Below are 72,089 nucleotides of genomic sequence, written 5' to 3'. Positions count from 1 at the left end.
GGCCCGGGCGCTGGGGATGGCTCCTTGGCCTCTGCCCCAGGTGCTAGAGTGACTCTGGTCGCGACAGAGCAACGCCCCGGAGGGGCAGAGCACCGCCCCCTGGTGGGCAGAGCTTCGCCCCTGGTGGGCGTGCCGGGTGGATCCCCGTCGGGCGCATGCGGGAGTCTGTCTGACTGTCTCTCCCTGTTTCCAGCTTCAGAAAAATACAAAAAAAAAAAATCTAGAAGTGGAGAAAACCCAAGAGTGGGGAAAGTGCAGCCCTATCTTCTATTCTGTCCTAAATCTCTTAAAGTAAGGGGTTCCCACAAGACAGAAACTTTTCTCAAGCTGGCCTCAATACTGTGTACAGTTTATTGGCCTCCCTGTGAGCAGAGAAGCTTTTGAAAGTGCTGAAGCCAGGGAGGACTTAGGGAGCCTGGACCACTCTAACCCTTCATTGGTGGAAATGCTCTTTGCAGCTCTGTCGTGTTGTAGAAGACACACTGAGTATAGATTCCACCAGATGTCTTATCTTGCATGACAAACCACCTTCATTCTGTGCATGTTTTCCTCATGACACTTTTCATTCCCTCATCCCTGAAGATATAAATCCAAGGATTGAGCAAGGGTGTTAGGATGGTGTAAAATATCACCACTATCTTGTCAAAGAGGAAAGCAGATGGCGGTCAGGCATACACAAATATGCAGGAGACAAAGAACAAAACCACGACAGCAATGTGAGATGTGCAGGTGGAGAGGGCTTGCCGCTGCCCTTCGGTACTGTGGGTTCACAGCGAGAACAAGATAACACCATAGGAGACAACAGCAAACAGAAGATTATGATGCAGATAAACCCACTGTTGGCCGCCATTAAAAGGCCAAAGATGTGAGTGTCGGTGCAGGCCAGCTCTAGTAATGGGTTCAAGTCACACATGAAATGATCGATGACATTGGAACCACAGAAGAGCAGCTGGGAAGTAAAGAGAATTTGTATCATGGAATGCAGGAAGCCTGTGTCCAAGGCACTCCCATCAGAATGCCGCAGAGCCTTCATTCATGATAGAAAAGTAATGCAAGGGCTTGCAGATGGCTACGTAGCGGTCAAAGGCTATGACTGTGAGGACAATCATCTCCACCCCAGCAAAGAACTATTCAGCAAAGAGCTGGGTCATGCAGCCTTCGAAGGAGACGGTTTTCCTCTCATGGACAGAGTCCACAACCATCTTTGGGGCGATGACGGTGGCAAGCAGGCATCCACGAATGACAGAAAGGCCAAGAAGCAGTACATGGGGATGGCGAGGAGTGCTGGGCTGCTGTCAATGGTCACCACAATTAGCAAGTTGCTGCCAACAGTTGCAATGCAGTTGAACAAAAATATAACAAATACTACTTTCTGAACATTTAGATTCTGTGAAAGGCCCAGGAGGACGCACGCAGTTACAAAGCTTTGGTTTTAAATGGTTCCCAAGGAAAAGCTAAATGCTACCACAGTGAGCATATAGAGTCTGTAAACATGAGAAAAGAAAAATTCGCCTGGGACCAGTTCATGATACCATCATATCACAGCCATATACAAGTTGGTACATCTATATGCAAAGCTGATGGTGTGCTTCTGTTGTAATTGAAAACACAATATTAGAAATTTGCTTAGGGTGATAGTGAGAGGTCAGGCAGAATTCGGAAGGACATAAATTATTAAATATGTTTAAAATAGCCAGAGCTTTAATATAGGAGAAAACAAGTAGTTACATATGGTAGGAATGAGACAGCTTTTATCTTAACTGCCAGCTCCAATCATTTCTTAGTGGTTTCCCAGAGTGAATTGTTGAGGAAGATTCCAAAGCTACATCCAAATTCTGAGGATGAGGACCATAACTGATTGTCCATGCTTGCCATTAGTCTGGAATGGGAGCAGGGACGGCTGCATGCCACCCTAATCAGGAGAATGCCTTATCTACAAAGAGAAGGAGAAATAACCCAGAGATTAAGAACTTGAAAATCATAGCTACTTCCCTAATTTCTTTTTAAAAATGTATAACTGAATTGGGACTTTAAGAGAAATTAAGCCATTCCCTATAAAAAAGAAAGATCTATGGAAAAGTGTCTAGTTCTATATACTAAAACATAACCAGTATGCATGTGTTGAGTTGGGTTCTTTCTTCATTCATCATTTAAAATAAGAACAGATGTTTATAAAATAGTAATACCTAGCTAAGAGTATTGTCATAATGACTGTTAATATCACATAATATTGTAATAACTACATGTGGTGTTAGACGGGTCCCAGACCTATCTGGGGGACCACTGTGATATAAATCTCACCACTATGCTGTACACGTGAAACTAAAATAATATTGAATTGTCCACTGTAATTTAAAATCTTTATTTCAAAAATAAAAGCAAAAGAGAAAAAAAATTTCTAAAGAACATCAAGTCTAGATTAGTAGAGCACTGGTTCAAATCCAGGTTCTTCTACTTAGTTATATTATATTAGAAAAGTTCTTTAAAATTCTAAAAGACACGAATTCTACTTCTCTAACTGGATATAATAACAATGCCAAGGTTCTTATGAGAATCAGATAAGGCAATACATATAAGAAGCATTTATGTGGTTAGAAGAACAAAAGAAACATTACAATAAGTAGTGAGAACATACTCCAGTAGACACTAACACAGAACAGAAATGTCAATGATTTTTACTCTTAATTCCTGCTTTACCATGACCAAGGCTGGTAAATATTTTAACGTATTCTTTTGTTTCTTCACAAATACAAAATATGTTTTGATCACAGGAAAGATATGATAATATTTAAATGTGCGACACTTTCATTTTTAAAAATTTTTTTATTGATTTTATTGTGTTTACATAGATTCTAGTATTGCCCCAAATGCATCCCCCATCCCCCATATTCCCCTCAACACCCACCCTACTCTTCTCCCAATAGTGCCTTCTCCCCTTCCCTTAAACTTTATCCCATCCTATCATCCCCTTTCCCTCTCTCCTCTTTTTCTCTGATCCCTTTGATCCCTCCTCTGTCTCAGTTCCGTTCCTCAGTTCACATTGTTCATTGGATTCCTGAAATGAGTGAGGTCATATGATATTTTTCTTTTTTGCCTGGCTTATTTCATTTAATATTATAGTTTCCAGGTCCATCCAAATTATCACAAAAGGTAAGATTTTCTTCTTTTTCATGGCCTCGTAGTTTTCCATTGTATATACGTACCACTGCTTGTTTGTTTATTTTGTTTTTTGTATTTTTCTTAAGTTGGAAACGAGGAGGCAGTCAGACAGACTCCCGCATGCCAGGGATCCACCTGGCATGCCCACCAGGGGGTGATGCTCTGCCCATCTTGGGCATCGCACTGCCTCAATCAGAGCCATTCTAGCGCCTGAGGCAGAGGCCACAGAGCCATCCTCAGCACCTGGGCCAACTTTGCTCTAATGGAGCCTTGGATCGGGAGGCGAAGGAAGAAACAGAGAGGAAGGAGAGGGGGAGAGGTGGAGAAGCAGATGGGCGCTTCTCCTGTGTGCCCTGGCCCGGGACTCTTGCACGCTAGGCCGACGCTCTACCACTGAGCCAACTGGCCAGGGCCCATACCACTGCTTTTTAATCCACTCGTCAACTTATGGACACTTGGGCTGTTTCCAGATCTTCGCTATTGTGAATAATGCTGCCATAAACACGGCGGTGCTTTTCTCCTTTAAATCAGTGAGATGGTGTTCTCGGTATATATTCCTAAAAGTGGGATGGCTGGGTCAAAAGGCAGCTCTATTTTTAATTTTTTTAAGTATCTCCATACTGTTTTCCACAGTGGCTGCACCAGTCTGCATTCCCACCAGCAGTGCAGGAGGGTTTCCTTTTCTCCACATCCTCGCCAGCACTTATTCTGTGTTGTTTTGTTAATGTTTGCCATTCTGACTGGTGTGAGGTGATATCTCATTGTGGTTTTGATTCGCATTTCTCTAATGATTAGTGATGTTGAACATTTTTTCATCTGTTTATTGGCATCTGTACATCCTCTTTAGAGAAGTGTGTATTGATTTCTTTTTCCCATTTTTGATTGGATTATCTTCCTGGTGTTGAGTATTACAAATTCTTTATAAATTTGGTTATTAACCCCTTATCAGGCGTATTGTCAAATATGTTCTCCCATTGTGTAATTTGTCCTTTTATTCTGTTCTTATTGTCGTTAGCTGTGCAAAAGCTTTTTAGTTTTATATAGTCCCATTTGTTTATCCTGTCTTTTATTTCACTTGCCCGTGGAGATAAATGGCAAATATATTGCTGTGAGAAATGTCGGAGAGCTTACTGCCTATGTTTTCTTCTAAGATGCTTATGGTTTCACGACTTACATTTAATTCTTTTATCCATTGTGAATGGTGTAAGTTGGTGGTCTAGTTTCATTTTTTTGCAGGTAGCTGTCCAATTTTCCCAACACCATTAGTTAAAGAGGCTGTCTTTACTCTATTGTATGCTCTAACTTTGTCAAATATCAATTGTCCATAAAGGTGTGGGTTTGTTTCTGGGTTCTCTGTTCTGTTCCATTGATCTAAATGCCTGTTCTTATGCCAGTACCAAGCTGTTTTGAGTACAATGGCCTTGTAGTATAATTTGATATCAGGAAGTGTGATGCCTCCCACTTTATTCTTCTTTTTCAAGATTGCTGAGGCTATTCATGGTCTTTTCTGGTTCCATATAAATTTTTGGAATACATGTTCTATATCTTTGAAGTATGTCATTGGTATTTTAATTGGTATTGCATTGAATTTATAATATACTTTGGGTAATATAGACATTTTAATATTTATTCTTCCTATCCATGAACACGGTATATGCTTCCACTTGTTTGTATCTTCCTTGATCTCTTTTATGAATGTTTTATAATTTTCTGAGTACAAGTCTTTAATCTCCTTGGTTAAATTTACTCCTATGTATTTTATTTTTTTCATTGCAATAGTGAAGGGGATTGTTTTCCTAATTTCTATTTCTGACTGTTCATTGTTGGTGTATAAAAATACCTCTGATTTCTGAGTATTAATTTTATATATCCTGCCACCTTGCTAAAATCATTATCAGATCCAGTAGTTTTTTGACTGAGATGTTAGGGTTTTCTATGTACAGTATCATATCATCAGCAAATAATGATAGTTTTAATGCTTCTTTTCCAATTTGGATGCCTTTTATTTCTCCTTCTTGTCTGATTGCTGTGGCTAAGACTTCCAGGACTATGTTGAATAAAAGTGGTGAAAGTGGGCACCCCTGCCTTGTTCCTGATATTAAGGGGATAGTTTTTTTATTTTTGCCCATTGAGTATGATTTTAGCTGTGGGTTTGTCATAGATGACCTTTATCATGTTGCAGTATGTTCCCTGTATTTCCACTTTGCTGAGAGTTTTGATCTTAAATGGGTGCTGGATTTTATCAAATGCTTTTTCTGTATCTATTGATATTATCATGTGGTTTTTCTCCTTCCTTTTGTTTATGTGATGAATCACATTGATTGATTTGCAAATATTGTACCAGCCTTGTCCCCAAAAATAAATCCCACTTGATCATGATGTATGATTTTTTTCATATATTGCTGGATCCAGTTTGCTAATATTTTGTTGCGGATTTTAGCATCTAAATTCATCAGGGATATTGGCCTATAATTTTCTTTTTTTGTGTTGTCTTTGCCTGGTTTTGGAATCAGAATTATGCTCGCCTCATAAAAGGAGTTTGGAAGTCTTCTTTCCTCTTGAATTTTTTGAAATAGCTTGAGAAAGATAGGAGCTAGTTCTTCTATGAATATTTGGTAGAATTCACCTGTGAAGCCATCTGGCCCAGGGCTTTTGTTTGTTGGGAGTTTTTTGATAATTGTTTCTATCTTATTTGTTGTAATCGGTCTGTTTAGGTTTTTTGATTCTTTGAGATTTTTTTTCTTTTTTTTTTTTTACAGAGACAGAGAGAGAGTCAGAGAGAGGAATAGACAGGGACAAACAGACAGGAATGGAGAGATGAGAAGGATCAATCATTAGCTTTTTTGTTGCGTATTGCGACACCTTACTTTTTCACTTATTGCTTTCTCATATGTGCCTTGACCGCAGGCCTTCAGCAGACCAAGTAACCCCTTGCTCAAGCCAGTGACCTTGGGTCCTAGCTGGTGAGCTTTTGCTCAAACCAGATGAGCCTAGGCTCAAGCTAACGACCTCGGGGTCTTGAACCTGGGTTCTCGGCATCCCAGTCCAATACTCTATCCACTGCACTACCGCCTGGTCAGGCAAGATTGATTTTTGGAAGATTATATGTTTCAAGGAATTTGTTCATTTCACCTAGGTTGTCTAATTTTTTGGCATACACTTCTTCATTGTATTTTCTTACAATCCTTTGTATTTCTGTTGTGTCAGTTGTTATTTCTCCATTCTCATTTCTAATTTTATTTATTTGAGTCCTCTCTCTTTTTTTCTTGGTGAGACTGGTTAAAGGTTTATCGATCTTGTTTATGTTTTTAAAGAACCAGCTCTTGGTTTCATTGATCCTTTGTATTTTTTTTTTTGGCCTCTATGTCATTTATTTCTGCTCTGATCTTTATTATTTCCTTCTTCTACTACCTCTGGGCTTTACTTGCTATTCTTTTTCTAGTTCTTCTAGATGCAGGGTTAAGTTGTCTATTTGAGCTTTTTCTAGCTTCTTAAGGTATGCCTGTAATGCTATGAACTTCCCTCTCAGTACTGTTCTTGCTGTGTCCCATAAATTTTGAGTTGTTGTATGCTCATTATCATTCATTTCTAGAAATTTTTTTATTTCTTCCTTGATCTCATTGTTAACTTATTTGTTATTTAATAACATGCTATTTAGTTTCCAAGTGTTTGAGTATTTTTTCGGTTTTTCTATTGTGGTTGATATCTAGTTTCATACCATTTTGATCAGAGAAGATGTTTGATATGATTTCAATCTTCTTAAACTTGTTGAGACCCCTTTTGTGCCCTACTATGTGGTCTATCCTAGAGAATGCTACCATGAGCACTCAAAAAAATGTATATTCTGCTGCTTTAGGGTGAGACGTTCTGAAAATATCTATTATATCCAGTTGATCAAGTGCAGGGGTCGGGAACCTATGGATCGCAAACCAGATGTGGCTCTTTTGATGGCTGCATCTGGCTAGCAGACAAATCTTTAATAAAAAAATAATAACATTAAAAATATAAAACATTCTCATGTATTAGAATCCATTCATTTCCTACTGCTCATGATCATGGTTGCAGGTGCCTGAAGCCAATCATAGCTGTCCTCCGGGACAACACGAAATTTTTACTGGATAATGAGTAACATACACGGGTCATTGTATGGCTCTCACAGAATTACATTTTAAAATATGTGGTGACCACGGCTCTCTCAGCCAAAAAGGTTCCCAATTTCTGATCTAGTGTGTCCTTTAAGTCTGCTGTTTCTTTGTTAATTTTCTTTCTTGAGGATCTATCTAGTGATGTTAGTGAAATCCCCTACTATTATAGTATTGCTGTTGATCTTGCTCTTTATATTCATCAAAGTCTGCTTTATATATTTGGGTGCTCCTATATTGGGTGCATAGATATTTATAATGGCTATATCTTCCTGTTGAATTGCTCACTTTATCATTATGTAGTGACTTTCTTTATCTCTTACTATAGCCTTTGTTTTAAAGTCTATTTTTTTCAAATATAAGTATTGCTACACCAGCTTTTTTTTTTTAATATCCATTTGCATGAAATATTTTTTTCCAACCTTTTACTTTCAGTCTATATGTATCTTTTGTTTTGAGTGGGTCTCTTGTAGACAGCATATATATGGGTCCTGTTTTCTTATCCACACAGCTACCCTATGTATTTTGATTGGATCATTTAATCCATTTACATTTAAGGTTATTTTTTTATTAATTTTACTAGGGTGACATCAATAAATCAGGGTACATATGTTCAAAGAAAACATGTCCAGGTTATCTTGTCGATCAATTATGTTGCATACCCATCACTCAAAGTCAGATTGTCCTCCATCAAAAGGTTATTATTGATATATAGTTGTTTATTGCCATTTTATTTTTAAAGCTACATTCCTCATTTACTATATTTCTTTCCCCTTTTGTTCTATTTACAACAGGTCCCTTAACATTTCTTGCAGCATTGGTTTGGTTGTAATGAATTCCTTGAGTGTTTTTTCTTTTGGGGAAGTTCTTTATTTCTTCTTCAATTTTTTTTTTCTGAAGTTAGAAACGGGGAGGCAGTCAGAAAGATTCCCACATGTGCCCAACCAGGATCCACCTGGCATGCCCACCAGGGGGCGATGCTCTGCCCATCTGGGGTGTTGCTCTGTTGTGACCAGAGCCATTCTAGCACCTGAGGCAGAGGCCATGGAGTCATCCTCAGCTCCTGGGCCAACTTTGCTCCAATGGAGCCCTAGCTGTGAGAGGGGAAGAGAGAGACAGAGAGAAAGGAGAGGGGGAAGAGTGGAGAAGCAGATGGGCACTTCTCCTGTGTGCCCTGGCCAGGAATCAAACCCAGGACTCCTGCATGCCAGGCTGACACTTTACCACTGAGCCAACCAGTCTCCTTCAATTTTAAATGATAGCCTTGCTTCTCTTTATGTTATCACAGAGCTCTCTTAGAATATCCTCAGACTTTTTGAGTCTCTTTTCTTTTTGTTGTTCTGCTTCGGTGCCTTCATTTATCTTGTCCTCTATCTCGCTGATTTGATCCTTAGCTTCATCCATCCTGCTTTTAATTCCTTTCATTGTGGAAGGAATTTTAATTTCTGATATTGTATTTGTCATTTCTGACTGATTCTTTTTATTATTTCAATGTCCTTTTTTATACTTGCTATCTCTTTATTTAGGTGCTCATTATGTCCATCTATTGGTTCTAAGACCTTTAGCATCCTAACAATCATTATTTTAAACTCTTCATCTGGTAATTTGGTTTTATCTGACTCATTCAAGTCCTTTTCTGAGGATTTCTTTTTATTCATTTGGGTTGCATTTCTCTGCCTTCCCATTTTGCCTGTGTAGAAGAAGGGTGTGGCCACAGGAGTCCAATGGGTGTGGCCTCTGGTTCCATAGATGTGGTCTTTCTACAGGCCCATTACCCCTTCTGCCGCTGCCTTAGGTGTTCGGGTATAGGAGCTGCCGAAGACAGCCCCCTGTGGCAGTAACTGCAGTTTTTGCCTCTCCTCCATGGGTGTTCACATGCCCTGGCCACAAGCCCTGGTAGGCTTTGGCCTTCTCCCCACCCCCAAGGGCGAAGTTGTGCTGGTGTACCACACTGGGGCCACAAGCCTTGGCACCATGGGGCTGAGCTGTGCACCTATGTTCAGCTGCTGGTCTCTGCCATTTCCCTGGCTTTTGCACTCTTGCATTCTCGCACTGGCCACAAGCCCCTGCTCCATGGGTGGAGCTGCGTGCCCACATTCAGCCGCAAGTATCTGCCGGGTCCCTGGTTTTTCCCTCACCCCCACAGGCAGGGCTGCGCTCTCGAGCCAGGCCATAAGCCCAGTTCTGCAGGCTGAGCTGCTCTTTCCTGCCAGGCTGCAATCCCTGTCTCTGCAGGAAGAGCTGTGTGCCCAAGCTCAAACATGATTATTCTCCAGTTCCCCAGCTTTTGCCCTGCCCCTGTGGGCAGAACTGCGGTCAGACCACTGTTGCTCTCCAGCCCACAGTCGTGGGTCTGATCGCTTTCATGTGCCCCTTTTGCCCCCACCAGCAAGACTAAGCTCCTCCCGGGCCTCAGTTGTGGCTGGCTGGGCTTCTGCCCTTGCTGAGGGGACTGTGGTTCCGCATCCTGCCGCTTCCTGTCTTCCAGATAGCACTCAGCAGTGTGGGTGGGGGCAATGCAGCTCAGACCTTAGCACTCAATACTTATCTCTGATGGCTCCCTCCTTCTAAGCGACTATGCTCTGAGTGCAGCAGGAGAACTTCTGTTTTGCTGGTGACCTGATTCCTTTTGCTAGTATTGCTGGTTCCAGGGGAAATATTCACTTCTGATTTGGGAAGTGACTCAGCCCAGGGGTTAGGGTGGCTGTCCCTGAAAGTGTTTCTCCATGTCTCCTAGATTATACTCTCTTCCTGCTACTTCAGTCCTCTGATTTCTCCCCATCTCCCAGAGTCCCAGGTGAGTGGTTGTGAAAGAGGTTTTCTGTGCAATGCTTTAAGAAGAATCCTGGGTCTGAGAAATCTCTTTCTCACAGACAGTATCCTGGTTTGTTTCGCAGCTAAATACTGTCTGTAAGCCTCTTCTAGGCTCTGGGGCTGCAGGCTGGGACTTAATTCCTGGGGCCCAGTTCCCTCCCCTCTCCACTAGACTCACTTCCCGCCACGTGAGTCCCTCCAGGCTGCCGTTCACTTCTGGGAGCTGGGCAGCTCTCTCTGCATTTCTGCTTTTTCTACCAATCTCAGTGTGTCTTCTTCAGTGATCCTTGGTTAAAGAGTCTTCTTAGTTTAGTCCAAAGTTCGTTTTTTTCCAGATGATGGTTTTTAAAATTAAGCTGTAATCCACTTTGGTTCTGGGAGGTAGAAGTTGGTACGTCCACCTACTCCGTCGCCATCTTGCCCTTCTAAATGTGCAACACTTTTAAATGTCCTTAATAAGCTCTGAATAAATTATTGTGGCCCTCAGACCCATGTGTCCAGTTTGATCACAGGTAGCTTCACTGTACAAAGAAAACAACTAGGGTGAGGAAGTGGAGAGGAAGACGAAGGATCTGTATTGATATTGATCTACTAATTAATTTTTAGGCTCCCCACTTCCCTCATCTTGGGAGTTTTTAAAAGTAATTCCCTTTTAGAATTAAAAAAGTTTACTAAAAAGAAATCAACCTCTTCTTTTTTTTTCAGATAAAAGGAATTTACAAAGTTAGTGTTAAAGCTTGGACAATGGAGAATACAACATCCCCACAGTTTGTGATAACAAGATTTATTATTTTAAGTAATTTAAAAGGTAATTGTCCCAAATGCAATGTGTTGCCCTAAATTGACTTTTACTACAGAAAAAGGACAGTAGTAGAAAAATTAGTAACACATAAATAAAGTTGATGTTTCATTAAGAGTAATATATCAATATTCATATCATGGTTTTGACAAATATACTCATGGTTATGTATGACAATACTATTAGGGAAAACTAAGGAGTATACAGGAATTCTTTATACTATCTAGGAAACATTTCCATTAATCTAAAATTATGCCAAAATAAAATTTTAATTAAAAGTAATACAATAATTACTCAGTTTCTGCTGTCAAATGCTAGCAATTATAGGTTCATCATTTACGTGCCAGGTGTCATTAGAGAAACCACTAAGCCTTAGTATCCTCTCCCATACAATAGATATGACAACATGTGTTTGAGCTGCCCAGTCTACAGGAGTCAAGTAAAAACAGTTATTATGAATGTGCTTTCCAACATATAATTAAAAAGAAATATGTGAAATATTAATCAGCACTATTTTTAAATAGTGTTGGCACACATGCAGTGAGCTTAAAAAGTGAGCTTGAAAAGTGAACATAAGGATAAAATATATTTTAAAATCATGCTATGAAAAATTATATGAATTCTAAAATTGCAATTAATCTACTTCATTAATGTAATCTTTGTTGGAAATGCCTTACAAAATATTTCCAGGACCTTAAAAATGTTTCTATTACTTTTTCTAGACCCCATCCCTAAATAGTTATTCTAAAAGTGAAATGATGAACTCAGTTTTAAAATGGAAGATGATATGTGTCTTTTATAATAGGAAAAATTTATAAATAGCTAAAGTGTTCATAATAGGAAGATGCTTATGTAAGCCAGACTACTACAAACTAAGATGCTGTGAATAAAATCTTAAATAATATGAGGACATAGATGGTGAGGTGTGTATACAATCTGTTAAATGAGGAAATAAAGAAGTTGTAATAACTATGCCTGTGTGCAGAGAGATTTTAATATAATTTAAAAATCTTAAAGAGAACACATGAAAATGGTATACTTACTATCAATATATATCTTGATATAATTATGAGTTCACATTAAAAATCAAGCTTAAAACCCACACAACACCATATTTCCCTTCATCTAAACAGTTTTTTTTAAAGAGATGGATTTTAAAGATAATTTTATTATCTCTGGTATAATACATTTGCATAGACAGAACTCCTATGCTAGCATAACATTGCATCTTATATTAAAAATTGTAAACTAATGCAAATCTTCCATAAAGAGCCATATCATTGGCCCAGCCCTTCCCACCCTCTCTACTCACTTGGATATCAATTTGAAGTTGATATTCCTGTAGGAAGCAACTGATTCTGTTCACATTTTTCCTAGAAGATTCTAAGGTCTTTCCTTTCTTCATAGCCATCCAGTCTAACATACAGAGCTGCACCAGCAATTGCTTCGGGCCTGGAACTGTTGGCTCTGGGCCCTCTCTGGGGGTTGTTGCCTTGGGAATTCTGTCGCACCACCCTCCCCAGTGGCCACTATTTCTTTCCCATCCATTTTGGCAGCAGACTAATCCTACTCTCAGTTGTTCTGAAACTAACACAAATTCCTGTTTCAACTCTGAAGTACCGTATATGTAATATTCAAAACTATGTGAGGAATTAGTAGTAATGTTGTCGTAAGTAATGTTTTATAATTATATTTCAAGCAGTAAATTTTAGATGCATTTATATGTACCTATATGTGCATAACAGCCTCATATGCATGTATTTTCCTAAATAAATACAGTTTTTCCAGCCTGACCAGGCGGTGGCACAGTGGATAGAGCGTCGGACTGGGACGTGGAGGACCCAGGTTCGAAACCTCGAGGTCGCCAGCTTGATCGCAGGCTCATCTGGTTCGAGCAAGGCTCACCAGCTTGAGCCCAAGGTCGCCAACTTGAGCAAGGGGTCACTCGGTCTGCTGTAGCTCCCCCATCAAGGCACATATGAGAAAGCAATCAATGAACAACAACTAAGGTGCCACAACAAAGAGTTGATGCTTCTCATCTCTCTCTCTTCCTGTCTGTCCCTTTCTCTGTTGCTGTCACAAGAAATATATATATATATATAAAATATATGTATTATATATAGTTTTTCCAAATTAAAAGAAGAGATTAAAACTCCATTAAAACTGTTCATCTCGTTAAGTTCCTTAAATCCACTGTACTTTTGATCTAGGATTATTCTTTCCTTTAGCAATAAAAGATTTATTCTTTGTCTGTCTAGCCAAATATGTTTCTTTCCCCAACTATCTGGGAAACAGTCTCTTTAGATTTCAGATCCATTTCTCTCCCCCTCATAGTGCTCTGTTGATGTCCCAAAATGACTCAACTTGTATACCCTTACTATTTCTCAAATTTGAAAAAAAACATTTCTCTGTTTTCATCTGTGTCCTTCCTGATGGATGCCTGAACCTTCTTTTTTCCTACTTCCCTAACAATTTAGTTCATTTTAAGAAAGAGACAAAGCCACAACAACTAACACCAAAGCATTTCAGAAGTTCTGCCATTTAACTATCGCTGAACAGTTCTGAGGCAGAAATCTAATGCTATTCATGACATCAAATACACTTAGGAAAAATTAACTGAATGTATTTTAAAATCAGAAGACTCTACTCTGTGACTTGACAAAGACATTCTTCCCTACCTTTGAAATCCTTCTGTATGCTCTCACTAAAGTTTTTCTGGGGGGATATCAGTGCTATATTATAGCAATAATTCGGAGAATAGGAAATAGCACTTGAATTACCATGCTCCTGCATCAGTATTCATTACACAGCCCTAGAAAATTTCACTTTTAAAACACCAGGATGAGAATTTTCAAAATCATAGGAGGATATTTGTCCTCATATGAATGATAAATGGAAATATTAATAGGAAGAATAAATAAAATGCTATTGGAAAGCTAAGAAAAAAATATGCACTTGTTACATTTCTGAGTCATATGGATTTAACTTGAAGATGAAAAACTGAAGCTAGGTATCATTTCATTAGACTTGAGTTAATAGGTCCTCCTAACCCCCAAAAAAGTTTACATTATAATAGCTGCTATTTATTGAGCATGTACTATGTGTCAAGCACTGTCCTGTTGACTCCGCATGCATTATTTGTTTCCAAATTTTTCAAACTTGGTAATGTAATCTCCATCAAAAATTTAAAATTCTGAGAGCCAGAAAAGTTATGTAACTAATCTGGCATACACAAAGATTCATATATTGCATTAATCTTCGTAGCCTGGACCCATACTTTTAAGTACAACATCACAATTTCAATTCCTCTCTAAAAAATGCAAAAATTTGCACTATAAATCTCATCATGTGTGAGTTCCTTGAAAATTCTGGTGATGGCAATCTCTATTCTCTATAGATAAAAGCCCGTTCAATGGCTAGAAAAATATAAAATTTATTTCCAAGTCTTACTTCTACATCTAAAGGGGGGGGGACATCTCTAGCAGACAAAGTACAGAATGTTCCCCACTGCTTCAAGAACTGTCTTCAACATGGTCTCAGGGAAAACACTCAGTAAAGAAGCACAAATTTCTTCCTTCATTTCATGGAATTTAAAGAGGCTTTCCTGAGAGGTCAAAGACGTATAGAATTGCCTCCAAGTCAACATCAGAGTTTGGAAATTTCCCATCAGTATAATGTATAATTTTTCCAGGACACTGTCAGTTCCCAAACTAGCTCCCATGCACAGAGGGCAAAGAGAGATGGGGGAAAAAAGGCGGATAATGCTAATTCCTAAAGTGTTTACATTTATTTATCTTCCCCAATTTCTTACTCAATTTGTGAAATTGTGAATATCAAAAAAGGGTCTCTTCTATTTTTTTTAATAATTTTATTTTTTTAAATGGGGCGACATCAATAAATCAGGATACATATATTCAAAGATAACATGTCCAGGTTATCTTGTTGTTCAATTATGTTGCATACCCATCACCCAAAGTCAGATTGTCCTCTGTCACCTTCTATCTTGTTTTCTTTGTGCCCCTCCCCCTCCCCCTTTCCCTCTCCCTCTCCCCCCTTCCCCCGTAACCACCACACTCTTATCAATGTCTCTCAGTCTCACTTTTATGTCCCACCTACATATGGAATAATGCAGTTCCTGTTTTTTTCTGATTTACTAATTTCACTTTGTATAATGTTATCAAGATCCCACCATTTTGCTGTAAATGATCCGATGTCATCATTTCTTATGGCTGAGTAGTATTCCATAGTGTATATGTGCCACATCTTCTTTATCCAGTCGTCTATTGACGGGCTTTTTGGTTGTTTCCATGTCCTGGCCACTGTGAACAATGCTGCAATGAACATGGGGCTGCATGTGTCTTTACGTATCAATGTTTCTGAGTTTTGGGGGAATATACCCAGTAGAGGGATTTCTGGGTCATAAGGTAGTTCTATTTTCAGTTTTTTGAAGAACCACCATACTTTCTTCCATAATGGTTGTACTACTTTACATTCCCACCAACAGTGTATGAGGGTTCAAAAGGGTCTCTTTTAGACATAGTCATTCAATACTATTGATTAAGTACCTAGCAGGTGACTAGTAGGATTCTACCTACAGGAAAAATAAATAAACACAATCCCTGCCCTTAACAGGGATTACAGTCTTTTGGGGGAAAACAGAGAAAATAAAAGTAAATAAATAATTTTTTAAACTATAGTTTGTGATCACTGATATTAGGAATATAACCAGATGAAGCGTTAGAGAATGACTAGGGTAACGATTCAGAGGGGAAGTCATCAGGAGAGACTTGTCTAAGGAGATGGGAGTTCACTTGGGATGGAAAACATGAGAGGGAGCCAGCCAGCCAACATCTCTGGGAAAGAGAATTCCAGCAGTGAGCAGAGTAAGAACAAAAAGCCTAAATCACTCAACAGAAAGGTAAAAAAAAAAAAAAAAAAAAAAAGGCAGGGCAAAGCTTTGTGAGGAAAGGGATGAGTACAAAATGCACTGGGGAGGTAGGCAATAACTTGACTTTATCATCTTAAACTGATTTCCATGCTTAAAAGATGCCCTCGGCTCTCTGTGCCCAATGGGTTGGAATGAATGGGAACAGTAAGACCTCCTTGTCCTTGTAGGAAAGATTTGTTCTTAGTATGTAAGCTAGTGGCCACCCGGAGTCCCTCGTGTCATCCACAGTTTTCTCATGGCATTTTTTGCCTCTGCATTCCTCAGGGGGTAGACCAAGGGGTTGAACATGGGTTCAACAATGGCAAAGGACACAACCATTGCCTTGTCTGTGGGGTAAGTGGCCCCTGGCCTCACGTACAAGAAAATGCACGGCACAAAGAACAAGACAACCGCTGTGAGGTGGGAGCCACAGGTGGAAAGGGCTTTGCGCTGCTCTTTAGGGCTGCAAGACCTCAGGGAGCAGAGGATGACCATGTAGGAGACGATGAGGATAAGGAAGATGGTCACACACATCACCCCACTGTTGAGGATGACTAAGAGGCCCAGAATGTGGGTGTCCGTGCAGGCCAGTTTCAACAATGGAAACAAATCACACATAAAGTGATCAATGATGTTGGGGCCACAGACGGGTATTTGATACATAAAGAGAAGTTGTATTGTTGCGTGCAGGGATCCCCCCAGCCAGGCCCCTCCCAGCAGCAGGCAGCACACCTGAAGGCTCATGAGGGCCGTGTATTGCAAGGGCTTACAGATGGCCACGTAGCGGTCATAGGCCATCACCATGAGCAGGATGATCCCCATACCACCAAAGAAATGCTCTGCAAAAAGCTGGGTCATGCAGCCTTGGAAGGAGATGGTAGTGATCTCAGAGAAGGAGTCCACAATCATCTTGGGGGCAATGACGGATGAGTAGGTGATGTCCATGAGGGACAAGAAGGTAGGGAAAAAATACCACAGGTGATCTCAGACTCTGTTTTTTAGATTTTATTTATTCATTTTTATTAGAGAGAGAGGGGAGAGAGAGAGGAAGAGGGAGAGATAGAGAGAGAACAGGGGGAGGAGCAGGAAGCATCAACTCCCATATGTGCCTTGACCAGGCAAGCCCAGGGTTTTGAACCAGCGACCTCAGCATTCCAGGTCGACGTTTTATCCACTGCGCCACCACAGATCAGGCTGATCTCAGACTCTGACTTGTGATTATGGTCACCACAATGAGTAGGTTCCCCATAACTGTGGACACATACATGATTATAAACAGAGCAGAGAGTATTTTTCGCAGGTCTGGATTCTTTGTAATGCCCAAAAGAATGAATTCAGTCACATTGTTTGGTTCATCCATTTACTATGGACCAGTGTAAGCATGTGGCTCTGAGCTGGAAATCTACAAAAGAATATTATTTTTAACTAGTCATCGCTGGGTAGGTTGCACTCCGTCTCACACCTTCTTGACCTACCTTGTTCTCTAACCATTGATACAATAACCAGCTGCTAACAAGTGTAACCTGACAATAACTGGATCATACTGATTCCCCAACATCATCTCTCACCAGTGTTTCACTGGCTTTTTGTCCTGACACTTGATGCTGGAGAAACTTAGAAGACCCTGCTTCAGCATTCTGATACCTACACACACCTGGAAATATGAAGAAATGCATATATCTTAAGGCAATCCTTAATCATTAGTAGATAAAAATGAGTGGATAAGTGATAATCAGCTTAACACAATCTTGGATTCACTTTCCTTTTCTATTTCACTAACCCAATTCACTGTCTCTATTCTGCTTTCCAAAATAAACTACCTCCATATAAGTCCTTCTTCCCACCTCTGTTTTTTGGGATCCTCAAGCTAAGATGCTGATCATTTATCACTGGAAACATCCAAGAATTAAGAAATTGGCACATTTCATAAAAATCTTCATTTATTCATTCTATATATTTATTGAGCACCTAGAAATTGCTAGTTGGAGAACCTGTAAGAGAATTAAGTCATATCCCAAGGACTCTCCACATTATTAAGAACTATACTCTTTCCATCTACATTTCTTCCTTCTCAAAAATAAAAAAAGAATTCCTCACCATAAAAAATAAATGTTCTCTACAAAAAAAATAATAGTAATAATAATAAAACAACTCATAAATTTATTTTGCATTCACTGTGTAGCAGAAGGGTGCTATGTCTCTTATAAACATTATTGCATTATTTTCCATATCACATGAGATAGGTCTTATCACAAATCCTACCTTCAAGTTGAGAAAACTGAGACTTGGAGACATCAAGCATGTCCTCTAAAATGAGTGGGAATTATGAACCCAATCTCATTTTGTAACACAAGTTCTAAACCACTACACTATACCACTGAAGCAATGAACAGTGGCCTCAATTAGCTAAATATAGTTGTTATGAAGCCAAATGATATGGTTAAAGATGTGCTTCATTACCAAACTGCTTCACTAGAGATACTTAAGCAGAGGCTGTCACTTGATGGGAATATATTAGAGACCATTGTTTTAATCGGGGATATATAGCACCTGTTCTCTCAGACTCCTCTGAATACCCTAAAGTACCCAAAATCTCATGCTTAATATTATTCCTCTTGCTAAACAAAGTACACAGCTTCCAGGATACTGTTTGCAAATCTGTGATATGGACTAACCCCAACCTCTCCCATCTCCAGCCCAAGGAATTCAAAAGTTCTTTAATAGCCCTTTTACATGAAGTAAAAGAAACATGTTCTTGGAAATCAGGAAAACTGGGTTTTATTGCAGGTTGTCCCTCTAACTCCTAGGGTACATTGTTACCTTGCTCACCACTCTGGGCCTCAGTTTCCTCACCTAGAGCATGAGGCAGTAGTGGTAGGTGAGCAGAAAAGGTGTTCAATGGATCTAGCTCAGGGATTCCATTCAGTTCAATCACAGCAGCTCAGCTCTTATTTGCATTAAATGTTTACATTTCCAAGTAAGACTTCCTATGAGCCATCTCATGAGAGAATATTTTAAAACATAATTCACTAGAATAGATAATAATGCCCTTTCTGTCTTAAAATCCCAAGAATTCATTGCAGTTCTCTTTTGACTACTAGAACACAACTCAACTTCTCAGTCTGACTTTCAGGACCTTCCCCTACAGTAATCATGCTCATCTTTTTACAGATCTCCCTCCCACAGCATTCAAGCCTATCTCACTGCCAGAACACACCTCAGCCGCTTTAGTACAGCGGGGAAGGCCATGGGTTCAAGAGCAAGTACACTTAGCTCTCTGTGCCAGTCAGGCTACTTTCTGATCACATGACTTCAAAGCCTGCAAAAATTAAACAATGCAATAACAACCAAAGTCAGTCTGTGTCAATCAATTACTTGAGAGCACTGTGCTAAGAGCGTGATGAATTTCTCTTGTAATTCTCATAAAATCCATGAGATGGGAAGTAGTGTAAGCCCTATTTTCTGATGCCACGGATAAGGCTTGGAGAGCTTGTGCAACTTTCTCATCACCTTTTGGTGGGCACGCGATCAAGTTCATAACACAGGCTAACCATGGTGCTCTGCAACCTCTCCAAGAATTTTATGCCATAACTCACAATACTTTTGCGAGGAACAAAAGAAATAACAAGCATGAGAATGTTTGGAGAGTACTATTCAAATACTCATCATGATTGTTTTCCATTTCTATCAGCTCCTGACTTCTTCTTGCCTCTGATATCAACCAATCCATCAGTATTCCTCCTTCATGCCTCCCTTGCTCCCCAGTGTCCCCTTCACCACCATCATCCTGGATACTGGTTACATATCCCTGTGTAGGTTGCATATCAGCAATGATTCAATTATCTTATTAGCTAGTTTATTTATTTATTATTTAGAAATTACATTTAATGGGGTGACATTGATCAAAAAGAATACACGGGTTTCAGGTGAACATCTCAATAGCATTTGAACTGTTGATTGCGTTGTGTGCCCATCACCCAAAGTCAAATCATTTTCCATCACCATCACCATATATTTGTCCCTCTTTACACCCCTTCCCGCCACCCCCTCCCTCTAGTAATCACTTCACTTTTATCTATGTCCATGAGTCTCAGTTTTATATCCCACCTATGTGTGAAATTATATAGTTCTTAGCTTTTTCTCACCTACTTATTTCACTTAGCATAACGCTTTCAAATATTTTTAAGTTTTCACATTTGTTTTATCTCTTTATGTGGATGCTTAAGGATAGCTCTTTTAGTCTCATTCCACTACATTTCTAATGCTGTGTTGTGTGTACACTAGTAATTTAATCATATTTAATTAAATCCATGAAACTGGATTCATTCAAAGAAAACTGCACTGAAGCATGGGCCCAGGCAGTACTGGTGCCAGCCCCTCCCTGCCTCTAGAGATGGGAGAGCCCTTGTCAGAGCCTGGCTGCTACTCCTCTGGCATTCAGGCTCAGAGAGTCCACGTACCATATTTCATCTTTACCATTTCTCCTCCTGGACCTGCTTTCACCAAACCTATGACCTCAACCATTCCTGGGACTTCCAGTTTGATGTGCTGCCAATGAATCCTCTTTGTTAATAAGGCCTTTTTCTTTCCAGTGTTCCTATGAAATACTATCACTCGAGAGACTGTTCATAAAAGATGTGAGGAATTGCATGTCTTCAATAGTCTAATTGTTTCCTAGGCGTAGTCCTCATTTAATAATGTGTCCGATAGTGCTAGGGATATAGGAAGTACCCTCTCCATAAAGAGAAAGGCAGAATAAGCAGTGCTGAAACAAGGCAACATCTATATGAGTTCTGGAAGTAAAAATGTCAGTATGCTCTATAGATTCAAAGAAGGTCAAATGAGCTAAGCCTTGACATGAGAATTTAGGAAATTTATAATTTAGAAAAAAAAGACAACAGCACAAGCAAAGCACAAAATAAGAAAACACCTAGTGTGCATAGTTGAAATATATGGACTTTGACATCACAAAAAACAAACTTCATTATCGACCTTCTAGGGATGTAATTAACTAGATTCTCTCTAAGTCTCAGTTGCTTTTGCAGAGTTGTTGTTATTAAACATAATAAGTTCCTAGCATTCTCATTTAAATTTTAACATTTAAACTTATAAGTGTAAAAATATGATAAAGTACTAACATTTTAAGTGTTCATTAAATATTATAATGTTCACCATATTTCGGTATCTCATAAACTCTGTCAAATACCTCCCAAATATCCCTCGGTACAAGGTGCCTTGAGCAGATGAGCCTAGCTGGACGGGTTGTTCAACTGGGAATTGGTGGTAAGAGCTATAATCTTAAAGGAACCTATATAAAATTCCTGATTTTCCTCATTACAGTCAGCTCTCACTTCTAAGTACGTATAGTATGCCAGACAACTTCAGTTGCCTCAGTCACTGGGACTCAGTTCATTCTCTATAAAATGGGAAAGTTATGTTATCTACTCCAAAGGGTTGTTGGAAGGATTGAACAATTTCATGAATGCGAAGGGCTTAGGCCATCATCCGCATTTCTTTCCCCAGGATGAGGAGAACGACGCTGACCATAAACTAGATCTCCCATGTTTGGATCATGTATTTCCATATGCTTCTATTAAAGGCTCAGTTGTCGAGCAGGATATCAGCTTAATTAATGACTCCTCAACCTGACCGGAGGTAAGTTTTTAGGTGCACTTTAAAAGAAAAGTCTTCCAAAACCATTTTCTAAAACTGCCTGCCATTCTACCAACAGTAAAATAAATTTAAAAAATCATTTACTTTTATAAATTATACAAGCAAAACATGGCCCTTAGAAAATATTCTGTAGGGACAGATAGAGTGACTTCACAAAGTGTAAAGTCAAAGGGCCACTCCCGACCACGAGCTCGCATTCAACCCTGCTAATAGCTAGTGAATGCTCTTCAGATGTGCATTTGCATGTTGGTATGCTGCATGTGTACCATATATAAAATAAGATAACATTTTTGAAATTTTAATGTAATAGTAATTTAACAGACTTTATTTGTCAATAGTTATGAATTTCCCTTTGATTTATTTTTTGAATTTTCCTTCATTTTAATTGCCACTTATTATTCCATTTTATGACTATACCATAATGCATTTAACCAACCTATTTTTGCTTGACATTTATGTTATTTTTAGAATTCTGCTTTACACATAATGATGTGATAGACATCACTTTACAGATATCTTGACTTACTGGCTTGAATATTTTTGTTGGAGAAATTCTTAGAGATCTCATCACCAAATCAAAAATCTGCATGTTTAAATTTGATAAATTCTGTAACAGTCTCTCTCAAAATCCTATACCATTATTTTATTCTCATCAGCACTGTATCAAGATTGATTATATTAACCAAATGATAAAGTGAAAAATTGTATCATTTTAATTTATACACACTCATTTATAGAATTTTATTGATGCCATAAACAATAAATTTATTATTGTTCTTCAGTTAAAGCTAAGTAAATGCAATGTAATACCTATATAAAGATATATAGTCTATACACAGATATCCATATCAAATTAATAACAATAATAAATTATTTAGCATGTCTTATATGCCAGATATTTTGCTAATATTTTAGACCTGTTTTCTCCTTTAATCCTCACACCTGGCTATGCTTAGACATATTTTATAACTGATAAAAAGCACAATATAATTTGTCTAAGGCTATGCAGTTAGTAAGTGATAGAGTCCAGAACTGATCCAAGAAGCTGACTTTATAGATGGTGTTTGTGTCTTGTGTCTTAATTTCTTATGAGGCTAAATAATTCCCTCAATAAAGTCCTAGACAACAAGAAGGTGATCACAATGTGTTTAGGGACTGCCCTGTGTTGTCATTTGTAATGAGGAATCAGTGACCCCGAATTCCTCAGAATATCTGTGCCCAAGATGCATGGGTCATCAATACAGCACATCTCTAATTAAGACCTAAAGGATTATTTCTGTCGGGAAGTCTTCCTAAGTCACTGCTTTCCTTGAGAGATGAGGAGAGATGGAATTGTCTACAGTAGCACTTTTATAGGATGAAAATTACTCCACCATTGTAGATACAAAAATTAATGTTTTCTTGGAATTCTTACAGAGGTAGGGGGCTGAATCCCTGATCAACCTGTCTTTTTTATTTTTTTATTAATTTTAATGGGGTGACATTGATAAATCAGGGTACATATGTTCAGAGAAAATATCTCCAGGTTATTTTGATGTTCGGTTATGTTGCATACCCATCACCCAAAGTCAAATTGTCCTCCATCACCTTCTATCTATCTGGTTTTCTTTGTACCCCTCCCCTGCCCCCACCCCCTAAATTTAACAGTGTGACATTGGTCCATAAAAATACATACCTGTTTTGATTTCACCACCCTACCCCCAAATATATCATCAGCATCACCTTCAGCACCAACACCCACACCACCCCTGTGGCCAGATGGCTCATGGACAATGTGTATGATTTTATAGAGAGAAAAATCTATATATTTTTAAAATTCAAGTCATCTTTACATTAAAAATAAAAGCCAGAAATTTGAAGCATCATTAACTAAAATGGAAAGAAAAAATTAAGTTCTTTCTCAAAGGTGATTAGTAGAAAAATCAAGGTTACAGGAAGTTGGTACAAGAGGAAATCAAAAACACATTTACATACACGTATTATGCTCTCTTGCATGCACACATCCACACTCACACACGGGTGTGCGGGAGGGAGTTGCATGAAAAGAAGGAAAACATAAAATCTCTCTGAAACCATTCTAGACATACCAGCTGTAACATTTCCTCCACTTCCTAAGAGCTCAGACCTGAAACATGAACACACTCTTTTATTTATCTTCATGATCTAGAAAAAAACTAAAAGGTAGACACTTATGTTTTGATAATCTCCCAAAAGAGATTAAAGTAAATCAAGCTAAAAATTGTTGCTAGCTCAAGGCTCTTCATCCTGAGGCCACAGTTTGTGTATGCAGAAAAACAGCTGAACTAGTAACAGAATTTATGAATAACACAATTGTGTGTGTATGTAGGTAATTTTCAACAATTTCTAAGTAGTAACTCAAATTAATAGGAACATGTTTAACACTCAAGTAAATTTTTAAAGTCACTTTAAAAAAGCCAAACTGATGTCACTTCCATGACCTCCAAAAACCAGTTAGCTAATGGTACCAATAAGTAAAAGATGGAGATTGTACAATCAATCCTGAATCATGTCATGGTAACCAAAGGTCCAGTGCCATCCAGGATATACTTCACATGAACTTTCTTCTACAGAGAGCTAGGAATCATGACATATTAGTTTCTACTTAGCAAATCCAAGTGTACAAGTAAGTAAATCAGGACCTGAATGGGGAAGAAATCATCACCATTTAATGGGGTCAAAAGTGATTCAGATAAGGCCCAAGTGTCTAGTGATTTTAAAGAAAGATTTAAAACAGATACTCTTAAGTTTCCAAAGGCTTAAATAGGAAACAATCCTTGTGGTTGGTGCAGAAACTTAAAATTCATCTATATAAGAAAGGTTGCCCAGAAAGAGCATCTAAGCCATTTACAAAATCTGGCATGGAACTGTCTGTGCCTACCATTTACTATACTATGAGCTTAGTAAGATGTTCTCCTTTGGGTACCAGATCTGGCTAAAAGAGGGCAGAGTGCCACCTTCACGTGGCACAGAATTTCAAAATGTGCAGACTTGCACCATTCCAATGGCATCCTTTTGAGGCCGCATCTCTACTTACTGGGGAGCTCATCACCATACCACCATACTTTTCCCAGAAGCAGAGTTCACCGGACCCAGGCCAAGCTGATGTTCCACAAACACAAAACCAAACCATGGTTTCAACCACTCAGTAATTTTTTCCACATCTATTCCTTCTTCTTCAGTGACAAAATGAACACACAATGATCCATCTGCCTGACAATATAGATGAAGAAAAGTCAATAAGACTTATTCTTGTCTACCTAGCAAGCACCAGGACCAAATTTTTCTACCACCTCATCTGGTGTTCTCTTCAACTTTTAAGACTATTATTAAAATTGTATCACATTTAACTGCACACAGATGTCATTATTCAGGATCTAAAAAGGTACCGGAGAAAACTAAGGACTAAATTCTCTCACTTTGCAACAATTAGTATTCTCAAATAACATGTTTTGAACATAAAAATCTTTGAGGGTAGTCTTTATTCTTTATTTTTTTTTCCATCTTCAATAGTAAAAAATGTCAATAGCCCTGGCCAGTTGGCTCAGTGGTAGAGCGTTGGCATGGCGTGCGGGAGTCTCGGGTTTGATTCCCGGCCAGGGCACACAGGAGAAGCACCCATCTGCTTCTCCACCCCTCCACCTCTCCTTCTTCTCTGTCTTTCTCTTCCCCTCCTGCAGCAAAGGCTCCATTGGAGCAAAGCTGGCCCGGGCGCTGAGGACGGCTCTATGGCCTCTGCCTCAGGCGCTAGAATGGCTCTGATTGCGGCGGAGCGACGCCCCAAGATGGGCAGAGCATCGCCCCCTGGTGGGCATGCGGATGGATCTCGGTCGGGCACATGCGGGAGTCTGTCTGACTGCCTCCCCGTTTCCAACTTCAGAAAAAATAAAAATAATAAAAATAAAAAAAAAATTTTTAAATGCCAATAGCCTACATGTACAATATATTTCATAGATTACAACTGGCTCATTAACATAGTTGACAATACACCCTAGGAAGCCTCCTGAGAAGGAGTCTCTCGATTTTACCAGATCTGATCCTCATAGGTGATGGGCCAACCTCTGCACTTTGTGACATGCTTGAGTTACTCCATGCTCTTACCTAACCATTCAGACATTTAGACATGGTTAGGGCAGTGTTCCTCAATCTTAATTTCATTATTGCCACCCTAAGGTGACTTTTTAGACATTCTGTCCCCTTAAGTATCCCCCCTCTAAAATTTATGCATTTTATGTATATCTGTATTTTATATATAAAAACAGTAAGATGTTTTCATCCCCCAAGCAATCACTTTTGCCTACTGGGGGAAGATACTGTCCCGATTTCAAATGCATGTGTTAGAATAACTTACTTACTTTTTAAAAGGGAGCATAGATAATGTGATTAGTTAAACTTAGACCTAACTAAAATTCTAGCTACTCCAAATCTATATCCAATTCTTCTCTTCTGCATCACCCTCTTAATAAAAATATTTTCATCATGCTAACAAAAATTATATTTATTAATTATATATTACTAACAAAATTATATTTTTCACTGACTTGTTCATATGTTTATTATCCATCTATTCCTCACTGGAATTTAAGCTCCACACAAATCTAACCCTTGTTTGTATTAGTCACTATTGTATACCCACCTCCCAGAATTCCCTGGTACAATGCAGGTAATAAGTAGTATTGTTGGATAAATAAATAAGTCAAAATTTCCTAAACTTAATTGGCCATGGACCCATTTTATAAGTAATAAGTATTTGTTAATACAATATTAACACTATGAAATAACAGTGGGAAAAGTCCTGTAAAAACAACATTTTGCTCTTTAAGGTGCTACCCTCGTTCATGTCCAAACAGAGCGTCAGTCTCCTCAGTGATCAAGTTACTTATGTTTCCCAAACATCTCTCATGTATGTGGCACTTTCTTTCAAATTCAACCATTTGAATTTCATTTCTTGAGCCCATTACCTCCCACGTTTCATAAGGCCCATGAAGGGAAATACATCATGTTACCTGGGAAGCAGAGGTCAAGGGGAGCTGAAAGGAAGAACACAGCCCCCAAATAAAGGGAGAAAGCCTCAAGGGCAATCATCAAAATGAGGCCAGTGATCAGTTCTGTGTTTCGGTACCTTCACATTGGACTAGCAAGGAGTATTGTGAAGTGGGAAGAGTAGAGGGGGCAGAGTCTAAAAGACTTTATTGCTTCACTTCATTGAATCTCCCTTTTTTTTCTGTATAAAATTGAGTAAAGACCTATCTCATAAAACTTGTTTCTACATAAAGAGAGTTAAAAGTATAGAAAGAATGTAACAAAATGCGTGCCTCATAGTTGGCCTTGAACAATAGTCAGCTCACTGCCTTCACTTAGCGTTTTCACTGAATTAAAAGTCCAAATTACACCAAAGTACCCTTATACAATAGACCCAAATATTATCTTACTAATTCTTAGAAGAAAACATACTTATTTCCTTACATGTAGCTGTAAGTGTCAAAAATAATCAGATGACAATTAATCCTTATGAGAAGATCATGATGGTGAGTGCAAAGGGACATCTTAACACTCTTTCAGATTAGTCACCTACCAGCAAAACTCCATCCACGGAGAATGTCAGACCACCTTACATTTCCTCCTCCAGTTCTCACACCTGCCAAGTTTGCCATTGACCACTTATAATCTGTGTCTCATTAATCTTTCCACCCCTTCACTAAGTATTTAGTATAGCCCAGTGGTAGTCAACCTGGTCCCTCCCGCCCACTAGTGGGCGTTCCAGCTTTCATGGTGGGTGATAGCGGAGCAACCAAAGTATAAATAAAAAGATAAATTTAACTAGAGTAAGTTGTTTCATAAAGACTTATTCTGCCAAACTTAGCAAAAATCCGACATAAAGTACTTGGTAAGTAATTATTATTATATGCTTTAACTTGCTGTAACTCTGCTTTATAAATTTTATAAAGCAAAGTTACTTCCCTACTTTATAAATCATCATTACTGTGGAACCGGCAGGTGGTTAGAAAATTTTACTACTAACAGAGATACAGAAGTGGGCGGTAGGTATAAAAAGGTTGACTACCCCTGATATAGCCCATAAAACACAATCATTGGCCTTAGTTTCCCTCTTTAAACTCTTCCCTTTGTCATCTCCTAAATCAGGGGTCGGGAACCTTTTTGGCTGAGAGAGCCATGAACGCCACATATTTTAAAATGTAATTCCATGAGAGCCATACAATATATTTAACACTAAATATAAGAAAATGTGTACATTTTATGTAAGATCAACACTTTTAAAGTACAATAAGTCTCTGAATTCTTTCTAATAACATTGCTATGCTGTTGCTAACCAATGATGAATAAAGTATTTCTTACCATTAATGCAACTTCTGGTACTGCATGGTTTTGCTGATGGCTTTGTAGTCTGGTTGATAAGTGGTGAGGTTAAGCTTCATGCAGGTGTTGAGATTTCCATCCGTTAACCGTGATCATAGGTTGGTCTTAATGTTCTTTAGATGTGAGAAAGACTGCTCACATGCATACGTAGAGCCAAACATTGTCAGTACAGCAATACACACACGCTGCAGTGTGTGGTATGTGACGGGAAGCATGTTCCAAGTTTTGACAATCAGCAGGTCCGCGGGTTGAAGTTTTTTTCATTTCTCCCCACTTGTGTTTGTTTGCCAACTCTGCTTGCTGTTGTGCAAGTCTTTCCAAATCTCCATTCAGTGACTTGAACTTATTCACCCACATGTCTGAGGCCTTCAGGTCAGCAGCTTGTAGCTCAAAATCTCTGACAGAGACACCAGGGATGTAACTCAGGTTGGCACTGTCCACTGCACACTCATGTGGATGGGTGATGAACTTAAAAAGATGAGTGCACTCACGAAATTCTCCAAAGCGCGCTTTGAATGACTGCTGGAGATTATATGTGAAGCTCCCTAGCTGCTAGAGATCAAGATGTTGAGCAGGGTCACTTGCTGTGCATGCATCTTTAAACTCTCCCAGGTTTTCAAAGTGTAGTAAATGACCTGTTTCAATGTCAGCGATGAAGAGTTCCAGCTTGTTTTCAAATGCAAAAACTGCTTCTTGAAGGGATAAGACTGTATTTCCAACACCTTGCATTTTCACATTGAGCTGGTTCAGATGTTCAGTCATGTCCACAAGATAGTAGAACTTCAGGAGCCACTCAGTGTTAGCTAACTCAGGATGCTCGACATTTTTCATTTCAAGAAATGTCTGGATTTCGCTCAGACAAGCCGCAAAATGGCTGAGCACCTTCCCTCTTGACAACCAATGCACATTGCTGTGCAGAAGCAGACCAGGGTAATTATTCCCAACGTCATCCAGCAGTGTTTTAAACTGGCAATCATTTAAAGCTCGGGCAACAATAAAGTTGACCACCCAAATGGCCAGCGACATCACCTCACCAAGCTGCTCACCAACATCTGAGCACAGAGCGCCTCCTGATGTAGGATGCAGTGAAAACTTAGGATGGGTCTCTTTTCATGTTCACGAAGAAGCACTACGAATCCTCTGTTTTTCCCCCACCATGCACGGAGCACCATCAGTACACACTGAAATAAGTTTACCCATCAGTAGATTTTTTTCTTTAGCGAACTCAGTGAGAGACTTGAATAAATCTCCCCTCTTGTTGTCTCTTTCATAGGCAAAACAGCAAGACTTTCCTCACGTAGTGTGTCACCGACAACATATCTTGCAATCACGCTGAACTGGGATAAATGGCTTACATCTGTTGACTCATCCAAGCGAGAGAAAAGAATGGTGCTGCATTTATGTCCTTCATTTGTGTTGCTTCAATTTGATTTGCCATCATGATGGTACAATCGTGAACAGTTCTTGCCAACAGAGGCATGTCTTTTATTTGATTATCTTGTTTTTATCCGAAAAGTCATCAAAAAGTTCATTGGCAACATCAAGCATGAATGTTTTGGCATACTCCCCATCTGTGAATGGCTTTCTATTTCTCACAATTGTTAAAACACCAGCAAAGCTAGCCGAATTCCAATCACCTTGTTGGGTCCAAACACGGAGTTGCTGCTGACTAGCTTGAACTCTGCACAGTAGCTCTTGACATGCTTTCTTCCTGCTGTCTCCTGCTGGATATTTCGATGCAAATGTAGTATGGCTTATGTCGAAGTGCCGCTTTATATTTGACCATTTCATCGATGCAATTTTATCATTGCATATTGGACACACGGCAGAACCTGCTCTCTCCACAAACGCAAATTCCTCTGTCCATTCCTACTGAAAAGTACAATATTCCTCACCTTTTTTTTCTTTTAGCCATCTTCTTCATCAAAAGGGTTTCTGCAATTAGCTAGCTGACTACTTGATTAAAAAGAAGGAAGTTTACTTCCTGACCTCACAATGACCCGTGTACATTATGCATTATCCAATAAAAATTGGGTGTTGTCCCGGAGGACAGCTGTGATTGGCTCTAGCCACCCACAACCACGAACATGAGTGATAGGAAATGAATGGATTTTAATACATGAGAATGTTTTATACTTTTAACATTATTTTTTTATTAAAGATTTGTCTGCGAGCCAGGTGCAGCCATCAAAAGAGCCACATCTGGCTCACAAGCCATAGGTTCCCAACCCCTGATATATATTAATGGATGTTTATCGACATAAAGTCATAAGCCTCCCTGTTAGATGCCTGTAGTAATCCCTCCCCGACACTGTACTATCAAACAGCAGCCACTCATCCATCCTTGCTACAAATGATGCATCCCACTCCTTTAAGTTTCCACTATATGCGCTGTCAGGCCTTCTCCCATCCTCCTGTACATTCATCACCCCCGGGTATAGGAAGACATTCCATTACATGCAACAGAATGAGGAAATTCGGGAACATAAATTTCCCAATAGAAATAAAGGAGAAAACATAAATGTAATAAAATGTATTTTGCAAATATAAATATATATACATATTTCTTTTCCTTTTAAAGGTTCATTGGGTAAAAACAAACTTTATTTTTTAATAATCAAAAACTTAAATCTTGTACACATATGAAAACAATATGCAGCAGCTTTATTGAATTCCCTTATTCTGGGGTGGACTCCCTAAACAGATCAGAAGAGAGTAGAGTGTGCATAGTAAAAATAAGATACAATCAATAAAAGTGATTTTAAAATAACTATAAAGAAATAGAAGTTATTTTGTTGTTTTTTTCATTGACTACAATATTTTTTCTAGTAATAAACACTAAAAGAATATACTTTAAAAATATAAAAATCATTAGGTACAGCCTTTCCAGGCAGTGACACAGTAGATAGGCATTGGCCTGGGACACAGAGGACCCAGGTTCAAAACCCCAAGGTCATCAACTTGAGCCCAGGCTTGCCAGCTTGAGTATGGGGTCACTGGCTTGAGCATGGGATCAAAGACATCACCCATGGTCACTGGCTTGAGCCCAAGGTCGCTGGCTTGAAGCCCAACATCGCTGGCTTGAGCTCAAGGTTACTGGCTTGAGAAGGGCTCACCAGCTTGTACCCAAAGGTCGCTGGCTTGAAGTCCAAAGTCACTGGCTTGAGCAAGGGGTCACTGGCTTGGCTGAAGCTCCTCACCCCCAATCTAGACGCATATGAGAAAGCAATCAATGAACAACTAAGGTGCCACAACATGAATGGATGCTTCTCATCTCTCTCCCTTCCTGTCTGTGCCTATCTGTCTCTTTCTCTGTCTCTGTCTTTCTCATTAAAAAAAATCATTAGATACAAATATGTTCAACACAACTACTAAGAGCTATGGAAAATTAGAAACTGTGGAATGTCCAACATTAGAGAAATAAATAAGTAAAATAGTTCATTGCTTTGAATAACGTATAGTTTTTAACAGGTTTTTTAAAGTGTGCAATATTATAAGAACATTCTTAGGTTGTAATAGTAAGTAGGAAAAAACTTAGATGAAAATTTGAATATATAATGTGATTCTAACTAATTTAAATATATATCAATTTTAAAAACATATCAAAATATTTTTATATCTAACTTGGTTGTATTGTATTTGGTTATATGTTTCCTGATATCTGACATGCTCAAAAGAGGTATAAACCTGATATTGGTAGGTGGAGGGGTTGAAATATGATTTCTAAGATCCATTTAAACTTGGGATTCTATAATTATGTTATTTCTGGAGGGGGAAGAAAACCTCATCTATGAATTTGTCTGACAGGGCTCCTTGGCCAGGGCCCCAGGTAGCTATTAGTTGACCAAGAAAGAAGCAAAGATGTGAATTTTAAAATGCCAACTAGCCCAGCTTCAGTAAGTATCTTTGTTAATTTATAAACAGCACCTTCGGATATGGCCTTTCTCTTGAACCTCACAAGTGCTACCACATATCCTGTTTGTAGGCAAATTCTGTGACGTTTCTTAGCTGTAGTTAATTAGACCTTAGGGGTATTTCACCATCATTAGCAGATCTTGCCAATAACCCAATTATTCCATATAACAAAACTGAACTTTGAGAATTTTTATAGTATTCATCTTTAATGTTTAACTCCCTCCTTAAGTCTACATGAAGACAAAAATGCCACAAGAAGGAAGAAAAAAAGTTGACCCCTGGCCTGGCCAGGTAGTTCAGTTGGTTAAAGCATCATCCCACTGAGACCCTGAGACCCAGGAAAGGAAAGAAACATTCCCAAAATTGCACAGTCTGATAGTTACAGAGTTAGGATAAGAAATTACATTTTCCTAAATACCGACCTGGTTATCTTTTCTCTACATGAAATAGCTGATATTCTCACTTAGTACAAAGGAATTCAAACAAAAGATACTGTTTTGCTTGCCTAGCTGATCTATATAATTACTTCAATGAGCCTCACTGTTTTCCAAGTGAGACCTGCCTTGGGAAATAAAGGTGCTGAGAGATCATAACTAAGTTTGTTTTTTACTTTGGCCTATAGGATTTTCTTAAATGAAGGCAAGTCACAAATGTAAAGATTAATGATCCAGGATTTCTTTAAGTTCCCATTTTTCAAACAGATTTAGCCTGTCTCTCCACTTTATTCCCAAACCAAACAAGTAAATTAAATGGGAATATAATAAGATTCACTTCCTGCACCTGTCCAATCCCTTTGGTAGACCCAGGATACAGTGCTGCTTTTGGATGACTATTTTGAAAAGGAAAATTAGGCCCTGGCCGGTTGGCTCAGCGGTAGAGCGTCGGCCTAGCGTGCGGAGGACCCGGGTTCGATTCCCGGCCAGGGCACACAGGAGAAGCGCCCATTTGCTTCTCCACCCCTCCGCCGCGCTTTCCTCTCTGTCTCTCTCTTCCCCTCCCGCAGCCAAGGCTCCATTGGAGCAAAGATGGCCCGGGCGCTGGGGATGGCTCTGTGGCCTCTGCCTCAGGCGCTAGAGTGGCTCTGGTCGCAATATGGCGACGCCCAGGATGGGCAGAGCATCGCCCCCTGGTGGGCAGAGCGTCGCCCCTGGTGGGCGTGCCGGGTGGATCCCGGTCGGGCGCATGCGGGAGTCTGTCTGACTGTCTCTCCCTGTTTCCAGCTTCAGAAAAATGGAAAAAAAAAAAAAAAAAAGAAAAGGAAAATTAGTACCAAATACTTCCATCAGTCCCTTATACCATGATAGCTTTAGTGATCAGAGACCCGCTATGGATATGTCTGCCTCCTGCAGAATACATTTAATCTAACTATATATGCAGAATTGGGTCAGTGTGGTAGCTTTGAGCCCATATTCCTTCACCTTCAGTCTGCTTTCTAACCAGCATACCACAGTGGTTTCTGCCACCCTAGCATAAGTGTTGGCTTTGAAACTATTTCCAGTCATCTCCAGAAAGATGTATTTCTCTTTGTCCAAAGCGCAATTACCCTGCTAAAGGATCTCATATCACTCAGAGAAAGATTAAGATTTATACCAACAATTTGCCAGGATAACACCAAGTTCTTGTTCAAGGATACCTTTTCATTCAAAAAGCTCTGGATTTGGGGACTATTCACATCTGGTGTTTGGATGTGAGCTGTGATTTGGATCGAATCGTGGTGATTCAATGCAGGTTTCCATTCACCATTAATTTTTGTCATCATCATATCATATCATCACACTTGTCTGCTCGAAATGAGATCACAAAATACCATAGACTGGGTAGCTTACTTATGAGACATTTATTTTTTCACAGTTCTGGAGGCTGAAAGTCCAAGATCAAGGTTACAGCAGAGATGGTTTCTGGTGGGGTCTATTTCCTAGCTTGCAGATGGCCAATTTCTTGTTTTGTCCTGAAATGGCCTTGCCTCTGTGCACATACAGAGAGACTGCTCTGCTATCCCTATAAGAATACCAGTTCTATTGGATTAGGACCCCATACTTATGATCTCAAGAAGTGCCAGCTATCCCAGTCCCCAAGATTCAAGACTGCCAAACCTAGGTATCAGATAGATGAGTGAAGAAACTTTTTAGGTGACTTTAGCCTTAGCCAATTTCTGACCAAAACATCATGAGAGATGCTGAGACAGATGTACCCAGATGAACTGCTCAAATTCCTGACCCATTTCTGAAGCCATCTAAAATACTAAAGTGATTGTTGGTGCTTTAAGCCAGTAAATTTGGGGGTAATTTTTTTTATACTCCAATAGTATCTGAAACACTACAGTAGTGTAGACATAGTAGTTTGGGCTCATGGATCAATAGAATAATCGAACAAAACAGAAAGCTAAGAAATAGAATAACAGATGTATTTTATATGTGAAAGTGGTGGTATTACAGGGTAGTGGGAAACAGGTGGTTCTTCAATAAATGTTCTTGGAAAATTTAGTTAGCTTTATGATAAGAAAAGAAAGTATATTTCTACCTCGCACCATACCAGAAAATTCACATCCTATATGAGTTAAAGATGGAAATGAAAAGAAAAATTTTAAAACTGTTGTAAAATAAAATTATAAACCCAGGGCCAGGAAGGATGCAGAGATCTTCCATCGTGAGTCCAGCTTCCTCGTCTCTGCATCCTGGGACAACCATGTATCCAGGTGTCAGCTCCTCCCATTCTGATAATGTTGAAGTACTTGACCCACTGTATTCCAGTCCTTTCTGATGAAAAAATCAAGAGTACTTTCTGTTTCCTCCACTGAAGAACAAATGAAACTTTATGGCAGGTATTTATTCAATATTCATTAAATGGAGTCATTAATATTGTTAAATATTTTAAGTAAACCCAATTATAAATTGAAAAAAGTATGAAGGCAAAAAAAAATACCAATTTTATGCCTTAGGATCTATGTTATGGGTTAACTTCTCAACAAGGAAACATCTACCATATGCTACCATCACAGTATAAAATTAACAAAGTTCACTTCTATAGATCTATCCTCAGCTATATATACATGCTGTGGAATTTTATTTTTAATTAAATTTATTGGTATAACATTGATTAATAAAATTATATAGGTTTCAAGTGTATAATTCTATACACTTTTTGCATTGTGTGCCCACTACCCAAAGTCAGATCTTTCATCACCGTGTATTTTACCCCCCTTCACCCTTTATTGACCCCCTACCCCTCTTCCCCCTTCGCAGTGTGGTAACCACCATACTGTTGTCTGTATGTATATTAGTTTTTGTTTGTTTTTCTTGTTTGTTCATTTGTTGCTTTCAGTTTTATATCCCACTTGTGAATGAAATTGGTTCTTGATTTCTTTCTGATTTATTTCACTTAGTATGTTGTAAAATTTTAAAGTAATTAATTTGACTAGACATTTATTTTTGCTGTTATATTAGCAATTTTTTAACAATTTGAATTTTTTAATTTTCAAATTTTATTCTCCTGAACTAAAAGGGACCAAGTTTTAAGAGGTCATTTCTATGTAGCACAGGGTACCATACTCCACAAAAAAGAACATGAAATAAAACAAACAAAAATAAAATGTTGTCCACTAAAGAATATTAACATAGGGCCCTGGCCGGTTGGCTCAGCGGTAGAGCATCGGTCTGGCGTGCGGGGGACCGGGGTTCGATTCCCGGCCAGGGCACATAGGAGAGGCGCCCATTTGCTTCTCCACCACCCCCCTCTTTCCTCTCTGTCTCTCTCTTCCCCTCCCGCAGCCAAGGCTCCATTGGAGCAAAGATGGCCCGGCGGGCGCTGGGGATGGCTCCTTGGCCTCTGCCCCAGGGGCTAGAGTGGCTCTGGTCGCGGCAGAACGATGCCCCGGAGGGGCAGAGCATCGCCCCCTGGTGGTCAGAGCTTCGCCCCTGGTGGGCGTGCCGGGTGGATCCTGGTCGGGCGCATGCGAGAGTCTGTCTGACTGTCTCTCCCCGTTTCCAGCTTCAGAAAAATACAAAAAAAAAAAAAAAAAAGAATATTAACAAAGTATGATTATCTACATAAGGGATTAAACCTATACAATTCTCTTGCTCTCTAAGGACTAAAACACATTCCACTTAGATGAAGATTAATATTATATATATGGCTGTTTCAGATTAATTCAGCTAGATAACTCAAATGAAACAATTTTTAAAATGTAATCACTGAGAGTGAAAGTATTCCTTGGTTCTGTGAAAGAATAAATCATGTTCTGCATGAGGGATGCAGCCCCCTTCCAACCAAGGCCACATTGCCACTCCAAAGTTTCCTCACGGCATTCTTCATTTCTGCATTTCTCAGGGTATAGATGAAGGGGTTTAGCATGGGAGTTATAAAAGTTAGAATCACAGTCATGGATTTATCAATGGGAAAGGTGGAATTAGGCCTCGCATACAGGAAGATACAAGGGACAAAGAATAAAATGACCACAGTCATATGGGACGCACAGGTGTAGAAGGCTTTGCGTTTTCCCTTCAAACCATGCGTCTTAAGGGAGTGTACTATGACCCCATAAGACACTAGGAGAATAAAGAAAGTGACAGTGCAGATTGCCCCTCCATTAGCTATTATAGAAAGTCCAGTGAGGTAGGTATTGGTGCAAGCAAGTTTCAATAAGGGATACACATCACACACAAAGCTGTCAATGACATTAGGGCCACAGAAAGGAAGCTGATAAATAAAGAGAAATTGAACCAATGAGTGCAGAAAACCTCCAGTCCAGGCCACCAGCAGCATGAGCACACACACCCGCCGATTCATGATGATCAAATAATGAAGAGGTTTACATATGGCTACATATCGGTCATAGGCCATCACCACCAGAAGAATGACTTCGGCACCAGCAAGGAAATGGTCTATGAAGACTTGAGTCATACAAGCTTGGAAGGAGATGGTCTTTTTCTCATAGAGCAAGTCTACAATCATTTTGGGTGCAACAGTAGTAGAATAGACAGTATCTATAAATGATAAGTAAGCCAGAAAGAAGTACATGGGGGAACCCAGTAACTGACTGGCCATGATGGTCACCATGATAAGCAGATTGCCCACTATCGTCACAATGTAGATGAGTAAGAATGCAACAAATAGACCTCTCTGACCTTCGGAGCTTTGTGCGAGCCCCAGGAGGATAAATTCAGTCACATTGTTCTTCTTTCCCATGTGTTCTTCTGAAGGTGTGGGACTCAGGTGGTCAGAGGCTGCAAACAAAAGAGCCAGTGATGAATTTGAGAGGATCACAAGTTTTATGTCAAAAATGGAATTCCTTATTCAACACTGCTCTACAGAGTCTCAAATAGAGTAACTCTTCAGAGAGTTAGAGTTAGGAGTCTCCTTCCATAATTACTGCATTTCATTTTCACAAATTTCTTGCTTCCACTACAATGCTGAGACTTCAGTGGTCTAACTGGCAGGTATATGTGCATGGGTGTATCTGGGAGATGATCCACTGAATGACAGAAAAGTTGAATTCTTCACTTATACACCAGGTCTTATTTCCTTGGATGCATTTTGACCTTCTGAGATCCACCATGAAAACAATCTCATTGCTAATAATTTTATTTATGTTATTTACACAAAATAATACCTAGGGTTGGAGCATAAAATTATAGGCTGACATAATTGCCTTTCTGAGTTAACTTTACTAAGAACTCCAAAAATCGAGAACTGAGTCACCTACAGCAGCAAAAGAACAGGCAATGAATGCTCATCAAATGCTTATTAAACTTTATTTAATTAAGCTTTTAAAACTCATTATGAGAGCAACTCAGCAGAGATAAATGTATTAAATTCTTTCTAACCAAGAAAGTATAATGAAAGCAAAGTTTTGAGAATGTGTGTGTGTGCACACACACGCACACACACACATACACACACAAACTGAATTAACATGTATTGCAACATAGGTTATTAAAAGGACAAAAATGGATAATATAAGTCTAAGTTCATGGGTACTACATAGACATTTTTCTTACTTTCCAAAATTGTTTAGATTTGATTATTTCTAACCATAGCTCAATTCAGAATGTCAAAATAAAAAGATTTTAGGCAGAATCATGATATAGTCAAAAAAATTCTATGCTAAAAATCTGGAAATATTATTTGATTTTGCTCAATCATCTTGGAGAAATCACATCCTGACATAGTCTTATTAGAAAGGTTATAGTTTTTCCAGATGTGTGCACTTCTGGATTCTTCTCATTACCACCTTTATCCTAAATCGCGTTACCACTTTTGCTTATATACCATCTTTATATTATCAGATGAATTAGTATGTGTTAAAAGTCATTTGATTATTAAAGTAACTAATCAACTATACCAGTTATTTTGTTCATATTGTTAGTTCTTGATTATCTGAATCTGTGTGGAATACAGGCATTCATCCTCAATGAGGAAAATAAATCACTTGCTGGGCCTTTCTGATATGGACCAGAGCCAATTTACATGTAATGAGTGCAACTTCATTTTTGCGGAATTGTTTTAAATGTGCTCCATCTCAGTGTCAATGGTGGTAGACCTTCCACCATTTGTGAAGGGCATGAGGTTATTCTAGAAGATTTGTGCATCTGGGCAAGCCGTTCTGTAGTCAAACATAAGCAGGAGAATAAAAATGCAGAAGAGAGAATAAGAAATAACTGAGAAAAGACAGATAGAGGCCAGCAATCAGTCAATCCAGAGGTGAGCTAGAGCATAGCTCAGTATCAGGACCTGCCTCAAAGAATCTTTATGCTTCCAGATCAAAGAGAGAAAGAGAGAGAATCAAAGTCTACACTTCCAGGTATATCAGGATAAGAGACTAGCTGCGTAAAGGCATCCCATCTTCAGAGCTTCTAGAAGTTCATTGCATATAATTAAATATGTTCATCACAATTATGAAGCCATAGCTGCATTTGTAGTAGAAAAAAAGTACTCACAACTTATAGGAGTTGTCTGAGCATTCAAGAGATAAACTTCCAGTAGGAGAGTCTAACACCTCCACCTGCTGAGTGCTTACACCACTTACTTGTTTATATCTGTGCTTCTCCTGTCATCTGCTGGGTCTGTCAGGATAGTGAGCATATCCTTCTAATAACTGTATCTTCAGAATCTTCGACTGTCCCTTACACATTTTAGGTGATTAATAAATATTTGACTATTTTAAATGATCTTATGAGCATACAAATATTACTCTAATTTATTCATTTGATTCATAATGATATAAAATTCTATACTTTATCAATATTATATTTTCTTTAAAATATATGTATCTGCTTCAAACATTCATGAGATTCTTTAAATTTCTTAACATTGTCAATGAGAACAAATAAATCATTAAGGAATGCTCAATAATGTAAATCCATGTTACCCACATGTCCCACAGTGACAATTAAACCATGGTAAGTTAAGTAGAGCTACACTATGTCAAACTCAACAACACAAGGCAGAATACAAACCGCTTGCATGGTATGCAAGGTATAAAATACTGGGGAACACTTTCAATCAGCAAGATAGTAAAAAATATAGTAAAAATGTTCAATTTCATCCAGATCCTTTTAAAACAGGATCCCAGCCCATGCATGCCTAAATACATTTCTATTTAACCGTCTGTATAATAAGACCTGTTTTCCAGGTAAGCAATAGCTTTTTTAAATGAATGAGCAGTGGCCATAAAAATGATGCAACAAAAATTGTGAGGTCCTAATAAACATTTAATCAGATCTTTTTAAAAGATAAATTTTAAGGCCCTGGCTGGTTGGCTCAGTGATAGAGCGTCGGCCTGGCGTGCAGGAGTCCCGGGTTTGATTCCCGGCCAGGGCACACAGGAGAAGCGCCCATCTGCTTCTCCACCCCTTCCCCTCTCCTTCCTCTCTGTCTCTCTCTTCCCCTCCCGCAGCTAAGGCTCCATTGGAGCAAAGATGGCCCGGGCACTGAGGATGGCTCTGTGGCCTCTGCCTCAGGTGCTAGAATGGCTCTGGATGCAACAGAGCAACGCTCCAGAGGGGCAGAGCATCGCCCCCTGGTGGGCATGCTGGGTGGATCCCGGTCGGGCGCATACGGGAGTCTGTCTGACTGCCTCCCCGTCTCCAGCTTCGGAAAAATGAAAAAAAAAAAAAAAGATAAATTTTAAAGAAATATCATTTTCTAAGTTAATTTCTTCATAGTTAAGGGGAAAAGCTACCTCTAAAACCTGAATGTGGCTGATCAGACTTTAAAGACAAACAGAGAACAACAATCAGAGAGGATGGACTGCCTATATCATATAGAGTCTTTACCACTTGTGTGTTGTTTTGTTTTGTTTTATAACATGGCACGGGTGGCCCTGGATGCCTGCAGTACTTTATGAGAAATTTGGGTTCTGATTTCTGGTTTGAAATTTGAGCCTCAGAATCTGTATCTATCAACTCTGTGGCCTTGGGTAAATTACTCAGCAGCATCTGGATAATGAAACATCATAGCATCTAACATGTAGGATGGTTTATGGCAGGGGTCCTCAAACTTTTTACACAGGGGCCAGTTACTGTCCCTCAGATTGTTGGAGGGCCGGACTATAAAAAAACTATGAACAAATCCCTATGCACACTGCACATATCTTATTTTAAAGTAAAAAAAAAGAGAGAGAGAGAGAGAGAGAGAACAAATATAATATTTAAAATAAAGAACAAGTAAATTTAAATCAACAAAGTATTTCAATGGGAACTATGCTCCTCTCACTGACCACCAATGAAAGAGGTGCCCCTTCCGGAAGTGCGGTGGGGGCCGGATAAATGGCCTCAGGGGGCCGCATGCAGCCCGCGGTTTGTAGTTTGGGGACCCCTGGTTTGTGGATTAAGTAAGGCAACACAAATAAAGCACTAAAAGGTGTCTGGCAAATAATAAGCACTAAAAAAATTCAATACATTATTTCCTGTTATCTTTTCCCCCATTTAACTTTAGTGCTACATCTTTTTTTTCATTAGTTTTACATGAGTTTCCCCAAAGTCCACTCTCTTCTCTAATTATGCAAAGAGTGGATGGGTTGACTGGGTCATTGTCATGTACAGTTATGGAAGCCGTCCTGTACTTTCTTTACCATTTATATTGCTGCAAGGGAACCCCAGCGGCTATCTTTAGCCACATCACATTATTCTCTTTGAAATTCATCCTTAAAAGTTATCTGAGAGATTTTCTATTTTATAAATTAAGAGGTCAACTGGGTGCATAATGCAAAGTGTCCAGTTTCATTCATAATATATTTAAGACCCTAAAGATGAGAAAATATCCATGCAATAGAACTACAGACAGAAATAGAGTTGGCATTTTCTTTAAGAGTCTGTGGATCTTATGTATCTAACACAATTAATAAATTCTATTTCCACAAACACTAAAGCTCATTTTCAAATAAAGTCAATTAAGTCTAATAAGAAACTAAATTTTTCTGATCTCATGTTTGCATGTTGTAAGCTTGGGGTTTCCCTTTGTCATAAGTGGCTATTAAGGCTATTAATTTACATATCAAAATGTTATTTGGGATACATACACAAAAGAAGAGGAACCAGAGACTTATCCAGATATCTGCACAGCAGTGTTCACTGCAACATGATTCACAATAGCCTAAAGGTAGAAATAACCCAAATGTTTATCAAATACTGAATATATAAACACATTGTGGTATATACAAACAGTGTACTCTTATTCAACCTTAAAAAGGAAATTGTGATACATACTCTAACATGGATCAATTTTTTAGACATAATGCTAAGTAAAATAAGACAGGCACAGCCTGACCATATGGTGGTGCAGTGGATAGAGTGTCAGTCTGGGACGCAGAGAACCCAGGTTCGAGACCCCGAGGTCGCCAGCTTGAGCACGGGCTCATCAGGTTTGAGCAAGGCTCACCAGCTTGAGCCCAAGGTTGCTGGCTCAAGCAAGGGGTCACTCGGTCTGCTGTAGCCCCCACCCCGGTCAAGGCACATATGAGAAAGCAATCAATGAACAACTAAGGAACCATAACGAAGAATTAATGCTTCTCATCTCTCTCCCTTCCTGTCTGTCTGTCCCCATCTGTCCCTCTCTCTGACTCTCTCTGTCTCTGCCACACAAAAGAAAGACAAAAAAGGGCAAATATTTTATAAGTCCCTTTTTATGAGGTACATAGAATAGTCATATACACACAGATAGAAAGTAGAAAGTACAATGGATTCCCAGGGCTGAGGAAAAAGTAAAGGGGAGTTACTGTTTGATGGGTACAGATTTCCAGTCTGGGAAGATGAAAAAGTTCTGGAAATGGATAGGAGTGATGAAGGCACAATAATGTGTTATGCATATTTTACCACAATAAAAACAACCCACAGAAATAAAATACCTACACAAAACCAGAACATTTAAAGATACTGTATACAAGATAACAATTTATAAAGAGCTGTAGTAATCCTTACTATTATAATCAGTATATTAAAATACAGAATATATAATTGTTGGATTCTCCATATAAAGCAATCTACAAAAGTTATTGTGAAGACCATATATAGGTCATGTTCTATTGTTACATCATGTTATGTTTTCTCTATTTCAGTATGCATCTAAACAGCTCTAATACAAAATATTAGACAAAATTATTGTCATTGTATTTGTTCAATAATATTTTATATTTTATAAAATAGGTACAATGCATGTCCTTTATTATTTCTGGAGCTTCCGGCATAAATCATTTGAAATCAAATGATAAAAAAAACCTACTTCTTAAAAGATTCATAATTCATTCGAAGTAAATCTGTTTATCTCTATTTTCACAGCAGTGAAGAGTTTTTGTGATTATGTTACCTGGTTTTTCTATTTCCTCTTCTGTTCCTTGTTCCAAATCAAGGCTTCTGCAGTTCTATCTTTGGTTTTGGAAGATGAAGTTGAGTTTGATGCAGAGAAGTGAGGAGTGTCACCACATCAACCCAGGGATGACTGTAGAGACAGATTGGGGTTTGCCTAGTCATGGCATCTGGAAATGCTTGTCACATCCAGATAGATCTCTCTTTGCCTACACAGAGCATGACCATCTTCTTCAACTTTCATAAAGATTTTACAGTTAGGATTATGGAATTATCCAAAGTTGGTTTTAAGAAGATACAGCTGATATGACTGATGAATCAGCAAATTTGAAACTGTCGTTGAGAATATGTATCGGGAATCAAATTAAAAACCTATTATGTTTAACTGCCAAATTAATTGACCAAACCTTTAATAGGATATTTAGTCAATAATACAGAGAGTTGTATAATCAAAAAAATGGACTTGTTTTGAATACTTTTAGAGTACTCATTTGACTGTTTTAATATGGTTCTAGTCTAGCAAAAGTAATAGCTTTTATTTTTGTATCTTGATGGTAGCATTAATTCCCAAGGAGAAATCTTCTCCCAGGTAAAGGGCAATATGACTGGGCACTTAATCAACAATGAATAACAATCAGTTCATTCTCCAAGTTGTTAGAACAGTTTGTCCCCAAGGCTGTTCGTTCAAAAATAAATTCACTAAGGAATCGTGCTCTAGAGAACTGAGACCTTCCACATGATTCTTCCAGTGCATTCTATTCAGAGGCTTCTCCTGACTAATCACTTTAGGGGAAATAAGTGAAAAAAATAATAGCAATCTAATAGCAAAGAGTAAGTCACTTAATAATACTAAAATCACAAGATTGTATGAACACCCTTTAAATACCCTGGAAATTGAACCAGAGAGGAAAGAACTTTTAACAGCTCTTTGTACTAGTTCCTCTGCCGGATAATCACAGAGACTGATGTTCTTCACTGATTCTTTCTCCCTACTTGCTCAGATCTACTGTTAGACCATTTTAGTAAATTTTTTATTTCAATTATTATACTTTCAACTGTAGAATTCATTTTTGTTCTTTTTCATAATGTTCACTTTTATTGATATAAATCATTTACTGATGAGACATTGTTTTATAGTTCTTTCCTTTAGCTCCTTAGACATGGTGTTCTTTAGTTCTTTTGAATATTTTAATATAACTATAGTCTCCATCACTGATCTTACAAGTTTCCCCACTACTCAGAAGCATCTGACATGATAAAATGAGGAAATGGGATACTGAAGGTTCTATGACAGTACCATCTGAGACAAGAGACAACAGAAAACAACACTGGTTTGTTATCCTATAGAATATGGTATATACTTAAGCCAAGGCTATACCTAAATCAGGACTATCTCTTCTGTAGGGAGAATAAACAAATCAGTCTAGAGGTGAGAATAACCCTCATCGCTATTATACGCAATAATTCACCTAAGGAATTTTTAATTCAGATACTTGGAAGTTTGAAGATGATATGTTTGAAAGCCCTAGTGTCCACAGAGGAATACTTCTACAATGAACACAGTCATTGTTCCATTAAATTTTAAATGGAAACCGTTCGTGGTTATGTTGGGATTCCCAGGCTGATGAAACAGGCAGGAAGTTCCCTGTACTGAGTTGAGTGCTTGATTCTAATTAACAAAGAGAAATTGGGTTGCTACACAGAAATGAAGGCATGAAAGATGATGGCTCCTTCTACTCCCATGCCCAATAGAGAGCAATGAGAAACAAAGGCAAAACAACAAAGCAGAACCATTATTATCCAATAATTAAGGTTTGAATTACCAAACTGGGTAACATACTCTGACCAGCCAAGAACCCGGCCAAAAGTAAAAGGAATATAAAATTGGTGATTGAAAAGTTACAATAATTAAGTTTGGTCATATACCAAGCTTTACAAGCTCAGACTGAAGTGGATGATTTATTTTATGCAATCAATTCTTTAGATCTTTCTCTTTTTTCCCCTATGCAGAGCGTTGGTGGTTTATATTTCAATTAGGTTTGAAGTAGGAGTATGTCTGAGTTGAAATCAATTGATGATCTGGAAGCTACAGGGACTTTTTATGTTCCTGTGTTGGGGACAGAGCTTTACTTCCAGTCCAAAGTCGCAGTGAACAGTAGCAGCAAAAAGGGTTGGCTGTCATGGATGCCCTGCATTTTCTCCTACAGATCCAACTCTAATCTTTTTTTTTTTTTTTAGTTTGTCATAGTTTGTTTTTTGGGTGTTTTTTATAAATTTTTATTAATGTTAATGGGATGACATTAATAAATCAGGGTACATATATTCAAAGAAAACATGTCTAGGTTATCTTGTCATTAAATTATGTTGCATACCCCTCGCCCAGAGTCAGATTGTCCTCCATCACCCTCTATCTAGTTTTCTCTGTGCCCCTCCCCCTCCCCCTAACTCTCTCCCTCCCTCTCTCCTGCATCCTCCCTCCCCCCACCCCTGGTAACCACCACACTCTTGTCCATGTCTCTTAGTCTCGTTTTTATGTTCCACCAATGTATGGAATCATGTAGTTCTTGTTTTTTTCTGATTTACTTATTTTACTCTGTATAATGTTATCAAGATCCCGTCATTTTGCTGTAAATGATCTGATGTCATCATTTCTTATGGCTCAGTAGTATTCCATAGTGTATATGTGCCACATCTTCTTTATCCAGTCTTCTATTGAAGGGCTTTTTGGTTGTTTCCATGTCTTGGCCATTGTGAACAGTGCTGCAATGAACATGGGGCTACATGTGTCTTTACGTATCATTGTTTCTGAGGTTTGGGGGTATATACCCAGTAGAGGGATTGCTGGGTCATAAGGTAGTTCTATTTGCAGTTTTTTGAGGAACTACGATACTTTCCTCCATAATGGTTGTACTACTTTACAGTCCCACCAACAGTGGATAAGAGTTCCCTTTTCTCCACAGCCTCTCCAACATTTGCTATTACACCAACTCTAATCTTTACAACTTATTCTGGGCCCTAAGAAGCTGGCCCCTAAAATGGGCATCAACCAAACAAACTTGCCCTTTAGCTGTTGGTTAAATGGGCATCAACCAAGCAAACGTGCCCTTTAGCTGTTGATTAGGTGCAGCCAATGAAAGGAAATAACAGGAGATCGGAAAGTGAAAAGACAGAAGGTACTGATTCCTCTGGCACTTTTCCTCCTGGGCCACAGTGTGGAAATGGGTGTCTCTCTAAGCAAGGTGCTCCTGTCAGGTGACCCGCCTTCTTGTTACAGTCATTCCATCTTCTGCTCCTTCATAGCTGGGGTAGTGATGACATCCCACTCTTGCTGGTCCAGGGCTACTTCACCATACTTTAAAATTCTTCACTCTTGCAAGCTCTTTGTAAATAGTTTTTTTTTTTTCCAGTTGTTCCTTTGAAGAAGAGTCATGTCTGTTCCTTTCAGGATACTGACATACAGATGGAGATGATCATTTTTAATGAACACATTTTTAATAGGGAAATACCACAGGCATCCCCTTTAAAGTTATGAATAAGTCAAGGTTTTCTCTACTCCCGTTATTATAACATTTTCCCTCTGTTAAGTAACATAATAACATAAAGATGAAAAAAATGATAGAAAATATTAGAAATATATTGGAAAGAAACATCATTAATGACACCATTACTACTTAGCAATCATCTAAAAGAATTAACTGATGTTAAAGACCTAAATAAATACTGAAATATTTCCTATATTCAGATAGAATGATTCAATGTGATCAAGATACAAATTCTTTTCCAGGTTAACTAGACAGTTAATATATTGTCTGTCAAAATCTTAGTAGGTTTCTAAAACCTTCAAAGTCATTCTAATACTTATGTAGAAAATAATTGTTTGGAAGAAAAAATGTTTTAAATAAGACTATTGTACCCTGGCTGGGTAGCTCAGTTGGTTAGAGGCTCAAATCCCCAATCAGGGCACATACAAGAATCAACCAATAAATGCATAAATAAGTGGAACAACAAATTTCGGTCTCTGTCTCTCTCTCTCTCTCTCTCTCTCTACCTATCTATTTAAAAATACAAAAAGGTAAATAAAACTATTATATGGTAGACCTTTTATCAGATATCAAAATCTATTTATATGGCCAAAAATAATGTGGCATCCTTTAGGAATAATTAACCAAAGGAAAATAGTCTAGAAATAGATATACAAGTATTTGGACTTTAAGAATAGCAAAGATGCCCTGGCCAGTTGGCTCCGTGGTAGAGCATCGGCCTGGCATGCAGGAGTTCCGGGTTCAATTCCCAGCCAGGGCACACAGGAGAAGCGCCCATCTGCTTCTCCACCCCTCCCCCTCTCCTTCCTCTCTGTTTCTCTCTTCCCCTCCCGCAGCCAAGGCTCCATTGGAGCAAAGTTTGCCCGGGCGCTGAGGATGGCTCTATGGCCTCTGCCTCAGGTGCTAGAATGGCTCTGATTGCGGCAGAGCATCTCCCCCTGGTAGGCATGCTGGGTGGATCCCTGTAGGGCGCATGCGGGAGTCTGTCTGACTGCCTCCCCATTTCCAACTTCGGAAAAATACAAAAAAAAAAAAAAAGAATAGCAAAGATGACATCAGATTAGGAAAGTAGCTTGAATTTTTTGAAACATATGTTAAAAAACTAGGTTTTTAGGCAACATAAAATCATTTGCAAAGTAGATTTAAATTCTCCACACACATGCACACACACAGACACACACATATAAACACAAACAGGAGTGTAACTGATAATACAGTTTTAGGAGAAAATTGTAACCATCCATAAAAGTGAACGTGTGAACATCCTACTTAACACAAAGGAACTTCCTTCAGCATGGCCATAGCAGCACTCAGCAGCACTCTGCCTGAACGGGTACACAGTCTGTGGACATCCAGACATGGACTGATCCACAGCAGGGCAATGATGGGGCTACAGAACCGTGCGGCAACATGACCGAATCTTAGAAAGTGAATATTGTGAATAAAAGATCCCCAAACCTATGTCATACATAGCATAACTTCAATCAAGGTAAGGAATATGACACTCTAAACTCTATAAGGATATCTACATATGTAGTTCAACTATTTTTTACCATGATTAACAAAAATTACAGCACTGGGTTTACCTCTGGAAAGAAGCAGAGGGCTGGTATACACAGGTAATTTCAATATTAATTATATTCTAGGTAGGAGACCATAAAATTTAGAAATAAATTGCATATATTATGAGTTTGCATTAAGAAATATGTAACAAAATTGTAAAATAAGAAAAGTTCTAATTTCTTTTCATTAGTTGAAAAAGAAAACTCTTACAAAACAGAGAGGATGACCCACTGTACAGTGAAAGCAATCTCATCTTCTGCCTAGCACATGATGTTCCAGGGCGGTTTTTTTACATATAATTGAAAAACAATATTTTGTTTCTACTAAAACAAATCATTATTAAGTCTATAATTAAAAATATTTAAGCCTCGCCTGACCAGGCGGTGGCGCAGTGGATAGAGCGTTGGACTGGGATGCGGAGGACCTAGGTTCAAGACCCCGAGGTCGCCGGCTTGAGCACAAGCTCATCTGATTTGAGCAAAAAAAAGCCCAGCAGCTTGAACCCAAGGCCTCTGGCTCCAGCAAGGGGTTACTCAGTCTGCTGAAGGCCCGCGGTCAAGGCACATATGAGAAAGCAATCAATGAACAACTAAGGTGTTGCAACGCGCAATGAAAAACCAATGATTGATTCTTCTCATCTCTCTTCATTCCTATCTATCCCTCTCTCTGACTCACTCTGTCTCTGTAAAAAAAAAAAAAAAAAATTTAAGCCTGACCAGGCAGTGGTGCAGTGAATAGAGCCTCAGACTGGAACGTAAAGGATTCAGATTTGAGACCTTGAGGTCACCAGCTTGAGCCCAAGGTCTCTGGCTTGAGCAAGGGGTCACTTGCTCTGCTGTAGCAGAGAAAGTAATCAATGAACAACTAAGATGCCACACGAAGAATTGATGCTTCTCATCGCTTTCCCTTCCTATCTGTCTGTCCCTATTGGTTCCTCTCTCTGTCTCTATCACAAAAATATATATATATTTAAGTTGAGGCCCTGGCCAGTTGGCTCAGTGGTAGAGCGTTGGCCTGGCATGTGGAAGCTCAGGTTTGATTCCCAGTCAGGGAACACATAAGTGACATTCTGCTTCTCCATCCCTCCCCCTATTTCTCTCTCTCTCTCTCTCTCTCTCTCTCTCTCTCTCTTCTCCTCCCACAACCACGGCTCAGTCAGTTGGAGCTCATCTGACCAGAGGCACTAAGGATAGCTCTGTGGAGCCTCTGCCTTAGGCACTAAAAATAGCTTGGTTGCAAGCATGGCCCTAGATGGGCAGAGCATCAGCTCCAGACAGAGGTTGCCAGGTGGATCCCATTTGGAGTGCATGTGGGAGTCTGTCTCCCTATTTCCCTTCTTCTCACTTGAAAAAGAAGGGGAAAAAACATATTTAAGTTGAGCCTGACCAGAGTGGCACAGTGGATAGAGCATCAGACTGAGACACAGAGGACATAGGTTTGAAACCCTGAGGTCGCTGGCTTGAGCGCAGGCTCATCAGCTTGCATACAGGGTCTCTGGCTTGAGTGTGGGATCATAGACATGACCTATGGTTGCTGGCTTGAGCCCAAAGGTCGCTGGCTTGAAGCCCAAGGTTGCTGACTAGAACAAGGGGTCACTTGCTCTGCTATAGCCGCCCCCCAGTCAAGGCACATATGAGAAAACAATCAAATAAACAACTAAGATGCCACAATGAAGAATTGATGCTTCTCATCTCTCTCCCTTCCTGTCTTTCTGTCCCTATCTGTCCCTCTCTGACTTTCTCTGTCTCTGTCAAAAAAAAAAAAAAAAAAAGTATTTAAGTTGAATACTTTTAGGCAACACATTGCTATGCAAAATAATATATTTCTTTATTCTGTCTTCAGTATCATGAAGACAAATAAGCTTTATTTACTATTCTATGAAGAAACTCTATGAAGAATGGCAAAAATGCACATAATAACTAGTGAATAAAAGCATGTATGTTTACAACTTGGTTTTCTATTTTATAATCAAGAACTAGAATCTGTTTTCATTGTCAAACATCCTATAGAGATTCATCCCAATCTGTGAATACATCAACATCCCAATCTAACATGGGATTCACTGGTTGTGTCTCTAACCAAATACGGTATCATCTCCCAACTAAACCTCCTGAACTTCAAATACAGAGACATCAACCTGAGGACCGGAAGTAATCTGAAAGACAACATGTGTGAAACAGATGCAGAAAGCTGCTGTGTGGATAGAATCACAAACATTAAAATTTAGAAACCACTCTTTTGACCCTAGAAATTTGTTCTAAGCATTCACCAAATTGCTTTCTCATTATTTTGGGTAAAAGAAAATTTTCAAAGGTAGCTTCTTTTTCACTTTTCAAAGAGGAAAGAAAAAAAAAACTTAAATCCTATTTCAATATCAACAAAGAAACAGTTACAGAGTGAACTTAGTTTCTTTTTCCTTGCAATAAGACAAATACTTGTGCCTTTTATTCGCCCTCCAGCATTTCTTTATTAGTCTGATTATAACCTCAAAGGACAATTTATTCTACTTTTTGCCATTTTGGTATAAATAAAGAAAAGCATCCTTAGAGAACCCATTGGGTTGACTAAGTCATCCATTGTTAGAATGCGTTTCCTGTTTGTCGCCTCAGAATTAGTAACAAATGTATTCAGTATGGGTGACACATTTTCATTTGACAGTTAACTTTTTACACCAATTGTTTTTTTTCATAGCATTGTTCCTTCCCAAATTTCTCAAAGTGTATACAGTATTAAAGGATTCAACATGGGAGTGATAACAGTGAAAACTACTGTTATGGATTTATTAATGGGGAAGTTAGAAACAGGTCTAACATACATGAAGATACAGGGAACAACAAAAAAAAGAGCGTCTACCACCACCATGTGGGAACTGCAGGTAGACAGGGCTTTGTGCCTTTCTCACTGACTGTGAACTTTAAGAGAATTTAGGGTGACTCCATAGGAGATTAATAGAAAAATAAAGATGACCATACAGATTGCTCCGCCATTGGTAACCACAGTGAGGCCTACAAAGTAGGTGTCATTGCAGGCAAGTTCCAAGAAGGGGTCCATGTCACAGAGGAAGTGGTCAATGACATTGGGACCACAGAAGGGAAGTCTGTGCACAAAGAGAAGTTGGACCAAGAAATGCACATAGACTGGGTGGTAAACAACAAACATTTATTCCTCACACTTCCAGAAGCTGGGAAGACCAAGATCAAGGTGCTGGCAGATTCAGTGTCTGATGAGTGCCTACTTCCTAGTTCATAGACTGCCATTATTTTATTTTTTCTGTGTCTTCATCTGGCATAAGGAGCAAGTGAGGTCTTCGGGGTCTCTTTATAAGGACACTAATTCTATTCATTAGGACTTTCCACACCTTCATGACCTAATCACCTTGTAAAGTCCCCACCTCCAAATACCACCATATTACAAAGAATTTAAGTCATGAATTTGGGAGCAGGGGGACATTTAGTCTATATAAATGTGCAGAAGTGGAAGAATTAATGATATAAATTCTGATAAAAATCACCTAGTTTATATTCTTTGGTGAATAGCCTTATGTTTGGGAAGACTCAGATGATACAAGGAAACTCCATGTAATAAGAACATGGATAAAACTCACAATATAAGGTTTTCAGTGTGATTTACCCTTGAGAAGGACTCATTGCCCACTAACCTCAGCCCCTTATGACTCCAGATTAAATACAGAGGCAGTTTCTTTGGCCACATGCTTCCTCCCATCTTAGAAACATACAAAATTTTGTTTCAAGCCTGATTCATAGATAGGATGTTATAAATGAGGTTTCTGTTAAATAAAACAATATATTCTGGCCTTTTTGTTACCTAATAATCAGCATTCCATTAATGAGAGGTAAGACTAGCATATATCAACAGCATCTTTCTTATATCATCCAAAATATATGGTCAAGATCTGCACTGCATATTTGAAACTCATAAATTATAGAGCATTCTGGTTTTATATGCAGGGTGGTGCAAAAGTAGGTTTACAACTGTGAGTACGTGAAACAATTTATTATTGCAGTATTATTTATTAATTATTGTATTAATACCCATATGAGCAATTGAAAACTTACTTTTGTCCGTGTGTGTGTGTGTGTGTGTGTAAATGACAGAGTCTGGATTTCTACAAAAGGTTACAAAACACGACATATAAGCAACAAAAGAGATAGGATATTGAAATATAGCCGGGAACGTATCATATATTCTAAACTATCTAAGAACATTAAATGGATCGTCTTTGTGAAAATATAACACCAACTAAGTTGATCCACATGAAGAGATAATGTGATTTCCCAATCAGGAAAACCCATAAGATTTAGCTATTTTTCTGCATATCTGCCTTGTTCATTCAGATTATTTTTATATACTTAGCTTCCTTATAATTAATATTAGAACCCTGAGACATCATTCTTCAGCCTTCAAATGCTAAGAAATATAAAAAATTACATATTTAAAGTATTTAGCAGATACAAAAATAAAATATGCACTTGAAATATTAATATGGGCTATCTTTGTGTGGGTAGAAGTAAACCACGATTTTATGTCTTATTTCTTATTTTATTATCTGAGATCTGTAAAGAGTACTATTCATTCTGAAAAAGATTATATTATTTAAAAAACAAAATCTTCCATTAACTAAAATAAATTCACAGTAGTAACTATAGCAAACTCATCATATAGAACATGAACCTACAGTCTCAAAAGAGACATTTTTATATAAAAATGAAACATATTTTTCTAAGAAATTATAAAAATCTTAAAAATATATCTTAAGCAAAATGTATATACTGAGTTAGAAATTATAAAAAATATTACAAATATATTTTGATCATTGAAAGTATTTACATAGAAAGTGCTTTTCATCATGGCCAAGTTATTGAACCCAAGGAGAAGTTAACTACAGTTAAATAATCACACGGCTTTCCTGGAAGGAACCATTCTTCACTCAGAACAGATGAAACATTTGTCGGCTGACTCATTTCCTTTTTCTGGTCCAGAGTTTTTTCATGGCACTTTTCATCTCTCCATTTCTCAAAGTATAGATTAAGGGGTTCAACATTGGGGTGATCACGGTATAAAGCACAGTCAAGAATTTATCAATGGGTAATGTAGAAGGAGGTCTCACATACATAAAAATACAAGGGACAAAGAAGAGGACCACCACAGTAATGTGAGAGCCACAGGTGGATAAGGCTTTGTGTTTCCCTTCCTGAGTAAGATTCTTCAGGGAGTAGAGAATAACCCCATAGGAGATGAGTAACAGCACAAAGATGACCACACAGATTACCACATCATTGATGACCACAATGAGGCCAATAATGTAGGTGTCAGTGCACGCAAGTTTCAATAAGGGGTACATGTCACAGATGAAGTGGTCAATGACATTGGGGCCACAGAAGGGAAGGTTGTAAACAAGCAGAAGTTGAACTACAGCATGTACAAAACCTCCAACCCAGGTCAACAGCATCAGGAGAATGCACACTCGCTGATTCATGATCGTCATATAATGCAAGGGTTTGCAGATGGCCACGTAGCGGTCATAGGCCATGACCACCAGGAGTAAAATCTCGGCACCACCAGATAAGTGTCCTATAAAAAGCTGGCTCATGCAAGCTGTGAAGGAAATAGTTTTCTTCTCAGAGAGTAAGTCTATAATCATATTTGGGGTAACGGAAGTAGAATATACAGCATCCATAAATGATAGGTAGCCAAGAAAGAAGTACATCGGGGCATCCAGGGTTGAGCTGGCCACGACTGTCACGACAATCAGTAGGTTGTCCACCATTGTCACCATGTAAATGAGTAAGAACACAACAAATAATATTTTCTGACCCTGACGGCTCTGAATGAGCCCCAAGAGGACAAACTCAGTCACATTGTTCCTTTGTTCCATAGGTCTTTCTGTGCATCTTATTTCAGAGTTCAGGACAAAATTACCTGTAAATATTATTACTAGTGACTTCCTGAAATCTTAAAATAATCTGTTCATTCATTGAACAAAGAAACATTATGCTTTATCTTGTTGCAGTAATTTCACAGGTTATACAAACATGAGGTTGATTAAGACATGGTCCCTAACCTCAGCAATCTCAAAGACTAGTGGAGAGACACATAATTAGAAGTATATGTGGGAAAAGAAGACATTATAATATAAGTGGATTATCACAATAGCTTCCCATCTGGGAGCTAATAAAAATATACATATAGCTTAGACCTTATGCAAAAATAAAAACTGAATAAAGGTTGAATGAAAAACTAAAGCAAGATTTACGTTATATGTATTTCTAGTTAATAAAAGAGATGATTTCAATACACTAGAGCATAGAGAATTAAAACTTATCACCAAACTCCCAAATGGATAATATCAAATTGTTGTAAAGAATTATAAATATGAAGATACCATAAAGTCAAAAACAAAAGTCGTTTGGTGAAGAGATTTACATTTTAGAGGACATACACAGAGTTAATATCTAAAACAAACAAAGGGTTCTAAATAATTAACAAATTAAAGACAAACAAACCAATAGCAAAGTGGGTAAATAACATAAACAAGCAAATAAAGGAAAACTAAATCAAATGGCCAAAGAACATATAAGATGCTGAAACTTTTTTCTTGTAAGAATTTTTATGAGTTGGCCCTGGCCGGTTGGCTCAGTGGTAGAGAGTCAGCCCAGCATATAGATGTTCTGGGTTCAATTCCCAGACAGGGCACACAGGAGAGGAGCCCATTTGCTTCTCCACCTTTCCCCCTCTCCTTTCTCTCTCTCTCTTCACCCTTGCGCCCCACCCCCCGCAGCCACCGCTCCACTGGAGTCAAGTTGGCTCGGGCACTGAGGACGGCTCCATGGCCTCCACCTCAGGCTCTAGAATAGCTCTGGTTGCATGGAGCAATGCCCCAGAATGGCAGACCGTCGTCCCCTAGTGGACATGCCAGTTGGATCCCTGCTGGGCGCATGCAGGATGCTGTCTCTCTGCCTCCCCGCTTCTCAAGTCAGAATTTTTTTAATTTTTTAAGAATTTTTATGAGTTTATTTGAGCCACACTGACCTCAATTATCAGGAAACAAAATCTCAATGTATTGAGAAAATGCTCTGGAAACCCAGTTTTATCACTTACTCTTTTTTTTCTAACATTTTTAATAATGATGCTATCACTGGCATGAGTCCAACTAATGTTATTAGCAGTGGATGTTTAAATACAACCAAACACGTGTTTAAGAAAATGATCCGGAAAGTGGCAGTTTTACCACATATTTTATAAATTAGAATCAAAGGAGCCTGACTGGTGGTGGCACAGTAGATAGAGTGTCATCCTGGGGCTCTGTGGCCCCAGGTTCAAAATCACAAGGTAACCAGCTTCAGCTTGAATGCAACCAGTTTGAGAACAGGCTCACTAGCTTGAGAGTGGAGTCACCAGCTTGAGTATGAGATCATTAAAATGACCCCATGGTCACTGGCTTGAGCCCAAAGGTGCTGGCTTGAAGCCCAAGGTTGCTGGCTTGAGCCCAAGGTCACTGGCTTGAGCTCATGGTCAGTAGCTTGAGCAAGGGTCACTGGCTCAGCTGGAACCCCCAGGGTCAAGGCACATATGAGAAGCAGTTAATGAACAACTAAAGTAACACAACTATAAGTTGATTCTTCTCATTTCTTCCCCTTGCTGTCTGTCTGTCTATCTGTTTCTCTCTCAAAAAAAAAAGGGAGAATCACAGGAGAAGACAGACTTAAGGGGGTTACATGAAATTCATTAGCGATCAATTAGGCAGGTGGGAGGAAAAAAAGCTGAGAAATATCTAGGATTGGATAAGTAGCTTAAAAAATAGACATATACTAAAAAAAATAGACATATACTTCTTTACAAAGGCTAGTTGGATAGGATAGTTAACAATTAACATTAACACAATAATAATAACAATAAGGAGATTTAGGGTCTCTGCTCCGGTGGTGGTTGTGCTTTGAAGGGGATTATTTGACATTCCAAAAGTATGTATGTTATATTAGGTGCAAAAAGACAACAGGCTCACCTAAGGTGAAGACTGACCTTGAAACAGAAACATAGAAACTGAAGAGTTTTCTTACTACAGTATTACCTTAGATATTCAAAGCCAACATCAAAAGTAGAATCAAATTCTTCACATGCTACAGCATCCTCTAATTTTTAATAGAATAACAAACAATGCTTACAGAACATATGAACTGAACCTATCACAAGATTTTAAAATATCTGCTTATTAAAATTTTACCACTTACACATGAAATGAGTTTCCAAGAATATACTGAAGTCCATGATTTTCTAACCTCTTTGCTCTGAAACTAATACAGAATATTTTATGTAAACTGTTATTTTAAAAACTTTTCAGTTAAAATAAACAAAGAATACTGATGTTAAAAAGATCATTTGAACCCTGACTAGTAGCTCAGTTGGTGAGAGTGGTATCCAGATATGCCAGGTTTATAGGTTCGATCCCCAGTCAGGACACAGAAAAGAATCATCCATGAATGCATAAATATGTGGGAGAATGAATTGATGTTTCCCTCTCTCTCCCCCACCTCCTCTATGTCTAACACCAATCAATAATCATTTATAAAATAAATAAATACAGGTAAATTTATTGTGCATATTTATATTGTGTGAAAATATCCAAAAGAGTATTACCGAACTAAATTAATCCCCACATAGTTTAGTAATCAAAAGGACAGAGAAGGGAAAGAGATTAATGAAATTATATATACATAACATAGTATTATAGAGAACAGGACAGCAAATCCTGGAGGGAAGGGGGGAAGGCACTGGGGTGAGGGGGCAAGGGGGTGCCGAGGGGAGTAAGGGGTGGCAGGAGATATATTCAGTGGGACACTTGAATCTATGTAAACACAAATTAAAATCATAAATAAAAAAATTAAAAAAGGACATGGCTAAGTATGAGAATCACACAGAACTGTTAAAAGACTGAATTTAAACTACACCAACATGCTCTTCCAAAGCCTAGCTCAGAATCTTATGTATAAACGCACTCCCTGACTTACCTGCACCATGAGAGGGCCATTCGATTCCTGTTCTGGGCCGTGGTGCCTTCTCCCTCATCCTTTGTGCACTGATGCCATCTCTGTGGATGCAGAGAGCAAGATAACACATGTACCGTCACTGCACCTCGATCTGGTTCCAGGTGACCTACTCTTCCCATGCTTACAGGAAATCTGACTCACTCTGAATTTCACTGTAAACTGAGTGAGACCCAACATATTCATTGCCGGCGAAATTTGTCCTACTAACAAATAAATGTTAAAGAAACATTTGGATGGGAGAAAAAATTAGATATAAATTATTTAGATAAATATTTTTCAGTTTGTGTGTTACAGCAATAAAACTGAAATAGTGAAAGAACCTTAACAACATCATGATTCCTAACAACTGGCCAGGCTCCATACTGCACAGCTGAACTTCGAGTTACCTGGAGGGTGGATGGAGAATAACTTCATGTACATACTTTAGGTTCTGAGTCCATCGTCTCAATCCCTGAAAAAGCTGACTGTGGGAATACTGATGCTGACAAACACTCTCTGAGGTGAGGGCAGAGGTCTGTAGACACTTTATCTACACTGGAACTCCAACACAGATTATTGAGCAATTCCACTGGTGCATCTCCAAGGGCAGTGCTTTGCTAATTGAATTCACTGGGACCTGCATCATAATGCTGAGGGTAGATCCTGCATCTCCAGAGATGCCACCAGGATAATCACCATGCAGACAGGACTCACAGAACCATGTCCTCTAGGGGGAAAGTCATAAAAGAAGAACTTGAAGTCTTGACCAAAAAGGGAAAAATCTGGACTGGGCAGAAACATAATATGCAACCACTCTCGTTTAAATCATGACCTTAGGCAAACCTGCTAACGCCGTGTCTTTGCAGATGACATCGGAACTAACTTCCAGAAGATGATGCATGTTATTTCTAGAACAAATAACTTATAACTTGTTTCCAATGCAGATAGAGTTTGTCACACAGTTTCTCACATGGTTTCAGACAGGCAAGTTGAAAGACTGCTGCAATGGGCGTGGGGAAAGAGAACACAGTGGGACTGTTCCATGTGTCTCTAAGTGTTCATTCACCAAAAATGACTGTACACTAGCCCATAAGTTGTGATGCATTTAAAAGGACTTAAATCAAATAAAATTCAACTAGAAATTGATAACAAATACATTACAACATTTCCCCATTATTTACACATTAAGGAACACAAGTCTAAATTACTCTCCTTTGGCAGCTCCACCACCTCCTATGTTCTGTCCTCGTAACCAAGCTGCCTTGGTCCATGGACTCTGAGCTTCATCTCCCAACTCTACCAAAGGACTCGGCCACGATTCTCCTGGGTATTTCCCTCTGCAGTACAGCATGGAAATGTCTTAAAGCCAACTGGCTGGGATAATCTTGGGCTCAACTTGTTTGTTTCCTATCTTTCAGTGGCCACTGTCAAATGTTTCTGACTACTGTCTTGGAAAATCATTGTTTCTTGTGATGCAATTACTTGTTTTACACAGAAGGGTAAATCTGGTCCTTGTGTTCTTATCTTGTTCTGATGTAACCTTCCAAGTACAATGATAATTAAATATTTTAAAATTTACCTATATTTCATGAAAATAGGTTAAGGAACAATTGATCATATTCAGAGGTTTCTTTTTATTTTATTTTATTTTATTTTATTTAGACAATTAATTTTAACAGGGTGGTATTGGTCAACTAGAGTACATAGATTTAGAGAAAACATTTCCATATCATTTTGACATTCGATTATGTTGTATACCCATCATACAAGAGTTTTCTCAAGCATAGTAATTAATTCTCACTTTTATTGTTACAGTATAAAAATACAAGAATTTTTCTTAGTATAAAATAAACAGAAGATTGGATAAAAAAAAAGATGTGGTACATGTATACAATGGAATACTACTCAGCCATAAGAAATGATGACATAGTGTCATTTATGACAACATGGAAGGACCTTGAGAACATTATGCTGAGTGAAATAAGTAAATCAGAAAAAGCTAAGAACTGTATGATTTCACACATAGATGGGATATAAAACAGAGACTCATGGACATAGATAAAAGTGCAGTGGTTACCAGAGGGAGTAGGACATTTGGGGGAAGGTATAGAGAGGGACAATTGTAAGGTGACAGAAAATGATTTGACTTTGGCTGATGGGTATACAACATAATCAACTGTTCAAATGCTGTAGAAATGTTTACCTGAAACCTATGTACACTTATTGATCAATATTACACTGTTAAAGTTAATTTTATAAATTAAAAGAAAAATTAAAAAGAGAAGTAAAATTTTTAAACCCAACATCAGTATTATGCTAAATAATAAAACACTAAAATCTGTATTTCTTATTTAGGATGGTGTTAAAAAAATAATTTTCCTTCTCTTTATATGAATCTTTCTGCTTATGCCATGACAGACATACGTTAGTTACAATTAGAATAATAATGTGCAAAGATGCCTCTGACCTACTTTAAGCTTTAAACTATAAGGGAAGAAAACTTACAAAACCTAAACCTAAAAGCAGACTAATAGGAAACAAATTCTCACAAGTTCCAAGCAAAATATGTGTGAGTCAATGGAACTGAAAACAGAAAAAGGATCCAGAAAAGCAAATGGATAAAGAAATAAAATCATAAAGATTGATAATCTTCTAACCAGACTAATCTAGAATGAAAAAGAGAGAACACAAAAATTACAAATTCAGGAAAGAAAAAGAGAACATAATACAAATTTACAAACATAAAAAGGGTAACAAATACTATAGATAGATCTATGCTCATAAATGTGACAATTTTTTTAATGTTTTTTATAGAATTTTTTTCTAATTCAACATCTAATCCAGGATTACATATTACATTTCGTTTTCATGTCTCTTTATTTTCTTAAGACTTTATTTATTCATTTTAGAGAAGAGAGAGAGAGAGAAGGGGGAGGAGCAGGAAGCATCAACTCCCATATGTACCTTGACAGGCAAGCCCAGGGTTTTGAACCGGCAACCTCAGCATTTCCAGGTTGACGCTTTATCCACTGCGCCACCACAGGTCAGGCATTAAAGGGTTTTTTTTGTTTTGTTTTTTTCTTTACAGGGACAGAGAGAAAGATAGATAGGGACAGACAGACAGGAACGGAGAGAGATGAGAAGCATCAATCATCAGTTTTTCATTGCGACACCCTCGTTGTTCATTGATTGCTTTCTCATATGTGCCTTGACCGCAGGCCTTCAGCAGACCGAGTAACCCCTTGCTCGAGCCAGCGACCTTGGGTCTAAGCTGGTGAGCATTTTTTTTTTATTTTGCTGAAGCCAGATGAGCTTGCACTCAAAATGGCAATTTCGGGGTCTCGAACCTGGGTCCTTGGCAACCCAGTAAATGTGACAATTTAAAGGGACCAATACCTTATAGAACAAAAACTGCTAAAGCTCACTCAAAAGAACAGATAACATGAATATTCCCAAACAAAGGCCAGTTATATAAGTTGGTGTAAACTTGGTTAAACTGATAACCTTCCTTCTACCAAGTTCCTCTAAGTGAACTCAGATTAAAACAAGATCTGAGAGCTTCCGAAATACGTGCAATGTTACCAGAACTAACGAGATAGAATTCAATACTAGCTGTGTTAACTCCATAACCAAATTCCTTCAACACCACCCAAAACTCTGCTGCTAACAGGCTGAACAACCCTAAAAGACATAAATGTCCTTGCGTGAAGTACACAGGAGAAGTTACCTGACAGAATATTGGTCGTATAAAGGGATGCTTTTTTCACTTAAGAATCCAGGGATCAAAGGAACAGCCACAGAGGTCCTCATCAGAACAGAATGAGGCCCTTGCTAGTTCAAGAAGAGAAATAAGTTCAGATCTGCCCCGACTAGAAGTACCATCAGCACCAGTCAATATTTTTTCTTCCTTTTTAAGACACTTTTATAATGTTTACTATGTGCCAGGAACTTTCATAAGCACTTAACATATATTAACTCATTTAATTGGCCCCAAAATTTTATAAGATAGGTATTATCATTACCACTTTAAAAGGTAAAGAAAACACAGTAAAAGGTAGAAAGGTTAAATAACTTTCCCAGGCCACATTCAAACCCAGGAAATCTGACTCCCAAATCTGTTCTTACCTATGCACCATATTATCATCTCTAAACAAATATCTCACGTGTTACGTTCATATTCTGGTTGCCTGCTGTGTTGTCCTCAGGTTCACTGGAAAATGACCTTCTGGCCCTTTGATCAGGGCTTGTGAGGAGAAAATCACATCTATAAATGGATCAGCCACAAGGCCTCGGAGACATGAGGCCAATGGAGTCCAGAAAACCAGGACCGAGTGGTTCGATATACGGCAAAGGATGTTAGAAAGCACGGCAGCCCCCAAGATATTCTACAAGGCCAGTCCGCTCAGAGTACTCTTCTTCACAGCAGGGACAGAGAAATTATGTGTTATCCCTTCTAATACTCAAAACTATTAGCTTAATGAGTGGTTCTATATAGTTAGAGATCCTAATAATTTTTTTTTTAATGTCCATAATACCTAAAAATGATTGAGCATTTAGAGCAGGGGTCGAGAACTATTTTGGCTGAGAGAGCCATGAATGCCACATATTTTAAAATGTAATTCCATGAGAGCCCTACAACGACCCGTGTATGTTAAGCATTATCCAATAAAAATTTGGTGTTATCCCGGAGGACAGCTGTGATTGGCTCCAGCCACCCGCAACCATGAACATGAGAGGTAGGAAATGAATGGATTGTAATACATGAGAATGTTTTATATTTTTAATGTTATTATTTTTTTTATTAAAGATTTGTCTGCGAGCCAGATGCAGCCATCAAAAGAGCCACATCTGTGGTGGCGCAGTGGATAAAGTGTCAACCTGGAACTCTGAGGTTGCTGGTTTGAATCCCTGGGCTTGCCTGGTCAAGGCACATATGGCAGTAGATGCTTCCTGCTCCTCCCCCCTTTCTCTTTCTCTTTCTCTCTCTCTCCCTCTCCTCCCTAAAATGAATAAATAAATTTAAAAAAAAAAAGCCACATCTGGCTCACGAGCCATAGGTTCCCGACCCCTGATTTAGAGCATTTGTTGGCAATAAAGATTGACAAGAGTTATTTATCCTTACCTATCTCTATCATTCTCCCTTAATTCAAACTTAAAGAGTTTTAGTTTGCCTAAGTTCACACTATATTTGGCAAAACTAAGTTTTGATCTCAGAACTATCTCATTTGGAGCCGATTCTCTTCACCATTATAGTACACTAAAGGTGTACCCTTCCTCCAAGATCTGCATATAAAAATGATGCATAAAATCGCCTCACAGAGCAAAACTGGGAAACAGGTTCTCAATATGAATGACTAGTTAAGGCTACAATAACAATAAAGTTTAGTGCAAATGAGTCAGCAAGAATCTATAGTAAACCTTCCTTTTGGAAGAAGAGTTAAAAACAGACTCAGACCAAACCAAACACAAAGGATTTAAAAATATAGAAAAGAAAGAAAAATAAATACCAAAAGCATTTCTGTTTTCACAGAATACTACATAGTTTTGAAATTTTTATTTTTTAAATACAGTTTACATTCAATAATTTGGTATTATTTTCAGGTGTACAGCATAGCGGTTAGATATAACAAATTTGAAAATTAACTAACTGCCTGTTTTATTCCACTTGGGCTGCTATAATAGAATAACTCAGACAACAAATACTTACTCCTCATAGTTCTAGAAGCGGGAAGGCCAAGACCAAGATGCTGGCAGATTCAGTGTCTGGTGAGGGCCTGCTTCCTACTTCATAGACAGCCATCCTGTTACTGTATTCCCACCAGGCGCAAGGGGCAAGTGACCTTTCTGGGGTCTCCTTTACAAGGACACTAGTTCCATTAAGGAAGATTCCACCTACATGAACTAATCACCCTCCAAATTCCCTACCTCCAAAGATCACCATATTATAAAGAATTTAAGTCATATATTTGGAGAGGATACATACATTCAGTCTATATAAATGTGCAAAAGTAGAGCCTGACCTGTGGTGGCACAGTGGATAAAGCGTTGACCTGGAAATGCTGAGGTTGTCGGTTCAAAACCCTGGGCTTGCCCGGTCAAGGCACATATGGGAGTTGAAGCTTCCTGCTCCTCCCCCCTTCTCTCTCTCTCTCTCTCTCTATCTCTCTCTCTCTCCTCTAAAATGAATAAATAAATAAATATAATTAAAATAATAATAATTGATTTTAAAAAATGTGCAAAAGTAGAGAATTAATTATATAAATTTTCATAAAAATTACATGCTTTATATTGATTGGTGAACACCGCTGTGTTTGTGAAGACTTTAAAATGATATAAGGAAATTTAATGTGACGAGAACAGGGATAAAGCTCAGGGTAATTTTCAGTGTGATTTACCCTTGAGAAGAACTCATTGCCCCTTAGCTTTAGCCCCTTATTAATCTAGACTAAAGCCAGGGGCAGAATCATGATGCGTTTCCTACCATCTTAGAGACAAACAAAATTTTGTTTCAAGCCTGATTCACTGGGAGGAATTTATCAATAAGGTCTCTGTTAAATAAAACAACATATTTTGGGGCTCTTTATTACCTAATAATCAGCGTTCCATTAATAGGAGAGGTAAAACAGCACATATTGTCCTCATCTTTCTTAACAGTGGTATCACTCAAAATTTCAAGTCAGGTTCAGTATCGCATATTTGAAGCTCATGGATTAAGGATTACTCTAATTTTATACATAACAGGGCAGAGTCTGAGTGCCTACAAGGTTACAAAACACTATAAGCAAAAAAGGAGATGGGAAACTGAAAAATAGGAGGGGAGTTATCAGACTCTAAACTATCTAAGAAAATTAATAAATCATCTATAGCATGAAAATATAACACAACCTGGCCTGTGGTGACACAATGGATACACTGTCTACCTGGAACGCTCAGGTCGCCAGTTTGACACCCTGAGCTAGCCCAGTCCAGGCACGTAAGAGAAGCAACCAATGAACAACTGAAGCAAAGCAACAATGAGTTGATACAACTCACTCTGTCTCCACCCTGCAAAATCAATAAATAATACCTTAAAAAAACATTTTTTATAAAGAAAATATTACACCAACTAAATTGATCCACATGAGAGGAGTTCATGTGATTTCTCAATCAGGAAAATAAGTAAGATGTCTATATTTTCCTGCCTATCTTCCTTCTTCATTCAGATTGTGTTTATATACTTAGCCTCCTTGTGATTCGCATTAGAACTCTGAAACATCATCCTTCTTCAACCTTCACATGCTAAGAAATATGAAAAAAATCACATATTTAAAGTATTTTGCAGATAAAACAGTAAGAAATATAATTCAAATATTAATATGGGCTATCTTTGTGTGGGTAAAGGGTGAACTGTGGTTTTTTTGTTGTTTTTGTTTTTTATTATTATTTATTTAATTAATTGTGTTTACATAGATTCTAGGGTCACCCCGAATGCATCCCCCCTACCCCATATTCTCTTGCCCCCCTCCCTATAGCACCCTCCCCCATTCCCTTCAGGTTTATCCCATCCTATCACCCCCTTTCCCTCTGTCCTCTTTTCCTCTGCTCCCTTTGATCCCTCCTCTGTCTCCATTCCATTCCTCAGTTCACATTGTTCATTGGATTTCTCAAATGAGTGAGGTCATATGATATTTTTCTTTCTCTGCCTGGATTATTTCACTTAACATAATAGTTTCCAGGTCCATCCATGTTGTTGCAAAAGGTAATATTTCTTTCTTTTTCATGGCCCCATAGTATTCTATTGTATATATGTACCACAGCTTTTCAATCCAATCTGTAATGAGTACTATTCATTCTGAAAAAGATTGCTTTATTTAAGAGAAAACATGAGAAAAATCTATTAACTAAATTAAAAATACAGTATTATCCATAACAAAATCATTATTATATAGATCATAAAGCTATAGTCTCAAAAAAGACATTTTACACATAAAAACTAAACATATATTCTTATAAGATATTAACACCTTAAAATATATCTTAAACAATATGTATATACTAAATTACACAATCATAAAAATTACAAATATATTTTGATTATTGAAAGTATTTACATAGAAAGTGCTTTTCATCATGGCCAAGTTATTGAACCCAAGGAGAAGTTAACTACAGTTAAGTAATCACACGGCTTTCCTGGAAGGAACCATTCTTCACTCAGAACAGATGAAACATTTGTCGGCTGACTCATTTCCTTTTTCTGGTCCAGAGTTTTTTCATGGCACTTTTCATCTCTCCATTTCTCAGAGTATAGATTAAGGGGTTCAACATTGGGGTGATCACAGTGTAAAACACAGCAAAGGATTTATCAATGGGTAACGTAGAAGGAGGTCTCACATACATAAAAATACAAGGGACAAAGAAGAGGAACACCACAGTAATGTGGTAGCTACAGGTGGATAACGCTTTGCGTCTCCCATCCTGAGTAAGATTCTTCAGGGAGTAGAGAATGACCCCATAGGAGATGAGTAACATCACAAAGATGACCACACAGATTCCCCCATCGTTGGCAACCACAATGAGGCCAATAATGTAGGTGTCAGTGCAGGCGAGTTTCAATAAGGGGTACATGTCACAGATGAAGTGGTCAATGACATTGGGGCCACAGAAGGGAAGGTTGTAAACAAGCAGAAGTTGAACTACAGCATGTACAAAACCCCCGGCCCAGGCCAACAGCAGCAGCAGAATGCACACTCGCTGATTCATGATCGTCATATAATGCAAGGGTTTGCAGATGGCCACGTAGCGGTCATAGGCCATGACCACCAGGAGTAAAATCTCGGCACCACCAGATAAGTGTCCTATAAAAAGCTGGCTCATGCAAGCTGTGAAGGAAATAGTTCTCTTCTCACAGAGTAAGTTTATAATCATATTTGGAGTAAGGGAAGTAGAATATACAGCATCCATAAATGATAGGTAGCCAAGAAAGAAGTACATCGGGGCATCCAGGGTTGAGCTGGCCACGACTGTCACAACAATCAGTAGGTTGCCCACCATTGTCATCATGTAAATGAGTAGGAACACAACAAATAATATTTTCTGACCCTGACGGCTCTGAATGAGCCCCAAGAGGACAAACTCAGTCACATTGTTCCTTTGTTCCATAGGTCTTTCTGTGCATCTTATTTCAGAGTTCAGGACAAAATTACCTGTAAATATTATTACTAGTGACTTCTTGAAATCTTACGATAGTCTGTTTATTCATTCAACAAAGAAACTTATACTTCATCATGTTGCGGTAATTTCAGAGATTATAAGAACAGGAGTGGTCCCTAACCTCAGCAATCTCACAGACTGGAAGAGAGGCACATAATTAGAGATATATGTGGGAAGAGGAGACATTATAAAGTAACTGGGTTGCCATGGTAGTTTCCCATCTGGAAGCTAATAAAAGTGTACATCTAGTTAAGACCTTATGCAAAAGTAAAAACTGATTGAGGTTGAATGAAAAACTAAAGCAAGACTGACCATATGTTTACTTTCTAATTAATAAAAGAGATGACTTCTCCACTCTAAAAGTGGAATAATCTTATCACTGAAATCTCAAATAGATACCATAAGGTTAACAGACAGAAGTCATTTGGTGAAGAGATTTACATTTTAGAGGACATAAACAGAGTTAATATATAAAAGGGACTAAGAACTGTAAGTAATTAACAAATTAAAGATAAACAACCCAAGAGCACAGGAGTAAATCACATAAACAGGCAAATAAAGGAAGAATAAATCAAAAAGGACAAAAAACACATAAGAAGCTAAAATTCACCTGTAAACAGAAATGAAGAAATTGTAGAGCTTATGACTACAGCATTACCTTGGGTTCTTCAGTCACTCAATCAAGTTCTACAGAGACTATAGCACCCTCTAATTTTTAATTAGAAAACATATTAATTGAACCTATCACAAAATTTAGGAATATCTGCCTATTAAAATATTACCAAATAGTTACACTTGAAATTAGTTTCCAAAAATACTGTTTTACATGATTTTCTAACTACTTTGTTAAAAATCTGAAACTAATATAGAATATTATTTAATATAAACTGTAATTCAAAAATGTTAAAACTTTAAAAAAAAATTTTAAACTTAAAATTAAAAAAAAGAATACTCATGTTAATAACGTAAATTTATCCTGGATCTTTAGCATATGAAAATATCCAAAGATTATTACAGAATTAAATTTATCCCCACAGACTTTAGTAATCAAAAGTACATAGTTAAGTATGAGAATCACACAGAACTGTTAAAAGACTGAATTTAAACTACACCAACATACTCTTCCAAAGCCTAGCTCAGAATCTTATGTATAAACTCACTCCCTGACTTACCTGCACCATGAGAGGGCCATTCGATTCCTGTTCTGGGCCGTGGTGCCTTCTTCCTCATCCTTTGTGCACTGATGCCATCTCTGTGGATGCAGAGAGCAAGATAACACATGCACCGTCACTACACCTTGAACTGGTTCCAGGTGACCTACTCTTCCCATGCTTACAGGAAATCTGACTCACTCTGAATTTCACTGTGAACTGAGACCCAAGATACTCATTGCCGGCAGAATTTGTCCTACTAACAAATAAATGTTAAAGAAACATTTGGATGGGAGAAAAAATTAGATATAAATTATTTAGATAAATATTCTTCAGTTTGTATGTTACAGCAATAAAACAGAAATAGTGAAAGAACCTTAACAACATCATGATTCCTAATCGGTCATACTAGCCAGGCTTCACACTGCACAGCTGAACTTTGAGTTACCTTGAGGGTGGAGAATATGTCAGAATAAGTTAAGTACATAACTTTCCTATCTCTCTTCATGTACATACTTTAGGTTCTGAGTCCATCATTTCAATCCCTGAAAAAGCTGACTGTGGGAATACTGATGCTGACAAACACTCTCTGAGGTGAGGGCAGAGGTCTGTAGACACTTTATCTACACTGGAACTCCAACACAGATTATTGAGCAATTCCACTGGTGCATCTCCAAGGGCAGTTCTTTGCTAATTGAATTCACTGGGACCTGCATCATAATGCTGAGGGTAGATCCTGAATCTCTGGAGATGCCACCAGGATAATCACCATGCAGACAGGACTCACAGAACCATGTCCTCTAGGGGGAAAGTCATAAAAGAAGAACTTGAAGTCAAATGACCAAAAGGGGAAAAGTCTGAACTGGGCAGAAACATAATATGCAACCACTCTCGTTTAAATCATGACCTTAGGCAAACCTGCTTACGCCGTGTCTTTGCAGATGACATCGGAACTAACTTCCAGAAGATGATGCATGTTATTTCTAGAACAAATAACTTATAACTTGTTTCCAATGCAGATGAGAGTTTGTCACACAGTTTGTCACATAGTTTCAGACAGGCAAGTTGACAAAATCTGCTGCGATGGGCGTGGGGAAAGAGAACACAGTGGGACTGTTCCATGTGTCTCTAAGTGTTCATTCACCAGAAATGACTGTACACTACTAGCCCATAAGGTAAGTTGTGAGGCTTTAAAAGGACCTAAATCAAATGAAATATATATTGTATCTTATAAAAATGTAATTCAACTAGAAATTGATAACAAAAACATAACATTTCCCAATTATTTACAAGTTAAGCAGCACACATCGAGATGACTCTCCTTCTACGACTCCACCCTCCCCAGCATTCTGCCCTCAGAACCACAGCTGCCTTGTTCCCTGGACTCTGAGCTTCATCTCCCAATTCAGGAAGTCAGGATTCTCCCACTACCGCACAGCACAGAGACGTCTTAGAGGCCGCTGGCTGGGACAATCCGAGGGCTCAACTTGTCTTTTTCCTATCTCTCGGTGACCAATGTCAGTTGTTTCTGACGTCTAGTGTCCTAAAAATCACTGTTTCTTCTGATGTGTTTATTGTTTTAGACAGGAGGGTAAATCTGGTCCCTGTGTTCCTAACTTATTCTGACATAACCTTCCAAGTATAATGATAATTAAATGTTTTAAAATTTACCTATACTTCATAAAAATACATCAAGGGAAAATTGATCATATCATAAGCCCTTAACATAGTAAATTAATTCTCTCTCACTTTCTAAAAAGTATATTGTTATAGTGTCATAATACATAGATTTATCTTAATATAAAATAAGTATAATTTTTAAACTTAACATCAGTATCACGTAAAATAGTGGAACACTAAAATTTGTCTTTCTTATTTAGGATGGTTTTAAAAGTAGAATTTTTCTCCTCTTTATGTGAATCTTTCTGCTCATGCCACGACAGACATACATGAGATACAATTAGAATAATAAAGTGCAAGGACGCCTCTGACCCGCTTTAAGCTATGAGAGAAGAAAACTTACAAAACCTAGCCTAAAAGCAGATTAACAGGATACAAATTCTCACAATTTCCAGCAAAATGTATATGATTCGATGGAACAGAAAAAGTATGCAGAAAAGCGAATGAATGAAGAAAATAATCAGTAGAATTCATCATCTCTTGCCAGACTAATCTAGAATGAAAAACAGAGAACACAAAAATTACAAATTCAAGGAGGAAAACAGAGAACATACTAATACAAATTTACAATCGTGAAAAAGATAACAAAGAAACACTATAGACAGATCTATGCTTATAAATGTGACAACGTAAAGGGACTACTTCCTTATAGCATACAAACTGCTAAAGCTCACTGAAAAAAATAGATAATATGATTATTTCTGTTTTCTATAAAAAAAAACTTGAAATCATATTAAAAATCTTTTCAACATGGTAAATCCAAAAGTAGATCACTTCATTCATGAATTCTACTAAGCACTTATGGAAGAAATAATATCAATTCTATAGAAAATTATCCTGAGTACAGAAGAATAAGAAATTGTTCCCAAGTCAATCCAAGGCCACATGACCTTCATACCAATCGCAGACAGACTTTAAAAGAAACATGCAGATTTACTCATGAACACAGGTTTAAAAACTCAACAAAATGGTTGGATCATGATAACATTATGCGGAGTGAAATAAGTAAATCAGAAAAAAAACAAGAACTGCATGATTCCATACATTGGTGGGACATAAAAACGAGACTAAGAGACATGGACAAGAGTGTGGTGGTTGGAGGGGGGGGAGAAGAGGGAGGGGGAGGGGCACAAAGAAAACTAGATAGAAGGTGACAGAGGACAATCTGACTTTGGGGGATGGGTATGCAACATAATTGAATGACAAGATAACCTGGACATGTTTTCTTTGAACATATGTACCCTGATTTATTGATGTGACCCCATTAAAATTAATAAAAATTTATTTTAAAAAATAAAATTAGAACTTTGGACTAAACTAAAAGGACTCCTCAACCAAGGAACGCTGAAGAAGTCACACAGAGACTGGTAGGAAAAGCGGAAACGTGGAAACGCAGAGAGGGCTGCCCAGCTTCTCAGAGCGAACGGCAGCAGGGAGAGACTCGCGTGGCGGGAAGTGAGTTTAGCAGAGGGGAAAGGGTCCTGAGCCCCAGGAACAAAGCCCCAGCCTGCAGCCCCAGACCCCAGAAGAAGCGTAAGGACAGTATTTAGCTGGAAACAAGTCAGGATACTGTTTGTGAGAGAGTCTGATTTCTCAGACCCAGGATCCTTCTTAAAAGGACCACGCAGAACATCTCTCTCACAAACACTCACCCGGGGCTCCTGGGGATGGAGGGAGAGGGGAGAGAACCACAGTAACAGGAAGAGAGTGCAATCTAGGAGGCACAGGGAGAAACATTTTGGGAGATAGCCACCCTAACCACTGGGACGAGTCACTCCCCAAAGCTGAAGTGAATATTTCCCCCGGAAACAGCAATACCAGCAAAGGGAAGCAGGAGAGCAGCCAAACAAGCTCCCCCGCAGCATTCAGAGCAGAGTTGCATAGAAGGAGGGAGCTTTCGGGTCTACAGTAGTGAGTCTTAGGGTCCGAGCTGCAGCGCCCCCACCCACGCGGCTGAGGGCGCGCCGGAGGGCGGGCAGCAGTGGGAGACAAAAGCGCGGTTCTGCTGGCAGGGTTGGAAGCCGGCTGGCCACCACTGGGCTCAGGTGTGAGCTCAATCTTGCCTGGCTAGGGAGAAGGGGGCATGCAAAAGCGGCCAAGCTCAGCTGCCAGCAGCCTGTAATCCATTCTTCGGGAGAAGGGCGGGAAACCCGGAAAGAGTAGAAACCAGCCCCGGAGCAAGGGCAGAGGAGCACATCCCTGCCCCGCCCGTGCAACCCAGGCTTGCGGTCTGACGTGGTAGCCGGCTCCTCCCGCGGGGGTGGAGCCAAAAGCCCAGAAGAGGCGGAGTTCCACTACAGAGCTGAGCTTGGGCATGCAGCCCTGCCTGGTGGTAGAGCCAAGGCTAGCAGGTGTTCCTTGAGTGGGATCATCCTGCAAAGGCAGGGTGAAAGCTCAGAAACAGGCGGAGACCCGCAGCTGAGCAAAGGTACTCGCCAGTGCCCTCAGGACCGAGCATAACGTCACACATGGGGGCGGGGCAAAGGCCAAGGCCACCAACCCTTGTGCACCCAAGCACGTGATCACAGCCACTCCCGTGAAGAGAAAATGCGGAGGCAGAGAAATACAACACAAATAAACCAAGAGAAATCCCCAGAAAAGGACCTAAGTGAATCAGATATAACCAAATTACCAGATGCAGAGTTTAAAATAACGATTGTTAGGATGCTCAAAGATATTAGAACCACCATAGATGGCCATTATGAAAACCTAAATAAAGAGATAACAAATATAAAAAAGGACATTGAAATAATAAAAAAGAATCAGACAGAAATGACAAATACAATATCTGAAATAAAGAATACAATGGAAGGAATTAAAAGCAGGATGGATGAAGCAGAGAATCAAATCAGTGAGTTAGAGGACACAATAAATAAAGGCATGAAAGCAGAGCAGGAAAAAGAAAAGAGACTCAAAAAGTCTGAGGAAACTCTAAGAGAGCTCTGTGACAACATGAAGAGAAATAACATCCGCATCATAGGGGTTCCTGAAGAAGAAGAGAAAGAACAAGGGATAGAGACTTTGTTCAAACATATTATAGCAGAAAACTTCCCCCAATTAAGGCAGGAAAATGTTTCACATGTTCAGGAAGCACAGAGAACTCCATTAAGGAGACACCCAAAGAAACCAACACCAAGACACATCATAATTAAATTGCCAAAGCTAAATGATAAAGAGAAAATATTAAAAGCTGCTAGAGAAAAAAGACTATCACTTACAAAGGAGCCCCCATAAGGATGACTTCTGACTTCTCAACAGAAACACTTGAGGCCAGAAGGGAATGGCAAGAAATATTC

At 38.7% G+C, this 72,089-nt stretch overlaps 4 protein-coding genes and 1 pseudogene across 5 annotated transcripts; all 5 read right to left on the bottom strand.

Moving 5' to 3' along the window:
- Window positions 1-507: 507 nt before the first annotated feature.
- On the bottom strand, window positions 508-1,530 carry LOC136320764 (olfactory receptor 4C15-like; annotated as a pseudogene).
- A 14,524-nt stretch (window positions 1,531-16,054) lies between these two features.
- On the bottom strand, window positions 16,055-17,201 carry LOC136319683 (olfactory receptor 4C6-like). The gene is made up of 2 exons (XM_066252817.1): window positions 17,035-17,201; window positions 16,055-16,817 (listed from the first exon to the last, which is right to left on the bottom strand). Exons 1-2 carry the CDS (start codon window positions 17,199-17,201, stop codon window positions 16,055-16,057), a joined length of 930 nt encoding a protein of 309 aa, XP_066108914.1.
- An 18,854-nt stretch (window positions 17,202-36,055) lies between these two features.
- On the bottom strand, window positions 36,056-38,311 carry LOC136320763 (olfactory receptor 4A15-like). 2 transcript variants are annotated; one of them, XM_066253917.1, is made up of 2 exons: window positions 38,291-38,311; window positions 36,056-36,997 (listed from the first exon to the last, which is right to left on the bottom strand). In XM_066253917.1, exons 1-2 carry the CDS (start codon window positions 38,309-38,311, stop codon window positions 36,056-36,058), a joined length of 963 nt encoding a protein of 320 aa, XP_066110014.1. The 2 variants fall into 2 exon arrangements, with proteins under 2 accessions (XP_066110014.1, XP_066110015.1); XM_066253918.1 differs by lacking the exon at window positions 38,291-38,311 and having other exon boundaries at window positions 36,056-37,073.
- Window positions 38,312-52,635: 14,324 nt separating this feature from the next.
- On the bottom strand, window positions 52,636-56,819 carry LOC136320762 (olfactory receptor 4A47-like). Its single transcript, XM_066253915.1, has 2 exons — window positions 56,756-56,819; window positions 52,636-53,669 (listed from the first exon to the last, which is right to left on the bottom strand). Exons 1-2 carry the CDS (start codon window positions 56,811-56,813, stop codon window positions 52,708-52,710), a joined length of 1,020 nt encoding a protein of 339 aa, XP_066110012.1. The 5' UTR covers window positions 56,814-56,819; the 3' UTR covers window positions 52,636-52,707.
- Window positions 56,820-64,910: 8,091 nt separating this feature from the next.
- Window positions 64,911-67,558, bottom strand: LOC136320761 (olfactory receptor 4A47-like). Its single transcript, XM_066253914.1, has 4 exons — window positions 67,496-67,558; window positions 67,315-67,369; window positions 67,135-67,214; window positions 64,911-65,955 (listed from the first exon to the last, which is right to left on the bottom strand). Exons 3-4 carry the CDS (start codon window positions 67,190-67,192, stop codon window positions 64,994-64,996), a joined length of 1,020 nt encoding a protein of 339 aa, XP_066110011.1. The 5' UTR covers window positions 67,193-67,214; window positions 67,315-67,369; window positions 67,496-67,558; the 3' UTR covers window positions 64,911-64,993.
- Window positions 67,559-72,089: the final 4,531 nt, after the last annotated feature.

Source organism: Saccopteryx bilineata, chromosome 1, assembly GCF_036850765.1.
Source record: "Saccopteryx bilineata isolate mSacBil1 chromosome 1, mSacBil1_pri_phased_curated, whole genome shotgun sequence".
Lineage (NCBI taxonomy): Eukaryota > Metazoa > Chordata > Mammalia > Chiroptera > Emballonuridae > Saccopteryx > Saccopteryx bilineata.
This window is presented reverse-complemented; position numbering and strand designations above follow the sequence as displayed.

Coding starts and splice junctions, on each gene's coding strand:
- LOC136320761 (XM_066253914.1), bottom strand. CDS start 67,192: ATGAGGAAGAAGGCACCACGGCCCAGAACAGGAATCGAATGGCCCTCT. Junction 65,956..67,134: donor ATGGCCCTCTCATGGTGCAG/GTAAGTCAGGGA, acceptor TAATATTTACAG/GTAATTTTGTCCTGAACTCT.
- LOC136320762 (XM_066253915.1), bottom strand. CDS start 56,813: ATGAGGGAGAAGGCACCACGGCCCAGAACAGGAATCGAATGGCCCTCT. Junction 53,670..56,755: donor ATGGCCCTCTCATGGTGCAG/GTAAGTCAGGGA, acceptor TAATATTTACAG/GTAATTTTGTCCTGAACTCT.
- LOC136320763 (XM_066253917.1), bottom strand. CDS start 38,311: ATGAAGTTGCACTCATTACAT. Junction 36,998..38,290: donor TGAAGTTGCACTCATTACAT/GTAAATTGGCTC, acceptor ATGGGAAAGAAG/AACAATGTGACTGAATTTAT.
- LOC136319683 (XM_066252817.1), bottom strand. CDS start 17,201: ATGGATGAACCAAACAATGTGACTGAATTCATTCTTTTGGGCATTACA. Junction 16,818..17,034: donor AGTCAGAGTCTGAGATCAGC/CTGATCTGTGGT, acceptor CTGAGATCACCT/GTGGTATTTTTTCCCTACCT.